The sequence below is a fragment of the Anastrepha obliqua genome, chromosome 2 (assembly GCF_027943255.1).
Source record: "Anastrepha obliqua isolate idAnaObli1 chromosome 2, idAnaObli1_1.0, whole genome shotgun sequence".
Lineage (NCBI taxonomy): Eukaryota > Metazoa > Arthropoda > Insecta > Diptera > Tephritidae > Anastrepha > Anastrepha obliqua.
Genome location: NC_072893.1, coordinates 40,583,991 through 40,655,676, shown reverse-complemented (window position 1 = coordinate 40,655,676; position 71,686 = coordinate 40,583,991). Strand labels below are relative to the sequence as shown.

The window sequence follows — 71,686 nt, the reverse complement described above, 5'->3', positions numbered from 1 at the left end:
GCTCCTTGAAAGATTGCCGCCAGAGGCCAACCTCTTTAACCTCATTGCACTTTGAGCTGCGATGGAAATAACGTAAAAGTCGATGGGAAGTAAGTGCAAAACGACATTCAGGGCAGCACTGGAGAAAGTTTTACATGGTCCGCTGATACCAATGCATGCAGTTCTTTGCAGCCTCCTCAGTTTAGTGATACATATTATAGCCCTTCCGAAGAGCTTCCCACCAAATCAGGCGTCCATACGTTAAAATTGGCAGATCCACTACGTTGTACATCCACAGCACGACCTGTGGCTTGAGTCCCTATTTTTTACCGAACATAGATTTGCAGGAGTAGAAGGCTATACTGGCCTCCTGGATGGATAATAAAAAAGTGCAAATGCGGTTTTCCATTAAAGGGAGATGATCTACTTAATACTGCACAGAAGATTATAATAGACTAGGCAAACTCGGCTCAAGTTATTTTTCAGAAAAAAATCAATGTTGGTTCGTAGAGAGACAGAAAGCATAAGCAAAGCCAGATCAGCCCTATCAGGCATGTAAAATGCTTAGGGAGCGAGGGAGATATTAATGTTTTTTCCTGATAGTCAAGCCTCGATCAAGGCTCTGACAACGCCATGGTGCAGATCCAAACTAGTCAATTCCGGTAAGGAAAAGAGCAAATATCTTGGGTATCAGGTTCTCTGATCTGAGTTCCAGGACATAAGAACATAGACGGAAATGAAATAGCTGATGAGCTTGCCAGGAAGGTAGCTGAATTGCTCTCAGAGACCTCCTACCCGTCATTGGCATCCCCCTAACTGTTAATAAAAGGGAATTATACAACTTATTTCTTAGGAAAGCGCAGAAAAAATGGAGCTCCATTTCTTCATGTGCTATTTCGAAAACCCTTTGGTCTCCCTACAATAGACGGAGAACTCAGAAAGTCTCGGGGACTCCACGCCATACAATTTCTTAACACGTACCTGTGTTTATCGGTCATTGGACGATCCGCTCACACGCGGAAAAGCTAGATTTACCATTTAATTCCCATTGCAGAAGCTGTGAGAACCTTTCAGAGAAGGAAACTGTTGAGCACTATCTCTGTAAATGTCAGGGTTTGACAGCTGGACGATTAAGGTTACTGGGTACTCCTTTCATCGACAGTCTGGGGCAGTGTGCTAACCTAAATCCCATCAAAATTCTCCATTACATCAACAGCTCTGGCTGGCTGTAGATATCTGCCTATCTCATAATGGTATCTAAACGGCGCTTTAGTGTTACTTGGGTAGTGCCAGAGTGGCAGACTAAGGTAAATTTACAGGTATTGGTAAATTTACCTTAGTCTAAAGTAAGAAAATTACAAAAAAAGATAAAAATGTAACCACGTGAATAAGTCCCGTTATATAGCTTACATATAAACCTGTTCAAATTTATTCACCGTGACTTTTCTATTTATATAGTAAATAAAATAATTAACTTTTAAGTCTTGTGCTTCTAGTATACCCCACAAATGAGAAAATCTTATTTTTTATATAATAGCTTATATTGAAATCATTTTTGCTTACACAATTCGTTAGAAACATTAGTTGTTTATTAATATGAGTGTTATAGGTTGAGGGAAGCCCCGCGTTTAAATTATTTACATGAGAAATTTAAAATTTATTGCCGTAGTAATAAGTGCATATACCTGGGACTTTATGCCCTGCCTACTTACTGTTAGTAAACAAATTAGCTTATTTATGAAAAGCCGCTGAAGTGGAGAAATCTTTTGTATTTGTTCTTAATAACTACTTTTTTTCTTGCGCGAGCTCAACGGAATTTCTGTTTGCCTAATTAGTTTTCGTTTTGTTTTTATGGTGCAAAGTAATCAATTACAAGCAATAAAGAATAAAATGTGGCAAATAATGGCAAAGAGGTAAAAAATAGCGTAGAGGTAAATAAAGTACATAAACATAAACAAATGCAAAGCAAAGAAAACAGGTTAAAAATGCAGAAACGTGATCGAAACGCTTACTGAATTAATTTCATGAAAATTAAAAGTATAGAATAATATACACCAAAATAAATAATAATAAAAGTGACTAATGCAAAATGAATTTCACCAATTAAAAACACAGTTGGCAATAACAAAGTGATGCACTTCATTTTTTCTTCGTGTTTTAATTATTGTTATTGCATTGTAGACGTGTACAAGGCGATAAGCAGTTTTGAATGAAAACACAGGAAATTGCTTCAAAATTTTGTTGCTCTAGCGCTGCTCATTATATTGCACTGACAGCAATATATTATATATAATAAATATTATTTGTTATTGCTGAGTTCCATAAAGCTGTTGTTGTACGTATTACTGATTTCGTGCAAATTTCTTTTTTATTAAGCAACTGGTGGGGTTCTAGTGAAAATGAAAATGCGGCTTTGCATGGAAATTGTTGCGACGAATTGCAACAAATTTGAGGACAGAAGAAGCAAGTTTGATCTACAACCGAAGAATAGCTTACAAACATTTGTCATATCATATTTAGGTACATATGTACATATGTATTTGTAATAGTATACATCAAACTAAACTGCGCACTTTGTTTGTTAGGCTGCATTCCAAAGTTTATTTCAATTTATGACGTCTGGTATGACGTTTTCCGTTGAGTTATTCAATTTTAAATTTCGCCCATCTCACCGATGAGCGATGCTAGTGGTAGGTCGGTAGGTCGGAAATGGCTGAAGTACCACTCTGGCCCCTCAGGGAGGTGTTTTATCCCCTCTGCTGTGGTTACTAGTCGCTAACAACATCCTTACCAAATTCAACCGAAGGGGAATTAAAGTGGTGGCGTACGCGGGCGACACACACTGGGGATTTTTGTACAGAGATGCGGAAAAAAGTATACATCCCAAAAAATATTTACATTTTTACTACTAACGAAGTTGTATATATTTGTGTATGAAAAGAACATGTTTAAAAACTATTTAAAAAAAAATGTTTTTTAAAATTCATAAATTTTAATTTTTTTTTTTTTTTATTAATATAAGCCAGCAAATATTTACGCACAGGATACATGTAAGTTCATAATTCTGAATTACCCTCAAAATGTCAAAACTAAATTAAAAGTGTTTCGTTATCATTATGCACACACTAGAAAGCGTTTAGTTATTATCATTGCCAAAAAATAATCAGTGGCGCCTGGTGGCACCTGGTGGCACCTGCAATTGATTAAAACTGAAAGAGACGCTATTAAGCAACACGTTGATACTAGTTTCTGACCGTAGGTAAATGTAGCTCAACTTGCAGATCCAAGAATATGAAGGAATATGATTTTTTTGTTTTTTTTTTTTTCGTAAAATTAATTATAAATAGATAATCAAATGCTTCACAGCCTTTGTTCTTCCGGCTAAAATATATAAAAATATCGTACCCTAAATGAAAAATAAAAAATTGGAAGTCGGCTCAAGCAAAAGGAAAAAAAACCACCTTGGGCTTTGAAGTTTTTTCTTAGTCAGTTCAATACTATAAAAAAATTATACTTTTGACATATCTATAAAAAAAAAGAGGTTGTCTGTAAAGTCGGTTTACTGACGATAGTTTAACGTGATAACGTCATAAGAAAATACTGATTGAATGGTTGCATTTTTCAAAAGAAAATTATAATTTTATTTGTTTGATAGATATTTTGTATGGATACAGAGAATGAGTTAACATTAACATAACATAACATAACATAACATAACATAACATAACATAACATAACATAACATAACATAACATAACATAACATAACATAACATAACATAACATAACATAACATAACATAACATAACATAACATAACATAACATAACATAACATAATATAACATAACATAACATAACATAACATAACATGCTGTTCAAGCAAGGTAACGACGCATGAGCAAGATAACGACGCATTTTTTGGTGCGTGCAGCCGGCTACATAGAATTATAAGACGTTGTCACGTCAAAGAATAATAATAACATTAAAACAACAGGTATTATTAACAAACTTGGTTTTATTTTAAGTTCTTCAAGTAAATCAAATTAATAATAATCAATAAGAAGGCATATGCAAATACAAATACGTGAATTTATATATGTACATATGCGCATATACATACACATATACGCTCACTTAAGTAGGAGAGAGCAAGATGTCGAACGTTGCTTTGTTTGCTTTGTCGTTCGTTCCGCGCTTTCGCTTGCAGTTCATTCAAGGTAACGGCAATGAGCAAGGTAACGACACATGAGCAAGGTAACGGCAATGAGCAAGGTAACGACACATTTTTTCGTGCGTGCAGCCTGTTAAATCGAATTATAAGACGTTATCACGTCAAAAACTGTAAGTCGGAGTTTAGTAATTCTTTTTGATTTTATTGTTGGTTCTATTCTGGAATTTAGAAATACCATTAAACATTGCGTAGGTGGTATGTTGAAAATTTGACTTTCTTCCGCTAAATCCCCAGTGTGCGACATAGTGGTTATGGTTTCAGGAATGTTTCCAACCACAATCAGTGAGTGACCTTCATCGTGCTGGTATTATTCAGCAATTGAGCCACGAACTGTGGTTTAAGTGTAAACCCGAGAAAAACTGAACTGATGCTATTCACCAAGAAAACCAAGGTACCAAACTTTAATTTCCTAAAACTTAACGGCGTCAGTCTCACGCTAACCCAACAGGCAAAATACCTAGGTGTTATCCTAGACCCCACACTCAGCTGGAAGTCCAACGTAGAGTATAGGGTAAAGAAAGCGAATATAGCACTTTACCGCGTGTAAGAGAATGTTGGGTAAGAAATGGGGTATCCAACCAAAACTATCCAATTGGTCCTATACAGCCATTGTAAGGCCAATACTAACATATGCGGCACTAGTTTGGTGGCCTGCAACAGAAAAGAAATACAACAAAGCTAAGCTGAACAAGATACAAAGAACAGCGTGTATCTTAACTACAGGAGCGCTTAGCACCAGTCCTACTGAAGCGCTCAATGTACTAACTCATCTGCTACAATTAGATTTACACATTAAAACAATAGCTACTTGCAGCGCAGTGAGACTCAGAGACATAGGAAGCTGGACAACAAGGTCGTACGGTCACAGTAAGATCCTCCTACAGGGACCCTCGCTGCTCAAAAACAGATCAGACTACACTACCGACCTTAACTTCAAGAAAGGCTTTACGGTACGTTTTCCACCGAGAGCCGAATGGAGCAAAGGGAAGGTGATTGGAAGATATCGAAATCTATACCGATGGTTCTATGATGAACTGTGGTGTGGGAGCTGGCTTCCATTCGGAGGCGCTCAACCTATCTCTTCCTGACTATGCCAGCGTGTTCCAGGCAGAACTGTTAGCGATCAGAGAAGCATGCAAATCACCAAAGCTCTACAAGGAACTTGAAGAGTAGCTATCTTCTCAGACAGTGAAGCAACTATAAAGGCCTTTGAGTGTAGAGAGAAGCTGGAAATGCTTAGTCATTGGCTTGAAATCACTCTGATATGGGTTCCCGGTCACAGGAACATACGGGGTAATGAGATAGCGGATGAGCTAGCAAGAAAAGGTTCGACACTAGAAATAGCAGAGGCGGTGGCAGTTTCCACCCCACTCAACACATTAAAAGCATCCCATTAAAAGCATCCATTTCTTCACACTATCATGCTTTAGCCGAAAGAAGATGGAAGCAAATACCTACATGTATTACAACAAAAAACACATGGCCGTCATACAAAATCCAAAGGACGAATGATCTGTTAGGATGTTCTCGGCCAAACATCTCACGCATCACTGCAACCCTTACAGGCCATTGGAAAGTAGGGGATCATGCAGCTAGACTCAATCTACCCTTCAATTAATGAGATCTCAGACATCGAGATAAAGAATTTGCTGCTATACTTGGACCTCACTAAATGGATTTGACTTAGAACAAAAAAAAAACATCATTATACGAGGACGGCGGTAGTAAAACGGTGCTTGTCACTATTTAGGATTATTTCAGTTGAAATACTCAACAACAACAATAACAACCTCTATGACACTCACCAAGTAGCACTAAAACGACGTTTTGATACCATTATGAGACCTGCGATAGGCAGATATCTACAGCCTGCCAGAGCTGTAGATGTAATGGGAAGATTGATGAGATTCAGGTTGGCACACTGCCCCAGGCTGCCGATGAAAGGAGTACAGGACATTTACAGAGAAAGTGCTCAACAGTCTCTTTCTCTGAAAGGTGCGCACAGCTTCTGCCATGGGAGTTAAATGGTAACCTTAGCGTTTCCGCGTATGTGCCGCTCGCCGAATGACCTGTAAAAATTGCTACGAGTTTGGAAATTGATTGGCGTGGAGTCCCCTAAGACTTCCTGAGTTCTCCGTATGTTGTAAACTTGAAAGTAAAGTTGCTGATTATAATTTGCGGTAAATATTGACCCATATAAAAGAAGAAATTGTGGGACATTTATAATCTTGACAGATTTAGGCCGAGTTTTTGGTTATACTATGAGATAAGTATTGGTGCACACAGCATTATAAATGGAATTAAAAGTTAATTACGTATATACATACATCTCATCATAAAAACTCACTTTTTCTCCTTTTTTTAATGGAAATTAAGAAATTAATAGTCGAACCCTTCACTTATTTCAGATTTAAAAAAATAATAACTTGCATAATGTTCTGCTTGCTCTTTGAAATTGAAATTTGAAAAGGTCGAGCCCAGGAGCACCAGGAGTTTTGGTGGCTCGTAAAACACTCAGTCTAAAAAGCCTATTGCATTTAAAGCTCTGGAAAGAGGGTAGATAGTCAAGGAGGGAAGAGATAGGAAATCAGAGAAAGAGATAGGAAAGAATAGAGGAAGAGATAGAGATAGTTAGTCCGGTGAGAACTTTCCAGATTCTTTGGCAAATCTGTAAATATCCTCCAAAACTCGTAGCCGTGCTCTAGCAAAGGCAGGACACTCACAGAGTAAGTGCTCGGTGCTATCTGCCTCCTTCAAGCACGATAGGCACTTTGGGTCCTCAATGATTCCAATGGTGGTCATATACTGACCCCATGGGTTGTATCCTGTAGTGATACCCACTATCAAGCGAACGTCTTTCCTTCCAAGTTTTACTAAAAAGTTTGACAGTTTTCTGTTCGGACTTGTCACAAAACACTTTGCAGTTCTGCAGCGTTCTAGACCGGACCATCGCTCTTTATGTGGATTGCCTACATAATCGCTGATCCAATACATGATTCCTGCGGAACTGATTCCGATTATTGGCTCTGGCTCTTGTGGAGAAACCGCTGATCCACGGTTGGCCAATTCATCGGCAATTTCGTTTCCTTGAATACCGGAGTGTCCTGGAACCCATATAAGTAGAAGCCTGTTTTGTCTTGCGACAGAATTAAGCTTCCTCTTACATACTTGAACAATCTTTGAGGTTTGCTTTGTGTTCTCCAGGACCTTCAGTGCAGCCTGACTGGCACTGAAAACTCCAATCTCCTCTCCTCTCAATTATCCATTCGGCTACTTTCATGATGGCAAAAACTTCCGTTTGGAAAACAGTTGCCATTTCCGCCATAGCATAGTGATACTTATTACTATCATTTAAGTACCATCCCGGTCCAGACCCCATTTCATTCTTGGACTCATCGGCAAAGAAAATATCAGTCAAGCCTCCCTGCATGCATTCTGGATTGCTCCATTGCGACTGACATCAAATTGCTTAAACTTATTTGAGATTCTGTAAATATTTTAATATCAGTTGGAAATAAATATTTTTTTTTATGAAATTCATTATTTTAATTTACAGTGAAACCTCGCTTGGTATCGAACGGCTCGGAGAGGACCGTAGCGCTCAACGTCATTTTACACAGCCGTTCGAATTTTGTGGAAATGCCAAAGTAGAGGCCGTTCCTGTTTGTGATATCGAACGCAGCTTTGAAATCGAGGTTAAAGGTGGTGTGTGTCGATTTTTCATTCGTGGATTTGGAAGATCTAGTCAATAGCATACTTACCAGGCCTGAAGCCACACTGATAAGGTCTAATCAGTTCTTTGACGATGGGCTTCAGTCTCTCACATAATGCGCTTGATAAGACCTTATACGCGACATTAATAAGACTAATCTCACGGTAATTTGCGCAGTTATAGGATCACCCTTCTTGAGGATTGGGCAGAGCACGCATTATTATATAAATAATAAATCGTGTAAGAAATGGCGAAGATATCAGTAAATTAGTCCATCGTACATATATGAGTATTTTTTCTGATCATAAAAAGTTGGAACGTTCAGGAACTATTAAAAATATAATTTGAAATTACATTCATTGCGGTAACTGGAGTACACATGAAAAACTTCGCAACTAGCGCTCCGGCCAATTCCAAGTTTTTTATTCGTACTACTACGCCAACTAGAGAGAACACGGAAAACTTTTTTGACTATTACTCCGAGCCGGCGGCCAAAATGAAGAAAGAGTTTTTTCTAATAGCGGTTGCCCCTCAGCAGGTAAGGGCAAACCTCCGAGTGTATTATCTGCTTCTCAAAAAAAAACAACCATTTGCCGTTCTGCGCTACTATAATAGCAGTAACGAAACGTAGCTTGGAGAAGAGCAAAACAGTTGATATCACGTTTTGCTCTACCTGCACCACTACTCACTACTCATCTGGAGATGAATTTAAAATGGGTTAGGGTTATGATATTTGTACGGAATTTGTTTTTATACCATAGTTCATGGGCGTTGGCCCTCAAGTGGCCTTCTGAAACCAGGCTAAGCCTGTTAAGTTTTATGTACATCGCTGAGAGAGAAGGCGATTAAGTGCCGCTGCTGTGTCGCAGCCTGTCCAAACGCCTTCATGTTCCCTTTTATATGTGTATAAAAAAAAATCAAAAATAATCTAAAACTATATGCAAGCTGTGTAGAAAATTTACAGATTTTTGAAAAGCAAGCGGAATGTTTAACACATAAGTTTATTTCTAAACTGATAACTCTGTACTAGGGTCGCATGCGTATGTTGAGCATTGAACTGTTACTTTCTGTAAAATTTTTTGACTACGTAAAAAAACAAAAAAATTATCTTGATTAGACATAAGCGTGTGGGCTTCATACACGTTTTAAATTCACATGTGTTATGAAAATTTAATAAAAAAATTCCTTCAGTGAAGTGATAAGTGTTTATTACAAAAAAAAAACAAGCATTTATACGCTGTCATATTATATATACATACTATACATACGCTGCCGAGTATATGTAAATTGAGCAACTTTATCAACGAATAAAATAATCGCATTGTCACCCATACGTATAGACCGACTAACTGAATATGTGTTTATATAGATTTTTTACATATTAATTTAGTATTTAATTTGAAGTCTTACGAATATATGCCCTCTGCCACTAATCAACTTGACTTTCGCTTTCAAGCCCATTCTGATTATAACATACAAGTAGCTGGTAATCAAAAATGCCGGACATACATAATGACACTTTAATCATTTATTGACTCTTATTGAAACAACGTCAATTGTGGGTATATAATCAGTTTAAGACCCTAAGGTTAATCCAATTTTTTTGGGAACTTTTTAAGAAAAATTAGGATTTTGAGCAAAGAAGAAATGTGTATGGTTTAAACTATTTGATGGTCGGTATTTAGCTCCTGGACGATGCTACAACTAGTAACAAGCCGGTCAAGTTCGATTACACGGTGCTACAAAGTAAAAAAAATCGAAAAAACTCTTCAAGTGATATAGTGCACGTTTTAGGTCAAGTCAACCAGTACAACACAAAACTATATTTAGAAAATTCAAAAATTTTTATTTATTGTTAAAAAACCGATTTATGGTGTTTTTAATGAAGTAAAAATACACACCTAATCCATTTTTCAACCGATTTTTTATTTCAATATGGTCTTGGGAAGGGGAGTGTATGTACGTTATGAATGTATATAATTCTAAGATTGAACTATTGACGTTCTAAAGAAATTTTCAATAGCAAGCTCTGATTTGTGCAATTTTTCCACGTTTTTTTCAATGTGATGCAATTTTTTGGCCACTATTCTCCAACGGGCACCACAAACATATACATATTTTTAAACTCCAATAAAATGTGCTCGAAATACGCTATTTTTCATTTTCATACATTGAAAACTGTAAAAGTTTCGATTTTTTCCACATTTTTAAAAATCCAGCTTAACCGAGACTGCGAGAGAATACCGTATGACCGATAGTGCTTTACTGCTCATTGTGGCCAATTTTGAAAGACAGCAATAGCAGGTGGCGCAAAAGTAACCTTACGTTGTTTTTTGGCTGTAATTTAAAAAAAAATGAAAAACTTTGATTCTTCTTGTGGATTATTTTTATTTGGTCTTTTAATTTTTTTTACATCAAGTCGAGAATATGATGTCATGTAAATGGCCGCCGCCACAGTTGATTGCCATTTGAGCCCTTTTTATGGCATTTTCCATCACTTTGGCCAAAACTTCCGGCGATAGGTCCTCACATTCTTGACGGATATTGTCTTTAAGAGCTGCAATAGTCTGAGGCTTGTTGACATAAAGCCGCGACTTCAAAAAGCCCCACAAAAAGAAGTCTGGAGCGGTCAAATCAGGCGATCTTGCTGGCCAGTGCAAATCGCCAAAACGGGAGATTAGGCGCCCGGGAAATGCATCCTTCAGCATATCGGTTGTGGGACGTGCAGTGTGTGCCGTTGCACCGTCCTGTTGGAACCACATGTTTTCCAATCCCAATTCATCAAGTTGCGGCAAAAAGAACTCGTTGATCATTGCTCTGTAGCGCTCACCATTCACAGTAACCGTTTGGCTCGCGTAGTCTTCGAAGAAAAAAGGGCTTCAGTGCCCCAGAAGCGTAAATTTTGCTTATTTACGTACCCGCTAAGATGGAAATGGGCCTCATCACTCATGATTATTTTTGATGAAAAATCATCTTCCTCTTGGTGGTGATTAAGGATGGCTTGAGCGTATGTTAGACGCGATTGGCGGTGATGCACCGTCTGGACTTTGTACGGATACATCTTCAAATCTTGTACCAAAATTCGCTGTAAAGACCATCGACTGATTCCCATTTGCGTGGCACGTCGTCTGGTCGATGTCGACGGCGCTTCCATAACATCCTCGGCTACAGCAGCAATATTCTCTGCAGAACGGCTACTCCGGGGTCTGCCACGCCTGGCAGCATCTCGTGTTGTGCCAGTCTCTTCGAGGCGAGCGGCTAAACGTCGCAGTGTTTCACCAGTAGGCGTTAGACGGCGAGGAAATCTGCGACGAAGTTCACGTTGTGCCAAAGTCTCCGACCGATTACACTGGTTTACAGCCAAAATGCACCAGAGACGCCGTTATGAAATTCCTATGTAAAATCACCGTCTGATTCCGAAAATCAAGGTTATTTTTTATTCTATGGTAACGTTTTTGAGATATTTACGAATTACCGTTATTTCAAAAAAACAAAAAATTGGGCCCACTTAATCATATATATCTCGAAAACGAATTGAGCGATTCCAAAACCGTTTAAAGCTTTTAAAAGGTAATAAAATTTGCTATAAACTGTGTGTAAAACACTTTCTGCTAGGTCCTGCAGATTTAAAGATAACGAACTATCATAACGGATTTTTTAAATTTTTTTTGTAAAAATATAAAAAAATTTGTACTTTGAGAGAAAGGATCTCGAAAACTGTTTACTTTTTCGTGTATTTTTTGTTTTCACTCTAAGCTCTGTTTTATTACAAAAAAAATAAACTTTGATTAAACAAAATCGATGAACTAATACAAAAGTTACAAGCATTCAAGTAAATATATCCATATAGTAAAACTTAAGTACCCTACAAATAATAGCATATGTACATATGACTCTGTCTTAACTCTATGATCTTATTTTATAATTGAAAAAGTTATGTGTCTTGTTTTGACGCTTATTTATATAAGGATCGGTTTCTCTTATGAGAAACCAACAGTAGTCACCCATCATAGCGACATCCCAGAATCCTTGATACCGACTTTCAATCATTTTCATTTGCTGGTGAAACCTTTCGCCATGCTCGTCGCTTTCGTCGCTAAGATTTTTCGGGAAAAAATTTAAATGGGAGTGCAGAAAATGAATTTTGAAAGACATATTTACTCCTGAAAGAAAATTAAAAAGGGAATTAGATATATACATAAGTGACACATTAGCATATAATTTTCTTAAGCTGGGTTAATCTTCCAATTCAGAACAAATTTTGGTCGTTCTTGTTTGTTCGGAGCAGGGCAATAAATTCAGATTAAGGGCTATATATTCTCATGTAAATTTAAAAATTTGCTTTGAAGTTTTTTGTTTGGTTTTAAAGTTAACTGGGAAAACGGTCTTATATGTGTTTTTTATTTACCCATTTCCGCATAGTTTTTGATTAAATCGTTCAGTATCAGCTCGAAGTTAGGACTTTTGTGTTTGCCTAAAAAAGAAGTAACGACCTTTTCAAAAGAGTCCCACGCTGCTGCCTCCACTGGTGACAATAGTTCTTTGAAATGGGTATTGGCCATTATTTTCCTTATTCGCGGCCCCACAAAAATCCCTTCCTATATTTTTGCTTCTGAAATCTGTGGAAAGATTGTTTTCAAATAATGAAAAGCTTCGCCTTCTTTGTCCAAAGCCTTGACAAAGTTTTTGATAAGGCTGAGCTTGATGTGGAGTGGAGGTAGAATTATTTTTTCCTTTTTTATAAGTGGTGAGTATTTTATGTTATCCACCCCAACTTGAAACTCGATTCGTTCTGGCCAATCCTTTATGATGTAGTGGTCTTGACGTGCTCGGCTATCCCATTTGCATAGAAAGCAACAGTATTTTGTGTATCCAGATTGTAGACCACATAGCTTTCCAATCATGTTCTTCGTATTTAATTAATTTAAGCAATTTTTGCATTGTCTCATATGTTTCCTTCGTATTTACTGCATGCGCGATCGGGATAGATGGCTTTTGGTTGCCAATATGCAATAATACAGCCTTAATTGCCGTCTATGAACAATCGCCACTCTTTTGAATCATATGGTTTACCAAACTGTTTAAATAGACCAGCAATGTTTTTGCAATAACAAACACTGTCCTTCTTCGTATAGTGCTGGGAGAATTGTCCGTGACGAGTCCTATAATATGTTACCTTAACATCGGATGAAACAAATTTAAATTGTTGCATACGAGGGGCATGTAGTTCGGCCTTTTCTTTTGACAATTCCAAATCCCTTATCCAATCAGTGAGTTGTGCTTGTGACAAAGGGTTTCTTTCGTTTTCCGTTTGCAATTCAGTACAACATGATGCCGCGTAATCAGATACTGCTGTTGACAATGAAACTGGAGCCGAAACTAAAGTTAAATTTGATTCTGGCAATGTAGCTTCCGTTGAATTTAGTTCTGGTAATGACACTGTAGATATGCTCGCATAGGTTACTTTTCTAGACTTTCCTACCCCAAATACTTTTGTAGTACAAATATAGCAGTCCGTTGAATGGCAAGTTGGTTCCCTCCACTTCATTGGTGTAATAAATTTCATATGTCGCCTAAATAGATAGTTTAAGAATCATATGTACACATGCTATTATTTGTAGGGTACTTAAGTTTTACTATATGGATATATTTACTTGAATGCTTGTAACTTTTGTATTAGTTCATCGATTTTGTTTAATCAAAGTTTATTTTTTTTGTAATAAAACAGAGCTTAGAGTGAAAACAAAAAATACACGAAAAAGTAAACAGTTTTCGAGATCCTTTCTCTCAAAGTACAAATTTTTTTATATTTTTACAAAAAAAATTTAAAAAATCCGTTATGATAGTTCGTTATCTTTGAATCTGCAGGACCTAGCAGAAAGTGTTTTACACACAGTTTATAGCAAATTTTATTACCTTTTAAAAGCTTTAAACGGTTTTGGAATCGCTCAATTCGTTTTCGAGATATATATGATTAAGTGGGCCCAATTTTTTGTTTTTTTGAAATAACGGTAATTCATAAATATCTCAAAAACGTTACCATAGAATAAAAAATAACCTTGATTTTCGGAATCAGACGGTGATTTTACATAGGAATTTCATAACGGCGTCTCTGGTGCAGAAAAAAAGTTGAAATTTGTGATCCAGTGTTATTGGTCAAATAAATAGTCAGCAATATTCCGCGTTCTGGAGCAGTGTAGCATTGTTTATTAACGTGTATTTCGCATGTGTTTACTACACAAATGTCAAAACAGAACTGACATTAGGGGCCAAGCGGAAATCGGATAAGATACAAACGAGCTACGAATTTTTAAGTGTCGGAAAACACCCGAAATCGGTTTTTGAACGATAAATAAAAAATTTGAGGGTGTTAAAAATTTTTTGAATACGGTTCCACATCGGTCTCGGCTAGATCTACAGTGCTCATCATGTCATATCAAAAGTTCTGATTCACTGTAGCACCGTGTTATTTCTGTGATTTTATATGCACTTTTGACATTATCGTTATTTTCTTTAACATCAAAAATGTCTGAACGGAATCGATGAAACCAAAATAGCACATAATTAACTGTTACAGTATCGGCACCATAAACACCATTCACTATTTCAGCGGCCTGGCTTGCATTTTCGCCTTTATCAAAGAAAAATTGTAAAATGTACCGAATTTTCTATTTCTTAACTACCATTGTTAACACCCTGTAACTCACAACTGAATGGAACATAAGTATGAAATGTCACCGTGACAACGAAGATTGTTTGTATTATACCCAAAAAATTAACAGCCCCAGTCACTATAGACCGAAAATCGAAGGCAAACCGATAATGGGCATGCCAAGTGGGTTCGTTATCATACCTGAACCGCTGATTAGATTAGATTCCCCAGATATTATAGGTCTCTTTCATTTAGAGGCACAATATAGCGAAGTGGCTGAGAATTGTACTCTGGAGGGTTATTGCTCGTGTCTTCTCCGTTGCGGGATGGCGTGATATCGGGCGATATGATTCCCCTTGGTAGACGTTTTCGCCTCATATAAGCAATTCAGGAATAATTAGAGTGATGACCGACAAATATGTAGTTGACCTCGCTAAGATAGTTTACTTCCATTTTGTCCAGATATTTTACTCGGTGCATCTGCTTACAAATTTCGATGCTAAAATCTATGTACAACTAGTCTGAGTTACCTCGGATACAAATAAACGGTATGAATACGTAATTCATTTTATCAATCTTAATTAATAAATATGTAAATAAATCAAACCTCCCAAAGGTAGAGAGCACTTCAGTATCCATGAACGTGACTAATCCGAACGTCGTTATGCTCTAAGGTAGTATTTTGGGCCCGTTGATATTTCTCTTCTTTATCACGGGTATAAAAAAAATGTTTTTCATATGCAAAAGTTTTACTTTATGCGGTCGACCTTAAAATCTATGCTATTGTAAGAAATTCATTCGATTCACAAATCCTCCAAAAAGAGCTTGATAAAGTTCCTTGTTGTTGTTGTGCACGTTTTTAAATATTTCGCCCAGTGTTTTTCTCCTTTGAAAGCATTTTCTCTTATCTCTAATTGTTGTCTGTGTCAGTGAAATCTTTGACTTAGAAGTTATTTTTTACCCAAAGTAGGATGTTTAGCATAGTTTTATTTTATACAGCCAAAGGCTTGCTAGCAACTCATCAGATTTTAGGGTAGTGGTCTAGACTTTAGAATAAAGTTTAAGGTAAAGTTTCCTACGCGAAAGGAATGGAATTTCAATTCATTAGTCAAAGAGAATACAACTGCACTTTACACTCACGGATCCAAGATCGACTGCCGCGTCGGCGCTAGTGTATATTCGAAAGGCCTCGAAACTTTCAAGTCGTATCGCCTGAGGAATTGGAAAAAATTTTTCAAGCAAAAGTTCTCGGAATAAGGGAGCTTGTTGGAAGTATATATTTTTTCAGATAGTCAAGCAGCCATCTTAGCTTTAAAGTCACTTACAACCAATTCAAAAATCGTCAGATAATGCAAAGAAGAACTAATGCTAACTAATTAGAAAGCTAATGAGCTAGCAAGACAAGGATATTCCTTTAACGAATCCGAAGCCGTAGAAATAGGCCTTCCCCAAGGCGTTAGGTTAGGTTAGTATGGTTGCCTAGGGAGTGGGCACACTTGGACGAAGAGAGATTCGTCCTTTGTGATACCATTGTCAAGGAAGTGAGGAGAGGGGAAGGACCGATGAGGTGCAGGGAGAGGGCGGGGAGAGGTGGTGATGGGAAGGTTAGGAGCGTGCGGATTATGAACGATGACTATGTTTGCGTCAACCGCTTAATGCTGCTGATGAAACTCATCAGATTTTTAATGTCTGCGCCAGCTATCTCAGCAGGCGTGGCAAAGAAGTAAGAGCCAAGATGCCTGAATCTTAGCCCCGCCAGGGCAGGGCAGCTAAGGAGAAGGTGCTGAGATGATTCCACCTCATCCTCCATACATCCAGCACAGAAAGGACTCGAGATGATTCCAAGTCTCACAGCATGCATTCCTCGCGCATTGTGTCCTGTGAGAGAACCCACTAGATTGGAGAGCTGATATTTTGTCAGCCTCAGAAGCTCACCCGAGCGCCTTCGGTCCACACGTGGCCAGAAGGATTTCGCAACTTTGTACGTTTGTGCATTTTCCCAGCGCTCGCTGAGTTTGCGCGATGCCCATCTTTCCAGGAGCAGACCGCAGGTAGTCAGGGGGATTCCAATTTTCTCCCTCCGCGGGGAAATCACCTCACATGTCCCTTGTCTAGCCAGCTCATCCGCCTCACAGTTTCCCGCAATGTCGCTGTGACCGGGAACCCAGATGAGGCTGATGTCAAAGAATTCGGACACAGTCGAAAGTGAGGTCAAGCATTCCTTGACCAATTCCGAATGCACCGTCATAGACCCGAGGGCCCTTATTGCCGCTTGGCTATCGGAGTAAATATTTACCTTCTTGACTGTTAGTACACATTTGAGCAGCCAATCAGCTGCCTCCTTGATTGCGGCTACCTCTGCCTGGAACACACTGCAGTGGTCCGGTAGCCTGAATTTAAGTCTGATGGGGAGCCCTTCGCAAAAGACTCCTCCGCCAACCTTTCCTTCCAACTGCGATCCATCCGTGAACAAGTTCACCAGGCCCTGCCCCCAAGTGTAGCCCCCCGTCCACTCTTCCCTTGACGGGATGTGAGTGGTGAATGTTCCGGTCGGACTAAATGAGGGTATACACTGGTCTGTTGACAGAGGGGTGAACTCAAAGTTTCTAAGGATGCTTGAGTGCCCATAAGGGAGATTGAGCTTATAGCTCCAGCCCCTCAGTCTGATTGCGGTACGTGTTGCGGCAGTTCTGCCTGCGATATCTACGGGTACCACATTTAACATTGCGTTGAGCGCCAGAGTAGGAGTCGTTCGAAGCGCCCCACTGATTCCAATGAGTGCCGACCTCTGAACTCTTTCCAGCTTCTTCACCAATGTCGTCTTCTCTAGTGAGTTCCACCAGACTATGACTCCATATAACAAGATAGGCTTTACAATGGTATCATACAGCCAGAAAACAACTCGAGGCGAGAGGCCCCATCTTTTGCCAATTGCGCCCTTGCACCCATACAAGGCGATTGTTGCCTTTCTCACCCTTCCCTCAATATTGGGCTTCCATGTAAGCTTGCTGTCAAGGATAATACCAAGGTACTTCACCTTGTCAGAAAGCATCAGAGGAGCGCCCCCTATTGAGGGAAGTTGAGCTCTGGGTATTTTATATTTCCTCGTAAATAGGACGAGCTCCGTCTTAAGAGGATTCACCGACAGGCCACAATCCGTTGCCCATCTAACAACTGCATTCAGATATCCCTGCATCAAGTTGTACAGAGTATCCAAAAATTTTCCTCTAACAATTAGTGCCACGTCATCCGCGTAGGCAATTACCCTGCAGCCTCCCTTCACCAGCTCTTCCAACAGATCATTTAGAACGACCACCCAGAGGAATGGTGAGAGAACCCCACCTTGCGGAGTGCCTCTACTCACCTGCCGGTGGATGGAGATACCGCCCCACTCTGCCGTGACAGTTCTGTCGTTTAGCATTTAGTGGATAAGTCTTATAAGGTCGGTTTCGACCCCTAGTTTACCTAGAGACCTGGTAATTGCCTCCGGAAGGACGTTGTTAAAAGCCCCCTCGATGTCGAGGAAGGCGCCTACCGCAGACCGCAGGCTAGACACTAGACAGACAGATGGTCTAATACGGATACCTACAAAATAACAAACAAATCTAGAACTGACGAGTTGTTAAGAAAGCCACGAGCAGACTTATTCAGAAATATATATATATATATATATATATATATATATATAATATATAATTGGCGCGTACACCCTTTTTAGGTGTTTGGCCGAGCTCCTCCTCCTATTTGTGGTGTGCGTCTTGATGTTGTTCTATAAATGGAGGGACCTACAGTTTCAAGCCGACTCCGAACGTCAGATATTTTTATGAGGAGCTTTTTCATGGCAAAAATAGGTTTACAGGTACTTGAAGTATTCATCTTGTTAAAAAAATGGTATGTAATTAAATCGTGAATTTGAATATCTACATACATAAATTGAACCAACAACAGTTTGCCGAATTTCGATGTAAGGAACTTTTCTATAGTACGAATTTCATGAAGGACATCCAAAATTGTTTGTTGTGCCAAAAAAGTATATACTGTGCGTGTATTGGAAAAGCGTCATGGATGATACCGTAAGATTGAGACATACTGGGGCACAATCGGTTCCAGCAAATGAAAAAGTGTGTTGATATTCAGATAAAATATTTTTAAAAACAATAAAGCTTTTCATATAACACTAGTAAATATTTTTTGTTATATGTCTATCTAGCAAATTTCGCATAGAAGTATTTTAGAAATTTTTGCTTTTTGGTATTATAATATATTTAGTTCTATTACAGATCGTATCACTGATAATCTGTTGCATAACCTTTACATGAGCTTTACTTTCCGCGTTTTCAAGCGACTAAACTCGAATGCAAGTGTCTGTTTGCCTTGAATAAATTACAATAATTTGTGGTACACATTCTGTCGAAAAAGTACCGGGAATTGTTCAATAAAACGCAAAATAATTGTTTAATTATCAACATTTATTTTGTCGCCTTCAAAATAGGCTCCATTCGAAGCAATGCTCATATGCCAACGATTAGTCCAGCCATCAAAGCATGCGTTTAAAGAGATCTTCTTCAGCTGCGTCAGCGAATTCTCCTAAATGGCCTCTATCGACGAGTGGTAATTTAAGTTTTCGGAAAAGAAAAATGTCGCAGGGGCTACATCCGGTGAATACGGTGGTTGTTCGATGATATTTGTCGAGTTTGTGTTCACAATATGAGCCTTGTGAGACGGTGAGTTATCATGGTGCAATATCCATAAGTTTTCTTTCCACAAATTGGGGCACGATTTCTCGGCCCTCTGCGAAGGCCTTATACCACTCGTAGTCCCGTGTTTTTGATAAAGCACACTCCCCATAGACTTTCTGCAACATTTTCAACGATTCGGCACAGGAAATTTCGTTCAAAACACAAAATTTAAGACAAATTCTTTGTTCTATATTTTTATCCATAGTGAAAATCGCAAAGCATTCCTGCGGTTGACTGATATAATTAAATGCCAAAAACAAGCTAATTGTCAGATTACACTGAACCTCGGTGGCACTATAGAGGACAGTTGTACCAACATTCCAGCAACAAAAAATTTAGACATATGTGTGATGCGCGCTTTTTAAATGAACAATTCCCGATATTTTTTTGACAGAATGTAAGTATAATTAGCAAATGTTCGTTTAAAACTATTGTACATTTTAATTGCGACACGAGGAGTTAATTATAAAAAATCAAACATGTATATACATACATACATACATATACATCTCTTCATATATGTATAGTTACATATTATAAAAGGTGGCGCAAAATTAATCACCCTATCGGAAGATTTACAACTTTGCGAAAAGCGACGTACGTACATCAATCATATTTTACACTTTTAAATTTGATTGCTGCGGTATGCAAACAGACAAACAATGGAGCGCGTCAAGGTCAAAAAATTTCCATCACTCAAAATATTTTTTTTATTTAGTCAAAAAGTTAGTATTAAACTGTGCAATTATTGGAGTTATAAAAATAAAATAATTATTGGCGCTTGCACTTCTGTTAGGTGTTTGGCCGAGCTCCACCTCCTCTTTGCGGTGTGCGTCTTAATGTTGTTCCACAAATGGAGGAACCTACAGTTTTAAGTCCACTTCGAACGGCAGATATTTTTATGAGGAGCTTTTTCATGGCAGAAATACACTCGGAGGTTTGCATTGCCTGCCGATGGGCGACCGCGAACCTACGCACACCCGAATAATAGTCACGCACCAACCCATTCGGCTACGGCGGCCGCCGATTGGAGTTATAGCGTTGGGAAAGTTAGACAAGTTTCTTTCAATCTCTTGTCTAATGCTGAAGAACTGAAAAATACTACGTTATTTTGTGGGAACTGAATGCAATGAATTGAGTTCAATTGGACTCGTGTGACAGAGTTTTATATGGAACAAAACACTAAACTCCGCCAGCAAAAAAAAAATGTCAAAAATCAACATGATTTTCGAGCCACTTGAAACTAAAACTTGAATTTTTTTTATTGTTCACAAAGTTTAAACTTGGATTTATTAAATTTTTGAAGGATAATGAACTATATTTTTATTAAAAAAATTATTACTATGTTGCGGTTTGACAATTATAATATATTATTATTATTATTTATTAGAATCTAATCAAAATTATAGATTAATCTAAAATAAAAGCTCTAGCTATCAGGGCTATCGGCTTAGTCAAGTGATAGTAAATGTAAGTAAATATGAATTATAAGACTAAATAAGTTGAAATATATTTATAGCTTTAAGAAAATTTGACATTTTTATTATATTTGCTTCAGAAGGGATGGAGAGAATGTTGATTGGATCTGCGTTATCCAGTGTTGTGGTGCGTAAGGCGGAGATAGATGGTATCGGTGTGTTAAAAGGCTATGACCTAGCCTTAAAAGTACAAAACATCGGTTCATCCAAGTAGTAGTCGAAGTTGATAGTATGGTAGCGGAACCGTGCGGATTTACTTCTTTGTATTGATTCTGGTAGATATACCAATCGGCTCCCAGCTGAGACTTCAAAGCTCCATATATTTGAATTGATGTTGTGCTAAGAGGATTTTAAAAGTGCAAACACGATTTTAAGGCAAGATTTGCGGCATAGTCAGCATGATGGCTGCCGAGTATGCCTGAATGTCCAGGTACATCCATTCGAATGTTTCTTGCAGCATTGAACACTGATTGGCTATCGGTGCATATTAACACCTTTTGTTTAATCTTTACAAGATTTAATGCTGAAATTATGCCCTGTAATTCAGCTTCAAAGATATTGGCGTCCTGCGGTAGTAGTCCGTGAGAAATGGTTTGTAACAGCAAATGCGATGCCATTGACTTGCTTGGTGCCATCAGTGAAAAATAGATTCCAACCACTTCGTGGGTAGGGTAATTATAATATAATTATCGTTAATGAACCTTGATTGGCAGCCACCATTTTCGAATAGTTTTGTGATTTGCGTGACTACTATTCGGCAGTTTAAAAGCCACTGGACATGAAACATTAAACGAAAGAAATTTCTTTTACTAAAAGCGGTCGCCTCGCTTTGGCATTTCTGCAATGATACTTTTATAAAACTCTTCAGAGGCAGATTAAGAGCAAGAGGCATGCCACACATTGGAGTAGGAGTTTGGCCAAAACAGAAGATATATGATCCAATTACAATGGAACCTCTACAAACGGATAAAAGTCCAATAACTAAGTTTTAGATTAGATTTTTAGAGCAAATCCCGCTTCGATAACCGAAAACTCAAATGACCGAACGCGGACGCTTGCTTTCTTATTTTTACGTTTCCATCATCTGGGTAGCAGGCAAGCAAAATATTAGTTTGGGGAAAATAAATCCATTATTTTATTGGTAGATGGCTATAGTGATCGATATCTCAAAAAGTAACGATCAAATAATTTAAAGTTTACGCTCGTTGTCAACGTGACATTTCATACTAATAAAAGTGCGTGTAGCATAGTACACATAACAGAAGTGAAACTTTCAAGGCGGAGAAAGAAAGAGGGGGAGACCCGAGAGAGAGTGAGAGAGAGAGAGAGAAAGAATATATATCTAAATAAATTCATAACATTTGCAGAGAATACAAATAGACAAAATTTACAAAAACCGGAGAAGGGTCGATCGGTGTAGGTAAACGCCGGACACAAACCGTTGCAACAACGCGCACTACTCCGAGCGTTTATCACCCGTACAAACGCAGCGATTCCAGGAGCGCAGCAACGGCCCAAATTACCGCAAGGCAATACCAATAAATCCGACGCCGGAATGGATAGCACTTTATAGTACGCATAAGCACTAGCCAGGAAACGGAAATAAGCGCCAAAAAGTAGGCACCAAAAAAAAAAACGCCAAAAACATTGGGACCAAAAAACACCCCAAACAGTAGGCACCAAAAACAATATAACGCCAAAAAGTAGGCACCAAGAATATATTTCCTACAAGTTTTCACCAACAAACAAGCGCCATAAAGTAGGCAGTGTTATTTCTCACTAGAAATTAGCAACCACAAGGAAAAGCTCAGGAAAAATAGCCTAAAGTGTATCTAAGATATATATAAGGTATAGCTCTCTCTCTCCTTTTCCTCTACGTTACATCTTTTTTCTCTCTCGCGGAACGAAAATGCCCAAAACGTTGCATGACCTTGAAATTTTACTCTCCATTCTCGCTCGTCCAAAAACTATTTTGCATTTATTTGTTTGTTCCATTCATTTGTGAGTTACAGGGTGTTAACAATTGAAGTTGATGCAAGTCACCAGAGAGAAAATTTGGTACATTTTACAATTTTCACAGTTTACTGCAACCTAATTGTATGCAATTTTGCTTTCGTCGATTCCGTTCAGACATTTTTGATGTTAAAAAAATGTGGATAAATCACAGGAATAATCGAAGTTGACCGGCAGGTCAGAGCTAAATATTGACCATAAAACTATTTTAAACCATTTACCGGAAAAATTTTACGCAAAGATAATGGACTTATTTTTCGTCAAAAATATGTATATTGCTGACCAAAAACGTCAACAAAAAAACAATAAAAACCTCTGATAAGCGGACACGAGACTCTTATTCGTAGACAACGAAGAATTAACTATTCTTCCATAAAAAGAATGATAAACAAATAAATTGTGAAAACTTGTCAATAAGTCCTAGTCGAGCAAAACTTCCTTTGATGTGACATCTGGTCAAATGTGTACGTATAAATGTACTCGATTTGTACGGGAAACTGCGAGTTATGCACTACTTGCATGGTAGCATTTCAACGCCCCACTAAGTTTATAAACTGATAAGGAATTAATTATTCTAGGAATTTTCTGTAGCAATAATAAGAAATCGTACCGATTAAAGAGGCAGAGAAATTTCAGTGCACTAAAACGGAAAACAAGCCACCACATAAGTTCATAGAGGTTAGACTTGGTTTTCACATCCAAGCATACATACCATATGGGTACTCGTATAAACTTACATGAACGCATTGTGCGATTTGAGCCGTTAATAAATTGAATACCAGGTGCTTAATTAAGAAATCAATTTGAATCACAATTTCTGCACGAATGGAAATGTTTATGTAAGATAGGTTAAGTTTTAGGAACGAAGCTTTTTGAGACGATTTCTGTTTATAATAAGTGTACCTACATATGTATGGACCTGTCGTTTTTGAATCTATAAATCCCATTCTTCAAAATAATTTCATATATTTTATCGTTTTCGCATTGCTGGTGCGATAGGTCTACGAATGCTTGCTTATCAAGTCATATAACGGAAATTTAAAAATTCCAGCAAAATAGATTACCGAAATGTGTTTCGCCTGAGACGCATTTCCTATCTTGTTAATAACAGTGACTAAAATTAACTTAACGGTGGTATTACGACTTAATGCGCACTTATGATTTACCAAACTACTACATACAAACATACGTTCAATCCCGTTTGTGTTGTGCCTAACGAGGAGAAGTGGGCGTTGGCATTGCGATCGTTGCAGGTGTTGGTCGTTTGTCTCAGACAAATATACCTTAGTATACGAGGTGCGGCTATTAACTAACGAGACAGACTTTGTAAAATATTTCATTTTGATGTTATAGTTTTTTTATTTATTAATACGACGGTTGCCCAATAAAGAAAATACAGTAAAATAATAACGAAAATAGTTTTATTGTATTTCAAAATATTCTCTTGGAAGTCAATACATTTCTGCATTCGCTTTAACCAATTTTCAACGCCCTTTTGCCACTTAGAAGTGGATATCTCCAACACGAGCTGTTCAAAGGCTTCAACAGCTTCTTCAGGCGTTGAAAAACGTTGACCGCGCATTTTATTTTTGATGTTTTTTCCGCGTATTTATTCCTCTCGGGAGCATAGGGCCTCGACAAGACTCAGTCTTGCCCTGATTTCGTTAATATGTGTTTTAATTTCTGAAAGAGTAGGTGATTAGACTGCCGCTTCCAGTCCTAAGTAGTGGGAATGCCCACTTGTCGTTGCTTAAGAACAATACTGCTTGGAGCGTCATCTGTGTCTCACATTTTTCTGGCAGAAGGATCGCACAGATGGTTGAGGACTTCGCTAAATTTCGCGATATTACCGCGGTCGGCTGCTTCCTCTTGCTGGCACCACTGATGCAATGTGTAACTATGTATGTGCTTTTCTTTGTTTTTTTTTCTTGTTTTAGCAGGTACAATGCAAATAATGCGCAGACTATTTTGCGGGAGTAAGGATGGAAAGGATAAGTTTTTGGGGTAGAAACAGGGAACAGGTAAATTTGGAAAATTGCGAGGACCGTGCTTTACGTGGGATTCGAACCCACAACTTCTGGCATGGCAGGCTAGTGCAATTTCGCTAAACTACCGAGATGATGTACGTGAACAAAAATAGATTATTAAGTGCCAAATCAGGGCTTTGAGACGGATAGCCTATTAATTGCATCTTTTGAGTGCTGAAAAACTCTCTAGTGTCAACCGATACTTTAGAGCTCACATTGTCTTTGTGAAGGATGACTCGTCTTCGGCGGTTGAGTTTCCTTAATTCTCCGAAAATGTCTGTCAAACAAATGGTTGCGTGCTACTCATTCACAGAATTGACTGATTCAAGTTTCTCCAGTGCACCAATTGTGACAAACAAAATTTTCTGAAAAAAGAGACGATCATTTACATTTAGGTGCTTCTTCCGCACACACCTTTTGTTGGGTTAAGCTCGTCTTGGAACACGAATACTGTCAATTTCTGTTTTGTTCTCCGTTCACATGTATAGATCAAAGATTCGTCAACTGTAACTATGTCATAGACGTGTTTGAACCACCGTGTTCAACGTGAGTTTCTTTAATATTTCTTTATAGTTCCACTAATCTCAAAGGATGCCTCTATTTCGCGATATGTCACATGACGATCTTGCGTTATCGATTGACGAACAGCATCGATTATTTCAGGCAGAACAGCCGTTTTTGGATGGCCTTCACGAAACTCATCTTGCAAGGATCGATGGAGCTTGTCGTACCACCGTTTCAAAGTGGCCAAATGTGGTACTTCAGCACCAAGAGTCAAAGTACTCTTAAGTTGAGCCACGCACTCCTGTCTCGATAATTCAGGTGGAAAATCGTAATTCATCATCGCGCGAAAATGCTCACAAGTTCATTCCTCCTTTTGGGCGAGATGAATTTTCAACTAACTGAAAAAAAGAGCATATAAAGCTCGTAAATGAAAATTCAAAGTAATCTCCATGAGATATTATGCACTTGTGCCAACGTTTTTTCCAATCTTCGAAGCACTTCAAAAAATATTTTTTTTATCTTTTTCAAATCCTCCTTCGAAGCCATCTTTATCTCGTCAATCGTAGCGTCGTCCTTTCATGGGCCTCTTCAGTTTTGAGAACACGAAAAAGTCACAGGGGGCCAGACGGGGGGAATACGGTGGCTGTGGCATCATTAGTGTGTTGTTTTTGGCCAAAAAGTCACGCACAAGCAACGATGTGTGAGCAGGGGCGTTATGGTGATGCAAGGGCCAATTTTTGTTCTTCCACAAATCCGAGCGTTTCTGGCGGATTGCTTCGCGCAAATTGCGCATAACTTGCAGGTAATATTCCTTATTGACCGTTTTACCCTGTGGCAAGAACTCATGATACACAACGCCCCTAATCATTGAAAAAAATCGAATGGCACGAGCCAATCGATATGTCTAGGTCCTCAACAACATTTCTAACGGTGATTCGACGATTGGCCAATACCATTTTTTTACTTCATCAATTTTTTCGTCTGTTGTTAAAGTGCTTGGGCTTCCGGCACGCTTTTCCGCTTTTCGTCGTTCACATCTTCTCGCCCTTCTGAGAACATTTTGTACCACCGATAAACGTTGCTTTGGTCCAAAGTAGCGAATATAGGTAACCATGTAAAATTTGCTTTTTGAATCGGCTATAAAAAAAAACTAATCAATATTTTTTCAAACTTTTTTTTTTATTTTGGAGATTGAACATTTATGAATAAAAAATAATATTGTTCAAATGACTGCCACGACTGGCTTTACAGTAGGCCATTCGATCAACCCAATTTTTAAGCACATTTTCGATTGTTTGGGCTCCGATTTCATGAATGGCAACTTTGATGTCGTGTTTTAAAGCATCAATCGTCTTCGGATGGTTCATATAGCATTTGTCCTTAACGGCTCCCCACAAAAAATAGTCCAACGGGCTTAAATGAGATTTCGGTAAAAATGCTCATCTTCGGTCAAACGATTTTCTGCCCATTGAGCGAACCGAAAACGCATTGGATGGTCATTAGGCTTCAGTTCTTGCGCCAATTGAACTTTGTAAGCCTTCATACCGAGGTCTTTATGCAAAATTCTCCTCAAAGAAGTGCGTGAAATGTTCAATTCTTGAGAACGATAACGAGTTGAGGTTGTTGGATGTTCACGCACATTTTCGGCTACAGCAGCAATGTTTTCGGGTGTACGCACTGTAGGAGCACGGTCACGTGTTGTTTTATCCATCAACGATCCACTTTCACGAACACGATTAACAAATTGATCCACAAACTGTCTTGTTGGCCAATCATCAAATTTCTCACAGTTTAAGTAGAAGACTCACCACTTTGGAAATAAGTTTTCAATATTTCCCAATTTTGTTCAAGCGTATAGCGTCCCATTTCGTAAATGTCAAACCTTTAAGTAAATTATGAACATACTACTGTGTCCAAAAAATAAGGTGACATTGTATTTATTTTGAAAATTCTTTATTTATTCTTCCAAATCAATTTCATCCCCTTCAAAGTAATCCCCTCCCGACACAATGCACTTATGCCAACGTTTTTTCCAATTTTCGAAACACTGGTTGTAGTCACTTTCCGGGATGGCCTTCAGTTCGGTCTTCGTTGCGGCTTGAATCTCCTCTATCGTGTCAAAACGGTGTCCCCGGAGCGGTCTTTTGAGCCTGCTGAACAGCCAGAAGTCGCACGGTGCCAGATCAGGTGAATACGGTGGTTGCGGAACGATATGGGTTGAGTTTTTGATGAAATGATCACGAATTACGAGTCCAAAAAATTCAATGTTTTCGGTACCAGTCGAGATTTGACGCGCTTGAGGCCCAAAACATCCTTCAAAATGGTATTGACTGAGCCTTTCGATATGCCAACATCATCAGCAAGGTCTCTAATCGTTAATCGACGGTTTTTCAACACCAAATCTTTGATTTGTTGGACGTGAGCTTCGTCAGTTGAGGTTGATGGTCGCCCAGGACGCTCTTCGTCTTCGACACGTTCACGACCGGCTTGGAACTCACTATACCACTTGTAAACATTTTTTTTAGACATAGCCTCATCACCAAAGGCTTTCTGCACCATCCTCAACGTATCCGAAAATTGATTCCGCAAACAAAATTTAATGCAAATTCTTTGCTCAACAAATTTCGACATTGCAAAAAACGAGAAACTCACTTTTAGCAGCTCACAAAACGACGCGTATCTCAAACAGTAAATGAATATTTCACATGAAATTTGACATAGATGTCACTCACAGTACTACCAACCTAAAAAAAAAAAGAATTCTCCTAATCCTTCAAAGCGCGCAGTTTAAAATCAAATGTCACCTTATTTTTTGGACACAGTAGTATTTGACATGTCATTTGTGTTACCATTCTCAAAAAAATAGGTGGTTCAAAAAGCAAACGCTATATGGCCCACCCTGTATTATATATTTAAACTTGCACTTTTACTGCAAACTGATTTGCATACAAGCTGCATGTGGTTGAGTACCGTCACTAAGTCAAACATAAAATCAGACGCGTGGGCGTACACTACCTATTGAGTGCCTAACACTTAATAGGTACTCAAAATACTTAGTTTCATTATGCACATAACCACAGTTTTCAGGTCATATGACTTTCGGACACGCGGTGAGTATATTTGAGAATGGAGAGGTCAGTTAATTTCAGGGTGGAGAGAATTCAGAAGGTGGCGACATCCGCAAAGGGTTATCCCGCTAACAGTGAATTTGACAGAATCAGCTATTGGGCTGACGTAATAATAGGTAATTTATTTTTATTTTATGGTTGTAGTGTTTTTCATTTTTATTGCTACATGAATTTATCGATTTACGGCGTACTCTTTCTTGTGTATCCAACTGTTACGTCAAAGCCTGAAATACTCTCACGGATGTCTCAATCTTGTAATCTGTCATTTTTAAGTTAATTTAAATTTTAGGCTAACCTATTGTAATTTTTTATTTATATGAACTCAATGAGTGTGGGTGGGAGCAACCTCTTGGTGTCAAAGTTCAACTAGCCTATTGCCAGAGACTCTGCCAGTTATAGACGTGGTAGTTTATCCGACTAGTTCAAGTTTTAAAGCTGCACCGGACCAGTAGAGTACGCAGTTTTAACACTTGACGGTCTAACAGGTTGGGGAAATGACTAAAGAGCATCACTGGATATGCAATTACAGTTGGACTACTACACTCTGTCCAGACAAAGAGAGCCATAGCAGTAGTAGAAATAATATATGTATGTATCACATGCAAGGATGATAGATTTCAAGGTTTGCTTGATAACTGTTGTGACAAAAGGAGTACTTCGGCTGCCACGTCTCTTGGGATATGTTTAACAAAATTTTTCTTGTGTTCTAGTCTAGGTCTGCTACATAGACCACCTCTAAAAATATGTACCATACTTTCACCAGCATTAGTTTACAGTGGAGAGATAACTCTAGGGGAGGGGGCCCAGTTGTGACGCAGGCCCAGTTGTGACGCAGCTAAATATTTTTGACATGCGGTATGAAAATGACAGTTTGAGCCCTGCCAATCATGTTCGTTTGACGTTCAGCAGTTTTTGTGCAGACACCAACGTTAGTAGTCGCATTGTGTATACACGCACCAAACATCGTGTTGAAAATCGTGCGAAAAAGTTATTTTGATTTTTTTCAAAGTACCAAAATTTTGTGAAATTAACAGTGAAAAGGCGAGTGTAATGCATCAAAATATTGTATTTGCCGTATATTTTGTGATTCTATATGGATTTATGTGATTATGTGGTGTCTATAAAAAACTTGCTTGTCATACACAAAATAGCATCGTGACCCGGTTGTGACTCAGCGGGTGGCCCAGTTATGACGCACCTTTTTTTTGCACTACGATCATATCATCATTTGCTTAAAGCTGTTGCCGCTGAAATTGACCGCTGCCAACTCGATCAATTGCAACGTATGCAAGCGTCCAGTTCATTTGAAGTGCGCCAACATGCAGGCAAGTTATTTCACTTGCAAACACTGCGAAAGTGACGTGGACGACGACTAGGAATATTTAGATGACGATGATGAATAAAAATCGTTGTCATTTATGGCCATTGAAGGACATTTTCTTTTGTATTTTTCATTATTTTTGCCATTGAAAGCCTTCAAAATAAATAAATCATTAAATCACAACAATTGGTGTGACATTCCTTTCATATTTTCTCATTTCCAGTAAATTTCTTGAGGTGCGTCACAACTGGGCCACTTTTTTTTTGTCCTAAAAAAAGTTATCCTGAAAAAATTTGTTCCAAAATTTTTTGAGTAACTCAAATAAACATACTTTCTTTGGAGAAAAGTTGCGTTTGGTTAATAGTTAAATGTTAAACTTCTTCATTTTTCAATTTGCGGAACTGAGGAAAAAATTTTAATTTTTTTCAAAACCCGCGTCTTAACTGGGCCCCCTCCCCTACATCTGTCGTTCGGGGGCGATTTACAGGGTCCAAATGAATGCCATGATGGCGTTTCACATCATCGACCACAATGTCATTCAGAATATCGATGCAGGGCTTTTTCTGTAAGGCGGATAGAAATATGCATAAGAATTGAAACACCAAAGTTCTATTGACTCCTCATGGGTGGCTTATCACCAGCCTCTCCGTGGAGACTTTGCTGATTATAATAAATATACAATCATCATCATAAACTTGGTTTAGCAATTTCGCTACAAGATATACTAAAAGGTTATGTGCAAATTACTGAAATAAGTCAAAGCAAAGCAATGTGATTAAAATATCAAATATACGAGAGTTATATAGAAAATATACATACATAGATGTATACGAATCGATTGAAACTAAGCAAGTTATAATAACACTAATATGAAATAGTAAAAACTCATATATTTTTGGCTTGACCATCAGTTGATTGAACCAGCAAGCCTTCCAGCACTTCTTGACAAGTCACCTCTTTCAAGGTTAGCTTGTCAGGAGAACAAACAAGCGTTCAAAAACTATAGAGGGATTAACAAGTTAGTGGCAGGGATAACAAGTAAACTACACTCCCCATCTGTCGCGACCTGTAGTTGCGTGTCATATGCCGGTCCTGTCCACACAATGTCTGTCGTCTGCTACACCCGCTTACAGCACCGTTTCTGCCAAGACCTTGGCTTATTTAACGCGCGTGGCTGTTTATATATGTATGTATGTCATTTAATATTCCAGCTAATAGGGCTGGGTGTATACATATGTATGTACATACTTACATTACTCGTGGCGCGTAAGCAATGTGATTGGCGCAAAACGTAGGTGTGGCACAACACTACACGTAAAACAGACGAATTCCTAGGTATAGTCAACAGACAGAATACAACGCGCGAACGGCTTGGTCGAGCAGGAAGGGTTTGCCAAACGGTCGAAGAGATATGAAAGAGACCATGAGGTTGTTGATTCGTCGCGTAAAGGTAAATGGAGACGAGTTTTCGTGGGATGAGTATAAGTACATACTCGTGAATATGTACGCATATGTACATATGAATATATCTATATGTATATAGAAAGCAATGCCCGTCTCCCTTTCTGTTATCAATTGAAATGTGAACAACAAATTTCATCAGCCACTTTTGAAGACAAACAAGTTCATTTTTGGATAAGCTGACATTTTGCATAACATTTTAGTATTTAGCAACTAAGTTTAAAACGCAATTGGTGCATTCTACCGACTCATCATTATTCTTTGTCACTTTTTCATTCTACTTACTCATGTATGTACATATGTATGTATGTATCTATACGATTTCACTCATTCACATTCTTCCACTCGTCCCCTTGGGAAGCGCATTGCAAAATGCCCTTGAGTTTGTCCTTTTCGCCCACATGCCAAAACCACTCAACATACATACAGTTTCCTCTTATATTGAGGTGATATTCTTTTTCAGTTTTGACTGGTTTTTATTCTTTCTTGGTTTGGGTCATCGAAAGCACAAGACGACTACGTGAATGGTGGAGAAATTTCTAAAATATAACGAAATTCGTAAACTGGCACAAAACTGGAATGTGGCTAGTTCTTTTTCAAATGACGAAGAGGTCATGTGAGAGATAAACATAAACATTTTGTTCTCTGCAAAGAAGAGAAATAAACCGTGCAACCGAAAAATCAAAGGCAGAAGGAGAGCAGATAGAAGCAAGACGACTGCAAAAAGCATACGAAAGCTTTGTCATTGGACCAAACAAAAAATAACTATGACGAAGGTCGGAAACAGCTGGTATAACAGTAAAGAAGGCTTGTCCGTACAATGGAACAAAAATCAATGCTGCAAACAGTAGCAACAAAAATACTATGTACAAAAACAACGAAGGACGCCGCAATAAGAGATGCGAGAGCAGTCGCGCACATTGAGTGGGCGCCCCTATTGGATATATGTACAAACATATGTATATTGGAAACAACACTAGAGCATTGCAAACTGCCGGGCCTGGAATGAATGTGAACATGTCAATGAATGACTACTGCACCAGCGCGTGACTCTTTCCTGACCCAGTGACGACTGAAACGAAGGCGGGGTCCTAACACCCAGAAGCGTTGATATACTCAACTAAGGTGGCTAACGGATAGTATGACGCGATGGTTGCCTTGGCGCGTGTTGATTTTATAGTTTTGAAAAACATATGTACACACATAAAGAAAACAAAGAGGCTATAAATACATTAATTTAACATGCATACATACACACATATACATACATATGCATTTATCAAAATATTTACGTGCATTCGATTATGAATATGTGTGGGTGAATTTGGATACAGGGAAGAACTAATAAAAAATTTAGGAAATATATGTACATATTAAGCATGAAAAGTCATAAGTTGAAGCTTCAACGATAGCGGAAAATAATGAAAGTTGGACGAGTAATACAGAATGTACAGTTGCACATCTTAAGTATGTACATGCACATACACACGCAGCCAAATTTATATGTAGATGCTGATTCATAAAATAATATTTGTTTATACGAAAAGAAAAAAAGTTGTATTCCTTTTCTTACGATAACTCACTCTAAACGCCCACTTATCAAAATTGTGTCCGCCCACCTGTGCGTCCTGGGTTGGAAATAAATACACACTACATAGATATCTAAAGCAATTTCTCCTACACAATGAGAGTAGGGCATACATATGTATTTGAAAAGCCCATTTAGCTGAGAACTTGAGCCTTTCTTGCGTACACGACAAAAGCTGCGCTGCTTTCTTTCATACATATAATACTTTAACGTACGCTATGAAGCCTCCGGCGCTTCGTAGTCTTGTTATTTGCCAATACAGGGTCCGGCACTCGAAGTGTAACCAATTAAAAAGGACATAAATTTAGTTTGGAAAATTACTTTTATTCAATTCAATGTAAAAAATATGTGAAAATAATACGAAATTAAGAATCAATTTACTTTTGCTCGATAGGACCACCTTTTGCCTTGACTATGGCCTTGAGACGGTCCAGAAACGAATCGCAAGCTGCCCGAATGTGACTTGCAGGCATTTTGGCCCACTCGTGGACAATGGCGTTTTTCAGCACCTCAAGACTGGTGAATCTTTTAATTCGGACTTTGCTCTCCAAAATGGTCCAAAAAAAATAATACATCGGGTTCGCGTCTGGTGAATTTCAGAGCCGTTGTGTGGACATTCTGAAGTTCGGAACGTTGTTTTTTAGCCATTCTCGGTTCACTCGAGCTTTGTGAGACGGTGCCGAGTCCTGTTGAAACGTCCATGGTCTGCCACCGAAATGTTTGTTTGCCCACGTCTTCAAACCAACCTCCAGAATACTTTCCTGATAATATTTTGCATTTACGTTGACGCAAGGCTCGATGAAAACGATTTGATTGCGCCCATCTGCAGTCACAGCGGCCCAAACCATTACCTGTGGCGGGTGCTGCCTCCTGGTAGCCAGTCCATGACTCAAATTCTCGTATGAACGGTCGCTCAAATAAACCCTATCGTTTTGGGAGTTTACAAATTGCTCAACTTGAAAAATTTCCTCGTCAGAAAACACAATGTTCGGAAATTTACCGCTTTCGGCCAAGCGAAGCAACTCCTACGCTTGCTCAAGTCTGACTTGTTGCTGCTTTGGTATGAGATCATGCGTCTTTTGGATCTTGTAAGCCTTGACTTTGAGATCACTTTTCAGTATACGGCGGATGCTGGGGTTAGATTTTTCAGTTCTTTCGCCATTTGATTGGCACTTCGTCGGGGATTTCGCTCAAGTCGCTTCATCACTTTTTGAACCATTTCACGTGACGTTGCAGTCTTATGATGACCACCTCCATGCTACCAGTATCATTGTAACGAGTAATGGTGCGATAAACAATCGCTGGTTGTGATTTCCTAGCTAAATATAATGCAACCATTACGTTTGAAATCCATTACTGATTTTATTTTCGGGTTTACTATCGGCAAAATGCTTCCGCGCGCTTGTAAACAATACTCTGGATTGTCATTTAGCCAATTAACAGACAGCTGAAGCCTGTGCATCAGCTACTCGAGAGGTCTGAAGTTGTTTACACCTCGAGTGCCGGACCCTGTAGATAGTCCACTTTCAAGTTTGACCCTTGGAAGCACACAATCTTCAGAATATCGTTCTCCGGCACTTCTGCGAACAAAATTTGCTTTTTTTGCGGCCGCTTCCAATCGGCATCCATCGCTGAAGATGATCTCTAAGAAGAAAAACAAAGCCACAAAAAAGTGTGAATACAGACGCCTTAGATATTGCAACGGTTCTAGCTTTGTCTGAATAGCTCAGGTTTTTGGCTTTCAAAAGAACTGCAACTTGTTGCTTTTGTCCCGATGCCAAATCCGACTTTTGGCCCTAAAAAACTGGTTAAATTGAAAAAAAGGATAATCCACGTGACAAATTCAAAAGATATCTATATTTTGTTGTTATATATTAGGTATATTCACTATTCAATTCTTTCACTTTTCAGACTATTTCAATTAGTTTTTTTTAATTTGCTCTGGCACTTGCACACTTAACTTTTCACTTATAAGCAAATAAACTGATCCTTTTCCAATCGTAGCTGGCCAATTGACCGGAAATTCTTAAAAACATCTAAGAACAGGTTAAAAACCCCTTAATAGCCTTTTTTATTTGGAAAAGACCAAATTAGATTGAAAATTGTACCTGATATTTGAAGTTTGAAAGAAAAAACATAAAATAAATCTGTTCGCGAAGTTAATAGAGCACTACTGCCCGATATGAAATACATTCTGACGCCGCTTAAATCAGGATATCATAGACCATATTTTTGGGCAACGAGCGTGAAAGATGGACACTTTGACAATCTGAGCCCGATACGTTTTAAATATAGGCGACGGCGGGAATACTTACTAGGTTGCTTTGAAAATACATAAAAACAAGAGTTTATTTAGCAATATGCAATTAATCACAACCTCCGAATTGTAGATTTTTATGAGGAGCTTTTTCCAGGCAGAAATATTAGAATAAACTTTTGTGATGAATCCGCCTCTTCTATAAACTAATCCATTGGGGCCATAATATTGAGGTAACATAAGGGGTTATATACAATAAGAAGGCCGAAAAAAGGGAATTTTCCAGAATTTTTTCTGAGAAAACTTTTAAATTTATTGATCTAAAAATTTGTACACATATTATGTTATTTTTTACCTGTATTTTAAGACTTCGTATTAGTAAAAATACTTATTTGGAAGGAGCTACAGCAGGTCTCGAGGAGCTTCTCTCAAAAAAGACGTTTTGTGGTGACCACTATATCTCTGAACTGGATGCTCTGAAATCAAAAAATCAAACAGATTTCGTTAAAAAAATGTTAAATCTAGTAATTAATCGAAGGAATAAGCAAAATAAATTTTTTTGACAAAATGGCCGTTTCTCAAAAAAAAAATCGATGTTTGACGAAAATTTCGGCCTTAAATCTATATATATAAATGTGAAAATCTGTCCCTATATTCGCTTAAAACTCGCGAACGGCTGAACGGATTTATCTTATCTTGGTCTTGAATTATTCGTGGAGGTCTAGGGAAGGTTTAAAAGGTAAGAAAAATTCGAATAATTGCCGGGAAAATGGTCAAAACGTGGACCCGGGTAACCTTTGGTTGTGTATGTACAATATGGGTATCAAATGGAAGCTGTTGGTGAATGCTTTAGTTCAGAGTATTTCCATCCGCTCCGTGACTAGGGTCTCGAGATAGAGACCAAAACGTGGAGCCTAGAATGCGTTTGTACAATAGGGATATCAAATGAAAGCTGTTGGTGAATGCTTTAGTACAGAGTATTTTTCATGCCGCTCCGTGACTGGGGTCTCAAGATATAGGTCAAAACGTGGACCCGGGTAACCTTCGGATGTGTATGTACAATATGGGTATCAAATGAAAGCTGTTGGTGAATGCTTTAGTACAGAGTATTTTTCATGCCGCTCCGTGACTGGGGTGTCGAGATAGAGGTCAAAACGTGGACCCGGGTAACCTTTGGTCGTGTGATGTATAATATGGGTATCAAATGATAGCTGTTGATAAGTGCTTTAATACGGGGTAACTTGACTGATTTTCAATTTATATTTTATATTTACTCAAAAACAAATAGAAAAACAAAAACTATTGTTTATGCCAAAGCGCTTGAATAAAGAATAAAGAAATAAATAATATGAAACCCATATATTTTCTGTTCTAAACCATATCTATTCTATTTTAGTGTGCCCAGCGAAGCGGGCCGGGTTTGCTAGTTGTTTATAAAAAAAATATTTATCGGTGAAAAAAAATCTTCGATTAATTACTAAAAAATATATGTATTTAAGAAGCTCGTGTTAAAATTTGAGACTAATCGGTTTAGCCGTTTTCGAGAAATGTGGGTCACCGACTTTGAAAACACCAAATATTGAAAAGCACTTTCAAGCACTCTGAAACGTCTTTTCAAATTTGCGTGTAGCTTCAAAAATATTCACCGGAACGATATTAAATTTTTCTTAAATATATGTACATTAAGAAAAAAAAAATTTAAAAAATCGATTTTTTGAAAATTCTAACTGTACCATAACTTAATAATGGCGTCATTTTGGCGAAACTTCGCAAATTTGCGATCAGTTTTGAATTTAAAAATTAATTCACAAAATATATATTATTTAATTTTAGGTGTAAGTAAAGTCTTTTTTTTCTAATATCATACTTGGCAATTTATTATAATTTAATTTGCTACCATTTTAACCAAAACGGTATTTAATTCTTCCACTTACTTCGCCCTTCTTAAATGCGACCTTTTGTAAGGGACTGTCAAAATTCCAATGGCACAAGTGAGCAAACCTTTGATAAATGAATCATGGCGGACAAATGCCGGATTTCATCTTCAAAAAATAGAAATTTCACTCCAACAATATTTTTGTTCTGTACTATGATTTTAAGTTCTCAAGGCTTTAAAAAAACTTCCGATATATGAACCATGCCAGTTCAAACTTCTTTTAGAAATTAGCTACTTTCGATGCACCAACATCTAGCGAGTAGTAAATAAAAATGTGTAAAAACTTTGCACGCAAATGTAAAAACAACAATGAGATCCTGAGAGAGATGTGGTTCTATTTATGATCCGTTTTGTTTTTCTTCATTGAAACTGTTCCGTGATACTAAGCTAGATAGTCTAAGGAAACACGATAATTGTTGTAGCTTTTGCATGCAAATGTTTCTCTAGGCGAGCAGAGAAGAGGTCAACCGAAAGCAGTATATGTAAAAGAACAGGTATTTTTCAAATATCATTGATTCAACTGGAGTTTAAACTGGGTACTTCAGCATGCATTTCCATCAAAATAATCTGAGCTTCAGAGAAACTTTTCTAAAAAAAAAACTCAACGCTGAATCAATCAAGATTTATTCCTAGAAAGCACAATTTCTAATCTGTTAAGTGGTTGTAATTAAACGAGCTATACTGTATACACATTTTACATTGCATATTTTTAGGCTCAACTACGTTGGAGCTCATTGATAGCAAAATGAATGCAGTACTGTTGCTCGGCAACTTTCAGTCATCGGTGGATAGTCCTTCGCTGCCAAGTTAAATAAACTACAAATTTCTTGGTATTTGGATGATTCAGTCGGTACCTAGTGCAGACCCGCGCCCTGCACATGCTGCAGTTGTTGTGACCTGATGTTGGAAAGCAGCCGCGCCAAATGGAGTGATTGCGGGTGCAGAGCTGTGCAGCGGAGGGCGATGTCGTCACTTGTCCTATATCTAACGTTACGCAGATGGCACCAGTCACTTGACCCATGTCAAGTTGCGAGAACCAAATGCTGGAATTGAAACAGGATGGAGGTAGGAGTTCGGGCAAAGTAAGAAGGGATGAGTGATGTTACTCTGGTGATGGGGATACGGTACACTAGACAGGGCTAGCTTACTGAGGCGGCAGCCCTTGGTCGGGAAAAACTCGAGTCATTGCGGTAACGTAGAACCGGCCGCCATGGGAACGGTTACTACTGGTGCTCTACTCTACCTACTTCCACAGGTGCTCTTACTTGTTGTTGTTGTTGTAGCAGCATAAACATTCCCCCTACCTACATACGGGGAATGCTGCTGGAGTGACAGTCCTTGGCCGGATATAAATCCGGGTCGTTTCGTTAACGTAGAACCGACTGTCGTGGAAACGTGCTCTTACTTCGTCCTGTCTGCCGTTTACGTCTAACAAAGGACCCCTAAAGAGACGCCCCCGAAGGTTTGTGGCCATTTCCTAAGTGGTGCTGGGTATCCCCTCCAGCCCTACCACATCCTATTACCGTCAAAAGTTTTTAGTTTGTCTTCTTATTTTTATGGCAATCCAAAAAATAAAGCAGGGGTTTAGGTTTAAAAGGAGTTCGTTACGTCGTTGATCATTTGGCATTACCCAGGATACACTGCACGAAGGCTATGTGCTCTACACATAACCAAGCAGCTTAGCTTTATCAATCCCAAAGGCTGCAACGCTTTTGCGAGCCACATCTCTGTTGTTACTTGAGAAAAAGTCAATCGGGCTTTAATCCACAATCCATCAAGCCCTTCTAATAAGAGTAGTCAACAATTGTCACTGTTAATCTTATCTAACGAGGCACCTGACGCTCTCCGTCTGAGATAATAGGTTGTTGTTGTTATAGCAGCATAAACATTCTCCATACATATATGGGGAATGCTGCTGAAGTGAGAGTCCTTGGCCGGATATAAATCCGGGAGAGTGGTTAGTAGTGGTTGGAATCGGATGAAAGCAATCAGTGGGCGCGAGTTTAGCAAAGTGGTAAAAGACTTCAATAACCTGTCTGATCAAGTAGTTGTAGTTATGGCCATGTGTGTGCTCCAGGTGGTGTTGTTGATTTTGAATACTGTAGTTCTACCTGTCATGTTTTATTTATTTGAATAGTATTATATGTACAAATTAAAAAACAAAAAGTTTTATCAACTCTTACTCATTAGATTGAGTTTAGAAAATATATAAATATAAATAAATTTTAATATCTACATGTTCTCTTTGTTGCTGTCACTTTGCTCATCCTTTTCACCTTTTACAGATTTACATTTCTCCAGAAGCGCATCCACTTCATCGCATTGGGTTGTTATTTCCTCAATTGTATTTTGTAATTCGGTTAATGCGTTCAGAAATCCATTAAGATGCATAGCGCTAACACGAAGTTGTTTCTGCTTTTGGCGCAAAATATCATCTTCATTATTTTTATGATAATAATCATAGTTATTAACACAAAAATGAGTTTGCTGTTGCAAATCAGAAACCTTGTCCATTGCTTGTACAATGTATGAATTCATAGCGGAATTTTCTGAAAAATTTTGCACAAACGAAGATTTAAAGATTTTAGTATGTGTTTTAACTTACTTTTTATAAATCGTTCAACTGCCAACAAAATAAATCTAATTAAATGCTCTTTTGAAAAAAATTTACAAGTAAAGACATTACGCGGCGCAAGCTGTCAAAATTGTCTGTTCTAAGGTAGGCTACAGACGATCAACATGCCACAGTCGGGGTTTGCCACAGACGGCGAGCAGCTCATATGTGGTTTTACGCTGATAGCGTAAAATACGTTCACATATAAGTAGATGATCTACTTTTTCGCGCTTAACTCAAAATCCGTAATCAAAAAGCGCGATTTCCCATACAAAATTTCTCTCCCAAAATCTGAGATTATAAAGTAATCCTAGATAATAACGATACTTTTCGACATACAACCCTGTGTTTTCTGTGTTATCGATAATTATTATTACGAATGTTAGGAGAAACATCAAAATAAATACTTAATGAAATGGATGCCGGCAAAGAAAACAAGTCTGTAAACATAATTCTAATACATTTTTTTTAAATATTATTAATTATGGATTCATTTTACAGAAAAAAGCGAGTGTCCATAAATGTTTTTCCTCTTATTACCTATTATAAAATGTAATATAGAATATCCCATGCGCATTGCTGTCATAGATTTTTGCAACCTCAGTAAACATCGCCTACGGATTTCCTCCAACTGTTTATTATTAGCAGCCAATTAACACCGAAATACTCCACCAAAATAGTTTCTTTGAAGAAAAACCTCTCAAAGCAGTATTGATATGCCATATGTGAACGGGAAGATTAATTTGGTGGATTTATAGGTGAGTAATGCATATGTGAACGTATTATAAATAAAGATAGCAAAAGCGCGGATGATACGATTACAATATTTGTTTTTCCCCCTGTTTGAAAAGAAAAAGGGCAAGAGAGCAAAAAAAGAAAACACAGAAAAGTAAGGTCACATAAAAAAGAAAGGTACTGTGTAAAGGTCAAAAAATGTCTTGAATTATCGGATTATAAAAATACACTAATGCGAGACGCCAAACGAGGTGTTATCCGCTATATTAAGATTCCTTTTCTCAAGACAAATCCTCGAGGACTTCAAAGTCTTGACAAGTACTTCACCCTGTTCCCTCATCTTAATGGTAATAGGAACGTGTTCAACTATTATTTCTGCATTCAAGCCATTTCTGGTTCCAGGTTTTGTCGATTTTTTCCGTAATCGACGTTTACTGAGATGTCAAAAAATGATGGCAGCAAAACGCATTCGAAATTCGATATTGCATTTTATAATAATCAATAAGAGGATAAAGCGTTTCTGGCCACGCGTTGTGTAAGTATTGTAATAACCTAGGACTATTTTATAATCTCAGATTTCGTAAGAGAAATTTTTTATGGGTAATCTCGCTTTTTAATTATGGATTGGGAGTCAAGCACAAAAAATTAGATAATCTACTTATATTTGAACTCCTTATAAGACCCGTTTAGTGGATGGTGTAGATGTGGAGTAAGCTACAAAAGTTGATAATATCCTATTTGCCCTACTTAGTTCGAAATAATAATAATGCCGTAACTACGAATATTGGACTTTATCATATCTTATGATTTAAACATATAAGGGACTCGATTTCATAAAAGTGAAATCTCATATTTTGTATTACGTGTTGTACGGTTATGAGAATATTAAAAGCATTAAAAATGGTGGATTTACGGTGGTAGATGTGGAAGAAATGTCTTTTAGCAAAAAAAAAAAAAACAAACGAAGAAGATAGGCGCACCACAAAAGTGCAAGAATGATAGAATAGTAATAGAAGTGATTTAGTTTCCTTTTGTCTACTTCTTTTTTATCGTTCAGCACGACAACCAGTTGTCAAAATAGCGAAATATAACGTAGTGGTTTTCATAAGACACCACCTTTAGTTTCTGTACGTCGGAACAAAAGTGGTGGATTCCGCACACTGGTTTCATAATTAGTGTAATTATTCTCATTTTGAATTAGAGTATGTTTAATAAATGAACACCGCGCTAATTTCTTTAATATAATAACAAAGTAATAAAAATTAGGTTAATTTTTATATAAATATTTATTTTAAGTCGTAATAGTAGCCTCATATGCTGTTATAGAGGCCATAGATAACATAGAGGCACACTGTTTACTGAATACACTCTGGTTGGATAAAGCTGTCAATAAGTTTGGTATGTTTTGACATTTGTTCTATCACTCCAAAGTTTATTTTATTGTTGTCATAAGCAGAGCACGTGGTGACATCGCAAAAGTTTGCCAAATATTAATATCTCAACAATTTAAGTGGAAAAAAATGGTAATAATGAAAGCGAAAAAGTTAAAGAAGCCCTTCAATTCTCGAAAGTTCTCACGTAATTCGAAATTTGCTGAAAAAGATGCGTCGAAGGAAGAGTCTGAAAGCGAGGTGGTACCTGAACACATACGCATAATTGAGCAGGAGGTGCAAATTGTACGTGCGCTTGCATGTAACGATCTCAATAAACGTAATCGTCAAATTCGTAAACTACGAAAATGGCTAGAACTACGCGCGTGCAGTTCTTTTCCTTTAACGGAGGATGACTTTCTACGCATTTGGAAAGGACTATACTATAATATGTGGATGTCGGATAAACCTTTGGTTCAAGAAAATCTAGCCGAACAGCTGGGAAAATTAACTGAATGCTTCGATGGGGACGTGAACACTAGTGTGAATTTTTTCGGAGCGTTCATGCAGACAATGTGCAATGAGTGGTTTGGAATCGATCAATGGCGTATTGACAAATTCATGATGCTAGTGCGCCGAATGTTGCGCTATATGTTTCGTGTTCTAAAACGCAGTGGCTGGACAAAAGAGTCCATCAAGCTCTTTAATGACCATATGAAGTTGACAGTTTTAGCTGACGAAAGTCCTGCAATTGGATTAACGATGCACTTTCTAGATATATTTTTTGAAGAATTAGCCAAAGTGTCGGAAGGAGATATTAGTGCAGAACAAGTGGGAGACTTTGTGCGCCCTTTCGTTACGTATTTGGCCAAAGGTCGCGATGCTAAGCTTGTATCACATTGTCGCTTACAAGTGCTAAAACATTTGCTATATCAAAGTGCTTTGGGACGTGAATACACCGAGAAATTCAATGCATGGGAACGTATGGGCTTCCCAACTACTTCTATTAATGATTTGGAAAAGGTTGATGAAGATAATGAGGAAAACGGAGAAGAAGATGATGGAACAGAGACCACACAAAAAGAGCAGCACTTGGATCCACGCGCCGGAGATGTTGACGTATTTATGCCAGAGCTGCCATTAGATGCCAAATACGTGATTGAAGAATTGGAAAGACTTATCTATAAAGACGACGAAATTAGTACTAAGATCAGAAAAAGTTTGCGCAAGCAATTGGATATTTTCAAAACATATCAGCAAGGCGAATTTCCGTTAGGTGTAAAAAGGATTCCACGTTTTAAAGCAAAAGGAGAGAAACCATTGATGAAAGATAAAATTGAGCAGCTAGAAAATGTTGAAAATGAATTATTTAGTGTAGGGCGTAAGTTAAAGCAGCTGAATAAAAGAAAACGTCGCAAGTTGCTAAAATCTCTGAACTTCGAAGAAATAGATGAATCAAATTTTGATCAAACAATTCTGAAAGCAATACCGAAGCAATACCTGAAGGAACGTAAAAGAAAATCAACCTCTGGAATAAGTGGTTGGGTGGAAGAAGAAATCAGCGAAGAAGATTTATTGCCTAACAAAAAATTAAAAAAGAAGAAAAACATTGAATTAGCGCCTGCACAAGATAGTACGAATACAAAAGAGCACGAAAAACAAGACGTTGACGAAATAGGAGTGACCACTCAGAACAATAAAGAAGCAGAGGGAACACAGTCTGATAAAATTAAAACAAGTAAAACTAATGTTCCGAAGTCACCTTTAGTAGAGCAAGACAAAGCAAAAGATAAGTCCATCAAAGTCCAAGGCGTGACGACTCAGATCAACAAAGAAACAGAGGAAACCCAGCCTGATAAAATTAAAACAAGTAAAACTAATGTTCCGAAGGCACCCCTAGTGGAGCAAGACAAAGCAAAAGATAAGCCCATCAAAGTCCTAGGTTTGACGACTCAGATCAACAAAGAAACAGAGGGAACACAGCTTGATAAAATTAAAACAAGTAAAACTAATGTTCCGAAAGCACCCATAATAGAGAAAGACAGTACAAAAGATAAGCCTATCAAAGTCCAAGAAGCACAAGCAAAGGAAGTAAAATCCAAGTGGGATACGCCATTGGCTGAAGGTGAAGTAGAATATTTTATACCTTCACGAAAAATACAATTGAAACAAGCAAACGCAAATCTCGTACCTAATCCGATGGCAAAGAAATTGGCGAACAAAACATCAACACCTATTAGCGCCAAGAAAGGTAAAGCCGCATTCAGCACACCAACAATGGGCAGCGTGAAACGAGTAAAAATAGCACTCAAGCACAACACTATGCAGAATCCCAGCGAGTACATAAAACAAATTAAAAGTTCGCCCAATTTACCATATGATGCAGACAAGAAGCCTGGGAAGGGATTGCTGAAACCCAATTCAATGCCTAGTCCAATCAACCCATTCTATAAAAAGAAAATTGGTCTACGCTTGGCGAATGATACTATTTGAACTGTATAGTTAATATGGTTAGCTTTTAGATGTATTTAAATTCTGTATAAGTTAAGTAATTTAAATATACTCGTATATTTTCGTAATTGAATTGTCTCAATTAAATAAACTAACAAATATTCCAATAATCAAACAGGTGCAAAATTTTTTAATTGGTTACTTTTAACACAAACTGGAACATTGTCCGGAGTACCATATCTAGTCGAACTCGAAGACAGGTTTTCCCTCATTATCCCATGTATTCTTGCATTTACGGAAAGCGCACACTAGGTAAAGGGCTGTAAAAAAGTAAATGTGTTACGTTAATGTATCGATTTTAGGTACACCTATGTGGTGGCTACAAATATGATATTTGGAAATATATTTTTTTTAATGGGTTTGTTCTTAAGAAATTTATATTTAATTTATAGCGACCACAAAATTTATTTATTTTCAATATACTTGTAGCTTCCCATTCCGACTTAGAAAGCGTTCCTACGGCCTTTGATGGACTGCTTCTTGTGAAGCTTTTTAAATGCTGAAACTCGGGATCTTTTCCACAGCGATTAGGGTACACAGTTTCCAGCCCGTTCATGCGTTGCAGCAACGACCGACCTATAAAATAGTTATTTGTTCTAATATTCTATTTCCTTTAAAATAAAGTGGCTTACCTTTTTCTAACGACTCCTTGTAATAATCTGGGAAAGTGGTTCTGCGCTCAAGTTTTAAACCATGCTTACGGCAAAGTTTAACTAATGTTGGGAAATGTACCAAAAATTCGGGACAATCAACAACACCCTCCAAATGAAATTGATATTTAGCACCAAAAAGCGGTGGTGGATCTGTGTCGCATGCGAACTCGATTTTATAGAGCTCATTGCCAATGCTGCGGGCATTTGGCGATTGCCGCAGACGACGCATTATTTCGTTCGCATCCGGGATTGTCGCTATAAAGTATCCACCGGGTTGCAGACATTCGGCCGCATTACGAACCATGCACTCCGCTTGAGTAAGAGATTCAAATGAATAATGAAAAGCAAATTGGCATGACACCAAATTCAATTTCAACGATTTATCCATATAACGTTCGCGCAAGCGTACTAAAGTGGCATCACACGCAAAGAATTCAGCTGAAAACTTATTGGCAAATTTAGTTTTGTCAGCTCGCGATTGCATTTGTTCATATCGCTTTTTACATTGATCCACCGACACTTCAGCAATATCTGTACATATAAGATGGGTAATATTTGCTTTTTCCCATTTTAGAAGGTCGCCTCCCTTGCCACAGCACAAATCAAGAACACGCATAGGGTCGCCCACACGAGTTTGTTCTTTGATGCGATCCAAATACTCTGCAATAAGTTGGCTCTTGAGCCAATTATTAAAATTTCGCATATATACTATTCGCGATTTGAGTCGCTCTTTGCGTCCGGTCTCTTTCAATTCATTATAATGCGAGGCAACAAGGCGCATGTTACCATCTGGGTTAGGTTCGATGGTATCTTCATCATGATACCCATCACTTTCTTCATTGGCAGTGCTTTCGGCAAGTGCGGCAATAGATTTTGCCGGCGGAGGGTCATCGCTATCATCACTGTCAGCCGAAAGAGAAGCAACCTGTTGTTGTTGCAATCCAATATGTGTTTGTCGAGCGGATGTAAACTTCCTTTTTTGTGCTTGACGTGTTTCATCCTCACTGCTCTCATCATTATAGTCTCTAGTGCTATAATTTTCGGCCATTCTAATAGATACAATAAATAACAAAATTTACCACTACTACCATTAAACGTAAAATAAATGTCCGCAGAAAAAATTACAATTTTATTTGACAGCGAAAAGCTAACTGAAAAAAAAGTTTGCTTCGAGCCAAGGCGAATTTATAATAATAATAAATCCACCTTGCTTTGATCACATCACGATGTGAATACTGAAGGTGGCGTCTTCACAAAACAGTAGCTATATATTGACAAGTCTGAAGTTAAGCTCCTTTCTAATACGAAGAAACGAACAAAAAAAAAAAAACGAACCTCGCTTGTTAAAGTGTTAAAGCAAAAATTAATATAATACCTCCAAATGCTGTTTTTATGCAAATGATACCGTGGCAAGAAAGTGTGTGTGGTTAATTACTTGTGTCTGGTAGTTTTTATTTCTAATGTATGAATAATATTCAAGGGAAAGTGGTATACAGTTTGAAGCAAATGTCCTGTTATAACATAACATGCCCTTTTAAAATGAACCAATTGAAAATAAATGTAGACCTAAAAGTGAAAGGATTTTATAAGAAATTGACGAATTGAAGCGATCACATAAGTCCTGGAAACCGAATACTTCATGGTCAACAATCTAAAAAATATCTATAAATATTCACCAGGGCCTTTTCGAAAATTTGAGACGGAAACTATTGCACAGCGAATTTTACAGTAATTTCGTTCTGCCAGAAGACTAACAGAACGAAATTACTGTATAATTCGAAAAAACACGAAAAAAAAGTTTGAAACTCAGAAAAAGAAAAAAAATGTATATCTTTTTTATAAATGAAGCAAAAGTATTCAAATTTAGTAAAAGTAAATATAAAATATATATATGATGCAAAAATGTAATCAAATAGACTCCAAATTACCCCTTGTCAAAGTCGTTGACGTGATTGCTAAGCTTTTTCTACCCTCGATAAAACAAGTATCTTGACATTCTTTTACTAATCTTTGAATTCTCTACTTGTTCCGATGATTAGTTCCACCAAAAACACGAATTTTGCAATACGTTGTTTTAAACAACGACGATTTTCATAATAAGTTTCAATAATTTTTATACGTTGTTCCATCGTGTATAATTGTACTTCTGTCTGTTTGACAAATGTCAAATATTATTTGTATTGGCAATGCTCAAATCAGGAGATTTATTTAACAGAAGAATTATATAATACAAGATTGCGTTTTCTGAATTCCCTGCGACGTGACGCCCCGAGAATATACAAATAAAATGAAGGCAAAGAGATGGCGAAAACCTTACAAACTATCGAACCGAATAAATTACACGCATGCAAACATTTTCTTGCTACGTCCTTTCACCATAAAAACGCAAAAAAAGTGCATTTGAAGATATTTTTATTAATATTCACAATTTTATTCGTGGCACTTCGTTTTCATTAGTTTGCTTAGTTTAAATGTAATTTCTCTTTCGTGTTTTGGTTTTCATCATTTCTATTCCTCTTGTGTATGACGTCAACCGTGTCAAAATCGCAAGAATTAAGGTAACGGAAGGCGCAGCCTTCTGTGTCCAATTCGTCTTGGTTGATGGTAACCAACAGCTGAGCCTAGGCGAATTCATAAATGTATAGATTCGCCTTGGGATGAACTATCTGATATTCGCCTTGGCAGAGCCCAAAAAAATAAAAATAATACTGGAACAGTTGAATGTGTGCATTTATTTCCATAGATGACCTTAGTTTTAATGTTGCTTAAACTTTTTGAGTAGTTTTTTCATATCCAGGATATACTACTCAAGTTAAAATGTTTCAATTGTTAAAGAAGTACAAAGTTGAAATTGACTAAGCAAAATAATTGTGAAATCCACTGTAAAGTAAATTGCAAAAAATAAAATTACGACCTGACAATATAAAACTGTGAAAGCAATATCTTTTGAACAATGGCTAGATAAGTTACTTGCGAGTGGATGGCAGTCAGTGATAAAAATTATTTAAGCAAAAACATTGAATATTCTTATGAACGTTGCTTATTGAAGTGCCAAATGTAATCATGGCCCAAACCGGTGGGCTAAATGAGGAGAAAAGGGCTGCTACACGCCAATGGATCGAACGGCAAGAACAATTAGGCAGTGCCGAAATAGAAGAGGATGATATATCTTCATTAGCAGAGTCGTCCATCATATCCAGCAGCGATGGCGACTACGAGACGGAAGCCGAAGCTGATTTCGACACTACAAATGATACCTTAACAACTAAAATATTGGGAAATCAGTATTGTAAGAAAAAATATAAAAAAAACCATAACTTTAGATATATGTTTATATATGTATTTGCTTCATCTGCGCAGCTCCCACCGATATGGCTGTGGTTATAGATAATCTGCGTGAACTACTGAATTCGGTAAATAGTGTGCAAACTTTGGAAAATGTACACATCGAAAATTCTTCAAATGTTAGAATTGGCAACGTCACAAATATTAACGGAAACATACAGATTATACAACGTATTAAAAGGCGTTTGCCTGAAATATCTCGCCAAACTTCAGCCGTATCAGCAGACATAGATGACTCAGCAGGGGCCCGAGGAAATGTTAGCGACTCGCTACTATCGCAGGAAAGCGAAGAACAAGAGGAGCGCGTAAAACGAGATGCATTCATCGACAGTATAAGTTAATACCTTGACGACTTCACTAACCAATGTGCCACATAAAATTATAGACAGTCCGACAATTGATCTAGAATTTTTCGAAAATCCTCTTCCGTTAACTGTGGCACATTCGTTAGTGATAGTTCTGATTGTTGTTGGGCTAAATTACCTAGTTACATTTATTATTTACATATTTAAATTTTGAAGAGTATAAAATACCGAAAGATTTCTGTGCTGTCATACCACGCAGTACTTGGCTTGCACAGAAGCCCATGGAAGATTATGATTTCGTACCAGAACCAGTGAATTTAGTGATTATATGTGAGTATTGTATACAAATGATGAAATGGTAATCCCTGTTTTTTAAATAAAATGCATATGAATTACAGCACATACCGCAACAGAGAGCTCCGAGAAGCAAGCAATAAACATACGCATAATTCGTGACATACAGGTAATATATAAAATAATTAACCTGCTTAGAAGTAGACTGTACTTGAATTATTTTCACGATTTCGATAATCAGTTTTTAATTTGTTTTATTTTATTCAAACTGAGTGCTTCACGCAGATTGCACAAAAAAAATATAATAAATTCTGCCTTGCCATATTGCATCATTTGTCTTAAAGTATTTATATGACTTTATCGATATTTTAAAACCCTTCTTAACTTTTGTTATTTAAAAATAGTTAAACATTTATCACTTTACAATCATCATATCGAAATTCCGTTAGTTAGGATAGGCCTCATCATGTAGTGAATTCAAATCACAAACCAGCTAAAACAAGTTGTTATCTTCTTCCTCAGTGCTTTCATATTGAATCACGCGAATGGAACGACATCGCTTATAATTTTCTAGTCGGCTGCGACGGTAGCGTGTACGAAGGCCGCGGTTGGGGTGTGGTTGGTGCTCACACAATTGGTTACAATTCAAAATCCATGGGTATCGCATTTATTGGCTGTTTTATGCGCGAATTACCAACCGAAGCTGCGATGAATGCATGCAAACTTTTTCTTAAGAGGTTCGTATTCTTCAAGACTTTTGTCTGTAACTACTGTATTATTCGATTTTGTCGCAGAGGTGTGGAGGACGGTCACTTGGCACCTGATTACAAACTTATTGCTCACTGTCAGTGCCGTTCGACAGAGAGCCCAGGTCGTAAGCTGTACGAGGAACTACAAACTTGGGATAATTTTTACAATATTGGCGAAGAACACGATGAAGCATAGTAGGAAATTACTATGGTTATACATACATACAGAATCGTAAGAAATTAAGCTGGAACGCCGTACGAAGCCTTCTGAATGTGTTTCTTAGCGCTTTATTCACCTCATATAAATAGTTAACGAAAAATATAGTTGAATAAATTGCTGAAAATGGAACAACTGTGGGATTTGGATGTGTAGTTCTAGCTTTAAATTTTTCGGAAGTTTATTATATTATATGTATAAAGTAATTGCCTTTGAAAATATTTTACACCAGCACATTACTGTAACAATAAATGGTAGATCATTGGTATTATCAATCTAATTATATTCTCTCTATTTACCATAAGCTATAAATTTTGACTGTTTATATTTTTATATGCACTAGCATTACATGCATTCCATGTACCTTGATTTGTATGAAATAAATGTAAGCATTTTTTATGAATATCTCATATTTTTTTATTTATTGTTTTCCCATCGTATGCAGAAACTGAAATTCCTTAAATACAACTCAAGGGGACAGCGTTGATGGTGGGTGTGCGAATAAATGCCGCTTACGCTTCTTCAACAGCGCGCCCTGCAAAATAAACTTATTATACTTATTTGAATATAAAAACTCTTTACATACACATATAAAAATATATATGTTCACATGCATATAGAATGTGAGATAAACTTGGAAACAAAGCTTAATAAGCATAAACACTGGTTTGACTGGGGTTGATTAGTAAACATTCCGATATCTGGTTAAAAAAAAAGAAAACACTGAAGGGAGTGTGAGTGACACATGAAGTTATTCATTTCCACAAATTCGGTTTTTTTTGTAAGCCTAAGGTTGCTTTTTATTCTGAAGCGTTTTGCATCTTGGTTATGCACTTTGCGAGGATGTGGGATTTTTTCAACGCTAAAATTTCATATTATTAATCGAGTGGGGAATCCCTAATTATCTGCAAGTCAGTCGTTGTTATTGTTGTACATGTATGCGGAATAATGCTGCAGTAACGGTAGAACCGATTGTCGTAAGCGATCTCCAAGTCGGTCTTTAAAGATTATCAATCGATTATCTGTTACAATAAATTTCAATATTTTCACAGCGGGGAAGTTTTGTTTTGTTTGCAATTCTTCGCTGAAAAATGAACAAAGCATACAGCAAATTGTTTTGAGGCACAAAAAAGAACATGTTAGTTTTGGTGCGTGCGTCTCAACAAAATAATTGGGAAGAAAACGACCAACTTATGGTGATTTTAACTTACTACATCGCATACTTTTTTATGTTAACGTATGCAAATATTTAGCTCCGTGATATTTTACTTCTCATCTGTAAATTCAATGATATAAAATACGCGCAAAATATATTAAGTGGAAACAAAAACAATGACAAAATAACAATTGTAAAAATGTAATAATACCTAATTTGATTTCAGCAATTATTATTGCTAAAGTGTTTTTAATAAAGAGTTCCGTAAAATTGAACTGGTACATCTTGTGTAATTTATATAATATAATACACGTAACCAAGTACTTTTGACAAAACAACTTAAGTCGACTTAGCACTTTCTATCTATTAATAACTAAATTTTCGTATTCTAGAGAAATATTTAAACTATTCTTCACTCATAACATCTTAATAAAAATGCAAAATTTTCGCATTGCTCAAAAATTAAAACATCAGTTAAGCTGTTTTGCCAAACTTACCAGATATGTAATTTTACACCCAATAAACAATAGTGCTTTAAAAATGTGGATTGAAGTAAAAAAATAGAATATTTGCATATCATATCGGAAATCAGAAAAAATGAACGAGACGGTTTGTCCGCCTCCGTTATGAAAATTTCTATATTATAGTCAATCCTCCGACAAGGCAAGTGAGAGTATTACAATTCCTCTTAAATAATATTAAATACTATACTTACGTGCTGGTTTTCCATCGATCCATGGAGTGAACTTAACATGAGTCTCGTTCCGCTTAGCAGCCTACGAAAAAACATTAAATCAATCATATCAGATTCCTCATTCGATATTCTGCATTTAACTTACATCGGCTCGCAGATTGCTCTTAAGTGCTTGGCGCACAACGCGAGCACAGATGTTGGAGTATTGAATGTAGCTGGAAAAGCAGAAACAAAAAAAAAAACTTCAGCATGTTATATTGAAATTACGTAATGTGGAACTGGTAATCGATGTGACCACAAATGGTTGTGCAAAACTTTATCACCAGTTTTCCATATGTCTCATCATACTTACGTAAGCCCAGCTGCTCTCCATGCGTTAGTCATTTTGCTATTTGGTTTCTTTTAAGTCGTGAAAAAATGGGCAAAATTTTAGATAAACTGCTGCACACACCAACACCGCTGAATTTTCCAAAAAAATCGCTGTTTGACAATTGGAAATGTGACAGTTGTAGCTGGTTGTGTTTACAAGTTGCTGTCAGTTCATGTGATTCTTCTTCTTCTTGATTTGAGTATAATAGGGTCACAATGAAGATGTCAATAGAGTTTGGATTAAATGTTTTTCTGAATTTTAAATAAAAATCAAACTCTGAAATCCAAATAAGTGGATTGGGTTCCCATCAAGGCGAATCTATTAAAAGTGGTGTTGGTGAATCAGCTGATTTGTTTTTTTCTTTCGTCGTGTTCATGTGTTTGTCAGCTCAGAATGAAACAAGGCGAGTTCATTATTTGTTTTCTAGTTTTCCAATACAGTAGGTTCTGTTTTTATGCGGCTTTTTTTTATGCGGTTTTGAAATAGTGCGGTTTTTTTTTTAAATTACAAAATGCATGTCGACCTATCGGGAATTGTACATATAAACAAGATTCTAAGCAAAAACTCCTCACAGATTACATCAGAAATGCTAACCCTACAAGTATGGAACCGCCTGCATAACTATCTAGATCAGACGTGTACATTTCCTCAAGTGACGAAAGTGATTTTACGCCAAATCCTAAACGAACGCGCAACATGTGGGCATTGTCTGATTTTATTTCTGACTTAAATTTATTTTACGATTCTGACGTTTTTTAAATAAAGATATAATTTTCAAAAATACAATATTTTATTTATGCGATTTTATTACATTATTTCAGATTTATGTGGTTTTAGCACTTTTGAAACGTATCTATAGTTTTACTATAGAACTAGTAGCTTTTTTTATGCTTTTTCTTGCGGAACGTATCTACCGCATAAAAACAGAACCTACTGTACTTTGCTTTGACCATCAAACGTACAGTACATTGTTGTTGGTCTAGTGCCACCACCTTTAATGAATGGGCTTTGATTTCCATGCTAGTGACGAAAGTTTTGCTTATAATGTGTAATAAATTTACTTTTATACGCTTATTTTACTTACAAAATATGTTTGTTAAACCGTACAAAATAAATGAGCGGGACGAATTGTCTAAGGAAAGATATTGAGAAAAGAATAAAACTGAACTCAGTTAACCAAAAGGAAAAAAAAATTATAATACTATTTATTATTTTTAGAAAATATAAAAAAATGCGTAAATAAAGCGGGGCATTTTAATTACATATAATAACGGTAAGAGACAATATTGTATGCCATTATACTGTGGTAACAGAAAGGAAAATTCTATTGATTGAGGGTTAGATACCTTGGACTATACACTACCAAAACTATCCAACACCCTTTTTGTTGGGTGTTCGACTAAGTTCGTTCTTCAATTTGTGATATGCGTCTTGACGTTGTTCGCCGCTTGCGAACGTTAGATGGTTTTTATGAGGCAATTTTTCATGGCAGAAATACACTCGGAGTTGTGACATTGCCTAGGGGTAAGAGCTTTTAGATAAATCTTTTCGTTCATTTGGTGTTTCACGTCCACCGTGGCCTTACCGAATGGTAGTCATATACAAATCCATAGGGCAACGGCAATTCCATATTGCTAAATTAAGGGGTTATATACAGTTAGAATTTTCAAAAACTCGATTTTTTTTTTTCTTAATGTACATATATTTAAGAATACACACAGAAAACCGTTCCGGAGATTATTTTCTAAGTTATACGAAAATTAAAAAAGGCGCTTCAGAGCGCTTGAAAGAATTTTTCAAACTTTAAACGCGTTTTCTCAAAATGGTGTTTTCGAAGTCGGTGACCAACATTACTTGAAGACGGCTAATCTGATTAGTCTCAAATTTTAACACGAGCTCCTTAAATATATTTTTTAGTAATTAATCGAAGATATTTTCTCACTGAAAAATATTTTTGTTTTTTATAAACAATTTAAAGCCGAAATTTTAGTCAAAAATCGATTTTTTTTTAGAACCGGCCCTTTTGTCAAAAAAATTTATTTTGCTTATTTCTTCGATTAATTACTAGATTTAACATTTTTTGAACGGAATCTGTTTGGTTTTTAATTTCAGAGGATCCAATTCAGAGATATAGCAAAACGCAAAACGTCTTTTTTGAGCGAAGCTTCTCGATATCTGCTGTAGCTCCTTTCCAAATAAATATTTTTACTAATACTAAGTCTTAAAATACAGTTAAAAGATAACATAATGTGTGAACAAATTTTTCAATCAATAAATTTAAAAGTTTTCTCTGAAAAAATTCTGGAAAATTCGCTTCTTTTCGACTTTCTAATTGTATATAACCCCTTAAATTATTTATAGTTTTGTGTTCGAGACAAATTCTAAACTACCAATATGAGGAATAGTAATTTTAATTAAACAAGGCTATTAAAAGTGCAGGTAATGGCAATCCTCCGAGTGTATTTCTGCCATGAAAAAGCTCCTCATAAAAATATTGCCGTTCGGAGTCGGCTTGAAACTGTAGGTCCCTCTATTTGTGGAACAATATCAAGACGCACACCACAAATAGGAGGAGGAGCTCGGCCAAACACCCAGAAAGGGTGTGCGCGCCAATTATATACATATATATATACAATTATATACATATTAAAAGTGCATATTTTAGAACAGTTTTCGGCAAAAAACTCAAATCTCTCAGTCGTTAATTATGCATATTTATCTGGTTTTCCGTTCCATATAAAAACAGATTTTAGAGTAGAAGAAGATTCACATTGCAGTTGGCATTTTTTTTTAAATAATTCTGCTGTGACTTTATTTCAAAGGAGCTATGAGAGAAATGAAAGAAAAGATTTAAAATAGCCAATTTACAGTCACTCACACCTTATTTGATGCAGATACGATTTTTTTGTAAAGTAATATAGTATTTTGCGAAAATGGAGACACAGAATATGCCGACATCTTATTTAGTTTGCTTTATTTCATTTCTCAATAAAAATACAAAAAAGTGTCTACTCATTTCATTGTAATGCAAAGCAAACTAATAAAAACAATACGTTCTTTGTAAAAAAACTTCTAAAACAACTGATTTAATCACATTCACTGAGAAACGAGTAGCGGTACCACTAAATGCTCAACCTTCTGCATTCTCTCCATCTTATACTATAACGATCGAGATGCGCCTAAAAGCGAACAAAGTGCACATAAATTTCATGACGAATAATTCAGTTGCCATAGTCTGCTCAATTTATCATACCAATTACAAACACTTTTAATTTACAGTTATAAAGCTTAATAGTAATTGTTTTGAACGCTGTTTATTTTCATTGCCCCCAAGTGTATAGGTAACATAATGAAAATGACTAACTTTCGCTTAAATTAAAAAAAAAAATCTTTCTCATTATTTGCCACCCTTACACATCACTTCGCACTCGACTAGTATCTAATTAATATACATACTCAAAGTATTTTGTAGCATACGTTTAGGAAACACTCGCAACCTGCTCTTTGTAGATGCTAAGAGGGTCGCATGGCGTATGCGTGATCTTCACTGATTTGGTACAATCAAGCGCTGAGGGAAATGAAATTTTTTTTATCTTGCTTTTAGTAATTTTTAATCACTCCTTATGCTCGATGTGGCAAAATTAAGGCAAGTTAATTCGTGCAAAAAAAAATATGTTTAGCCACAGACATAATACGTATGCGTACATTCATGCATACATATTTGCATTCTTATAATCAGTTAATTCTACTTACGGCTACCGGAATGCAAATAAGAATTCTGCTTTGTATAAATGCCCGTCACACGTCTCAAAGCTAAAAATCCTACTATATATTTACTGCACTGACAACACGCGCATATTTTTATTACTCTCCAGCCGACGGAATTATTTGCTCCTAAGTGTAGTTGAAATGAAGAAATAATAAAGGTCTTAAACGTAATCTAAAAGGAACCTGCTTGACGTTTTTATTATTAACTGCATGTTAAAAAAATGAAAATTATAGAATTAAATGAGGCGATAATAGATTTCAGCCTACTTGGAACAGTTTTTATTGCTTTATTTTGGCTTCCATTAAAGTTTGTGTTTGCACTTTCCTAAAGGGCCATCAGAATATGAAATTAAAGGCATCTGAGGGAAATTTCTTTTAAAAGTGGTTGCGCTTCATGCATTAGGTTTAGGTGCTTGCGACGGTGTTTCGAAAAGCACAAGGAAAAATATAAGGGCAAAAATAGAACAAAATAAAATAAATAAGAAGAAATGTAGAAGAATGTGAAAAAGTAGAACGACACAGCTAAAGTGGAAACAAAATTATGGACATATAATCTTGCTGAAGTGATTTAGCTGAATAAATGATGCTGAGGCGATTCCAACTCATAATTTTGTGGAGAGATAAATCCTTTAGAGAGTGTTTGGCCAAATTCCTCTTCCTATTTGTGATGCACGTATTGATGTTTTTACCAAAATGAAGGAATCTACCGCCATTTGGTGTTCCATGCCCGGGTTTCAAGTCCAGGCACTTTCTAATAGTAGTCACGCACCAACCCATTCGGTTACGGTGGCCCAAAATAGAGACTAGAAATTATAATATGTTGAGTTTCAACGTAAACATTTTTTGTCCAGAAGTGCACGGTTATATTATCAAAAGTTGTAGATTGTTTAGACTGAAAAGCTCTCTCGATTGCCACTGATGCATCCTTGACACCAGAAGAACATTGCAATATTACACCAGAAGAACATTGCATTATCACATAAAGGGTGATCAGATTGGAGGTACTTTTTCCAATAGAGTTTTTTTGACAGATCGCGCTAGACTACTGCCTAAATTAAAAGCGTAATTTTATTCAATATTCCTTAAAATTTCATCATGGAGAGACTTACGTCTCCACAACGTTTACAAATCGTACAACTGTGTTACGAAAATCGACGCTCTGTGAAAAGTGTTCATCGCGCGCTCAGGCCAACTTATGGTGTTCAGCTTACACCCTTTTTATGTGTTTGGCCGAGCACCTCCTCTTATTTGTGTTGTGCGTCTTGATGTTGTTCGATAAATGGAGGAACCTACAGTTTTAAGCCGACTCCGAACGGCAGATATTTTTTATGAGGAGGTTTTTCATGGCTAAAATACACTCGGAGATTTGCCATTTCCTGCCGAGTGGTGACCACTATTAAAAAAACGTTTTCTTCGTTTTGGTGTTTCACGGAGTTTCGAATCTACGTTCTCTCCGAACTCCGAATAATAGTCACGCACTAACCCATTCGGCTACGGCGACTGACGTTTTGGCTTATTGGCTATGACAATAAGCAAAATTGTCGTATTTTGCGGAAGAGCAACCCGAAGCCATTCAAGAACAGTCATTGAAAACTGGACTGGAGTAATCATCGGTGGCACTTAGAGCACAGCTCCCTCTAGCTCAATCTAAAATCCACAGGACTACTCCTTTAAGAAAAGATTTAAGATTAAATTGGGAAAGCAGAAAACTTGGGATCTCTTTAACTCATTTATTTATATTTACATAAGACAGCTATTTCTGGATGTAAGCTTAGTAAGAATTGACATTGTAGAATTTCAAACAGCCGGAGGCATATGTATCGAGATTTCAGAAGTCAGTACAAAAAAGCCTGTGCCAATAGGCAAGTTTCCAAATGTTTAGGCTAATGGTGTGAGTCTTCGTATGTAGATATTTTACTTACTTGCTTCATTGGCCGTAACAACCCGCTACCGAGTAACAGCCTGCCGAATAATGTCTCGCCTGGGGTCTCTGTTTTCCGCACACCGTTTCCAGTTTCTTAACTCAAGAGAAACCAGGTCATCTTCGATTTGATCCTTCCACCGGATACGAGGACGTCCTCTTCGCCGTCGACCACGAATTACCGTCTCAAACACCTTCTTCGCCGGAGCAGTTATTCCCATACGGCCGACATGACCTAACCACATTAGTCGCTGTAGTGTGACTCGTTCGACTATGTCTATATGTCCGTCAAGCTCATACAGCTAATGGTTCATTCGCATGCGGTAATCGTAATCTATCTAGGCGAGCATGGCCAATAATCTTGTGAAGTATTTTCCTCTCGAAAACTCCAAGAGCGGCTGTATCTGATTGTTTGACTGTCCAGGCTTCAGCGCTATAGAGAAACACTGGGATGATGAGGGTATTTTAAAGTATTATTTTCGTTCGCCGAGAGTGGCCTTGACTACTAAGTTGCGTACTTCGCCCAAAGTAGCACCTGTTGGCAAGAGATATCCTATGCTTGATTTCAAGGTTGACATCGTTGTTGCTGGTAATAGCGGGGCCAAGATATCTGAACTTCTTGATCACATCAAATTGAAAGGTGGTAACTTTGATCTGTGGTTCGAGACGCCGCGGCTCCTTGTAGAACGCCAGCATACGAGGTGTGGTGATATGTTGGTACTTATGTCTCTCACTCATGCCGACGAGTTCGGCCGATTTTTACTTATTCAAAAAGATGGAGCAAAGAACCTGTATCAAATGTTGTGTGAAAAACGAAATTAAGTGCGCGGATGCATTCCGAATGTTGACTGTGTCATACGGAGAAGCTACTTTGGACCAAAGCGAAGTTTATCGGTGGTTCAAAATGTTCTCAGAAGGCCGAGAAGATGTGAACAACGAAAAGCATGCTGGACGTCCAAGCACTTCAACAGCAGTCGAAAAAATTGATGAAGTGAAGAAAGTAGTAAATGGTATTGGCCAATCGTCGAATCACCGTTAGAGAAGTTGGCATTCTTCAATGATTTGGACATGAGACGGGTCACCGCAAAATTCGTTCTAAAACTGCTCAATTTCGACCAAAAGCAACATCGCATGAAGATTGCTCTGTGCGCGACGACCCAAATTTGCTTCAGAGGGTCATAATTGGTGACGAATCGTGAGTTTATGGTTATGAAGTAGAAACTAAATCTCAATCATCTCAATGGAAGCTGCCGCACGAACCACGACCGAAAAAAGCGCGCCAAGTTCGGTCGAATGCAAAAGTTTTGCTTACCGCTTTTTTCGATTGCAGGGGCGCTGTACATAATGAGTTCTTGCCATAGGATAAAACGGTCAATAAGGAATATTACCTGCAAGTTATGCGCTATTTGCGTGAGGCAATCCGTCAGAAACGCCCGGATTTGTGGTAGAACAAAAATTGGCTCTTGCATCACGATAACGCCCCTGCTCACACATCGTTGCTTGTGCGCGACTTTTTGGCCAAAAACAACAAACTCATGATGCCACAGCCACCGTATTCCCCAGATCTGACCCTCTGACTTTTTCTTGTTCTCGCAACTGAAGAGGCCGATGAAAGAACGACGCTACGCCACGATTCACGAGATAAAGATGGCATCGAAGGAGGAGCTGAACAAGATTAAAAAAATGATTTTTTGAAGTGCTTCGAAGATTGGAAAACTCGTTGGCACAAGTGCATAATATCTCATGGGGATTACTTTGAAGGGGACAAAATAGATATTAATGAATAAATAAATAATTTTTGAAAAAACACAAAATTCGTGATACTTTTTGAACACACCTCATACACTTAGTTTTTCTCTCGTTTACCGGTTTATCTATTGCTCCGGATTCCTTTTCAATAGTCGTAAAAGCGATGATGACATCTCACTTTGTATGATCGATGATGCCGAAGGCATCAGCATACGTAAGGAGCTGAACACTTTTTTAGGAAAAAGTTCCGTTTCGCCTGAAAAGTTTCTCTCGCCAAGCGAACCACACTCTCTATAACAAAGTTGAAGAGGTCGCATGACAATGGCTCACCGTTGCTTGCTCAGTGTCATGCTGCACAGCCGTATCAGCTTAGCAGGGATACAGTACTCAGACACTATGCTATGTAAATAGTTGGTCGCGAAACGGACTATCAAAAGCTGCCTTGTAGTCGACGAGCAGGTGGTGTATGTCAACTTGGTCGTCATGTGTAGATGTTTTAGCGCACACATTGTAATGTGAAATCTAAGTGAAATACCGGCAGCCATTAACCCATTAACGCCGGGGTACAGAACCCGTGGACCGATTGTCATGATTTTCCATACACCAGTTACTTTTGACCTATAGATGCAAAAAATGATTTTAATATAAACAAATTTTTTTCATGCCACGCCCATTTCCCAGCCTGTACTTTTTAAAGTACAGCCGGCGTTAGTATATACATTTTTTCATTTCAAAAACTAAAAATGGGATTTGCCAAACAAACGGTTTTATTTTCATTAAAACATAAATTTACAGAATGTGCTTACACTTACGAGTCCATATCTGTTTATTAACATTGAAAATCTCATAAATAAAGGAAAAAAAAAATAGTTTTAGATATTATGTGTGGTATTGAGCGAAACAATCTCTTTTTATGCAAAGGGGTTTTCTGCACATGGCGCATGACCAAATTGTGCGTTGATGGCATACGACGCAACGCAATTGCGAGTCATTTTTTTGTGGAATATGGCCATGGGTATTTCTTTCAATAGATGAAGAAGGTGAACGCCTTTTCCTAGAGACCCGTGATTTGCCTTCTATCAAATATTTCCGAACAATCGCACGCCTGAATTGCAGTTGTGTATTAAATTTATCGTTTTTTGTTATTGAGTGATATATAAAACTTCCAAGCATTTGTCATGGTCAAATCCAGGAGATAAGTGAAAATTATCCACCACCATTTCTTTCCCTTCAGTGCTATACGATAGGCGTTTACATTTTGGTCTATTTTATCGACGCCACCCATATGTTTATTGTAAGTGGCATATAAATTTGGTTGTGGAACGTTGATCTTGCTTTGACTCTCGCGAGACCAGCGCTTAACATAATTCACAGGTGTTATTGTATCAAAGTTGGTGAGCAGCGAGCAAACGCTTTTGTCTACCCACCCAGGGTAGAGGATATCGTTGCGAGGATATCGTTGGAAGTATCGTAACGATAATCGTAAGTTCCACGGTAACGCTTTTTGAATATCTTGTTGACATCAAGCTTGCAATTTGAAATTCTGTTTTCGCGAACGGTACCAGTTGCTTTGAACTTCATGTTTGCTAGCTGTCTCATCAGGGAATGGGTGGTAAAATAGTTGTCGAAAAAAATTGCATGTCTCTCGGGATTGGGAATCCTGTCCACAAAGTACAATACAACGCTTGCGCCTAGCGGAATATTTCGAGCTTCGGACGTATTTTTTCCACAATAAACATCCAAATCATAACAATACCCGGAAGAGCTAGCTAGCATCCATGCCTTGTAACCAAAACGTATGGGTTTACCTCTTATAAATTGTTTTGCTGAGTGCTTGCCGAAGTACTTTATCATTGATTCATCAATTGATAAATTCGAGTGAAAATAACCGAATTGCTGAAAACGTGCAATCAATATATTCACTTAAACATTTTGTCTGTAGAATTATTTATTTCTTTGTTGTCTGCAAGATGCAGATATTTTTTTATTTCGAGAAAGCGATCTCTTGATATGGCTTCTGAAACAATATTGAGTCCAAACCTCGTCAAGTGACCAGTACGAACGCTCAGTTGGTATCTCATGGTAACCGGTTAAAAACAAGATACCTATAAATATTCTCATCTCCTCTACGTCAATTGTAAAGTTTCGATTGTTTTTATCGGAGCATACATATAACATGGTTTGGTCACACATGTATTGAACTGTTTCGTCCGTTAAAAACTCTTTAAAAATCATATTTGGTGTGTACTCATCAAAACTTTCCTTTGTTGTCTCAAATGTTTCAACATAAGCACTGTCATTGTATTCGAAATTATACCTTGAATCTTTTCTGAGCCATTTACCATTTCGGGTATCTGTAAAAGGAAAGTAAAAAACATGGGATTATGTATAATTTGTATGACGAGTAAAAGGCAATTGCCAACTTATTACCCATAGATAGGTATTTCTCTGAAATTGAGTTCTGTCGCGATGCTGCCGCAGAAGCTGATGGTCCATCTAGTGTTGAGTCTATCACTGCAGCTGATGCAGAGGCCGTCGATTTATTGCAATCAATCATATCCTCAACAATGTCTAGTTCAATATGTCCGGGCACATCTGTCGGCATCATATTGTCGTCTAAATTATCTTCATCAAACTCTTCCGTGTCAGTTAGTTGGTCTAGCTCCGGAGGAATGATGACCAAATCCGGAATGATATCATCATTACCTTCATCATCCTCACACAAAAGAGCATTAACTGCTTCCTGAAGACCGCGGAAGATATTTTTGCCACGGAAAGTCATTTCTAAGAAGAGAAAAAACAAAAAATGTATACCATATACGCCGGCTGCACTTTTTAAAGTACACCAAACTTTGGGGGGTAGAAAAATAAATGAAATTGAATTTACCGCAAAAATCTTGTTTGTAGTATTCTTTCTAATACTTTTCTATACACGTTTTTAATAAATAAATATATTTAAATAGTCACAGTTTACTTTTTTCTCACTTCACAGACACACACCTCTTAAAACTTTTTGTAACTGAGTGACTTTGACACATCACAAATGACACAATGTCAGTCCAATAACGGTAGATGCTTTCCATTTAAATTCAACCGGACTATTCGGGTCATGTTCTTCGATTTCGATGTAACTTAAATATGTTGCTCTCTGGTCAAAATAATGAGACACGTATTTTTTTGTTCGCCCGAAAAAATTTTTTTTCAAGAGTTATCGGCAATTTTGTTTTTCGCCTCAAACTCGATTTTTTTTAATTATATAAGAAAATTTTTTTTTTAAATGCCCATAACTTAGTCAAAAATGAACCGATTTTAATAACTTTGGGTTCAAAATGATCGTAATTACATACACAAGCGACTTCATGTAGAAACAATTGCAAAAAAGTAGTTGAAATTTTTTTATTTAGCAAAAAAGAAAAAAAATTGAAATTTTTTCGAAATTCAATATTTCAAAAAGTGTATTTTTATTTTTTTTATAACTTTTTTCAAATCAAACGGACATCTCAAACTTTAATTGAGCTGCATGCCTAGTAGCTAAAATGAGTTGTTTTTGAGTAATGAATTTTTGAGTAAACACCCTGTTTCGCACTTTTTGTTTTTCGCAAAATAAAAAATTTTCAACTACTTTTTTGCAATTGTTTCTACATGAAGTCGCTTGTGTATGTAATTACGATCATTTTGAACCCAAAATTATTAAAATCGGTTCATTTTTGACTAAGTTATGGGCATTTAAAAAAAAAATTTTCTTATATAATTTAAAAAAATCGAGTTTGAGGCGAAAAACAAAATTGCCGATAACTCTTGAAAAAAAATTTTTTCGGGCGAACAAAAAAATACGTGTCTCATTATTTTGACCAGAGAGCAACATATTTAAGTTACATCGAAATCGAAGAACATGACCCGAATAGCCCGGTTGAATTTAAATGGAAAGCATCGGTAAACAAAATTAACGGCTTAGATTGGACTATCAACTAACCACAGGATTGCCAACTTGATCGAAATCGATTAAAGTGTGTCCTAAAAAAATCTCGGAAAAAAGCCAATTAGCTGTACTTTATAAAGTACAGCCGGCGGGAATGGGTTAAAGGATATAGTGAGCGTGAAATTACTTCACACCCAAGTTGCAAAATTTCATATCCACCACTTCTGAGTCCTAAGGCAAAGGGAAAATCGCATATTCTAATTCTTGTGAATCAGCGATTAGACTACCTAATCGCTCAATAATACCATTAAAATGCGATGAGCTCTTATTTGCGCTGAGTTCACATACCACCAAAGAAGACCTCAGGAAAAAATGTTTAAGGGAATTGCGGTAATACCAACCAGAAAATGTTGAAATAGCTAAGTAGCTTCTCTGCGACAAAAAATAAAAATAAAAATAACTTGTAGCCATAAAATTATGCTTCTTCTAGCTATTTTATAAGAGTTATTAAACTGTGAAAAATGTGAAATACAAGGCGAAAACACTCAGGACTTTAACTCCGATCTTAATTTAGAAAATCAAAGTGGAAAAAAATTCAAGGAGTATTAAAAAACAATTCTATTTTGAGACTTACACAATCACAAATGCATTGCCTTAACCTTGGCTTATGTTTACCTTATGTACTTCTCTGTTCTGATTAAAAGTAATATTTATTGCATTGTTTTCCCTTATTACGAAATTGTTTTCTGTACTGAAATGTGTGTGCGTGTGATTGTGTGATGCTTCACACTTGATGCGTTAATCCTTTCATATATGCATTTGTAAATAAAAGCTTTTCACCTTTCGGACAGACGTACATACCTATATAAATATATATGTATATGTATATGTGTCTATTACAACCCAGCAGCAAGAATTTAAAAATGATATCTACTTCTTTACTTCTACTATTTCACCAAATGTGGACCAGTACAGAAAGGACAATATCATAACTAGTTCAAAAGCTGAGCAAATGTTTTTTCAAAGTGCCTTGTTGTTATTTTTTGATTTCTCGTCTACTGTTGCTATATTAAAAGTCCTGTGGATGTCATCATTTTTCGTGTACCTGTCAGAATTGACAGGTTGAATTTTTTTTTTATTTTTGTTATATGAGACTTTATAGCCGTTCCCCACACCTGTAGTCCATATAGCCAAACTGGTTTAACATATTTTTGTACACTAACCGCTCTTTCTGTATAGTAAGTCTGGATTTTGTACTGACTAACCAATGAAGTGGAAAATTCAGCCACAACGAAACATCCGGTAACGGATAGAGGCTGATCGACTTCGCCGGGGCCCGAAGCATGGTAGTCTGCAGTATCAGATTCCAGCATAAAAAGATACACCAAGCTACCTGGCTGTCTCCTGATCGAAAAACGCGAAACCAGATCGATCATGTTGTGATAGATGGAAGGCACGCTTCTAGTGTATTAGATGTATAGTACGTACGATCTGAGGCCTCAACATCGACTCGGATCATTAATTTGTTGCAGCCAAACTGCGCACACGCCTCTGTACAGCAAAAAACGTACATCTATTTACGCAAAGAATGTTCAACATCGAAAAGCTGCAATCGCAACAGACAGCCAAAAGGTTCGCCACTCGACTCTCACTCCTGCTCTGAGAGAGCACTGCCCAACAAACCGGCATCCACGAACAATGGAGCAACATTTCTCGTTCCCTCCTTACCACCGCCGAAGAAGAAATCGGATACCGGCGAGCCCGAAAAAACAGTTGGTACGGAGAGGAATGTCATGCTGCCGCTGAAAGAAAGGATGCCGCCTATAGAGCCACGCTGCGATCGGGCGCAACGGGAGCCATGTGGGATCGCTACAGAGAGCTGAAAAAGGAAGAGAGACGTATTATCCGAAAAAAGAAACGAGACCCCGAAATACGTGAGTGCGAAGAGCTTGAGATGCTGGCCAACAGGAACAACGCCCGAAAATTCTACCAGAAAGTTCGGCGGCTTACAGAAGGTTTTAAGACCGGGGCGATTTCCTGTAAGAACAAAGACGGCGAACTGGTGACTGACGTACAAAGCAATCTTAAATTATGGAGGGAACACTTCTCGAACCTGTTAAACAGTGACAGCTGCGCATGCCACCGAGAAAGTGAAGATCCCGATACCCCAATCGTTGACGACGGAATTGTCGTTCCGCTACCCGATCATGACGAGGTGAGAATAGCGATAACGCGGCTAAAGAACCACAAAGCCGCGGGCGCCGACGGACTACCGGCTGAGCTATTCAAACATGGCGGCAGGGAGCTGGTAAGGTGCATGCATCAGCTTCTATGCAAAATATGGTCGGATGAAAGCATAACTGAAGCCCACCGTCAACCAACTGATTGGACCTTATCAGTGTGGCTTTAGACCTGGAAAGTCTACCATCGACCAAATATTTACAATACGACAACTCTTGGAAAAGTCCCACGAAAGGAGAATCGATACACACCATCTTTTCGTTGATTTCAAAGCTGCATTCGACAGTACGGAAAGGAGTTATATACCGCGATGTCTGAATTTGGTATCCCCACAAAACTAATACGGCTATGCAAGATGACGTTGCTCCACACCAGCAGCGCCGTCAGAATTGGGAAGAACCTCTTCGAGCCGTTTGATACCAAACGAGGTTTCAGACAGGGTGACTCGTTGTTGTGTGACTTCTTTAACCTGATGTTGGCGAGCATCGTACAAGCCGCAGAACTTAATCGCTCAGGCACAATATTTTATAAAAGCGTACAATTATTTGCGTATGCCGATGATATCGATATCATCAGTTCTGCCTTCTCCAAACTGGATAAAGAGGCAAAGCGAATGGGTTTGGTGGTGAACGAGGACAAAACGAAGTAGCTCCTGTCTTCAAACAAACAGTCGGCATATCGCAGGGATGGAACGATGAGCTGTATGAGCTTTACGATGACATAGACATAGGGTCTGGGTCATGTCGTCCGAATGGATACAAACGCTCCGGCTTTGAAAGTATTCGATGCGATACCAGCTGGTGGTAGCAGAGGAAGAGGAAGGCCTCCTCTGCGTTAGAAAGATCAGGTAGAGAAAGACTTGGTTTCACTTGGTGTGTCCAATTGGCGCCGGTTAGCACGAGAAAGAAACGACTTGCGCGCTTTGTTAAACTCGGCCAAAATCGCGTAAGTGGTTATCGCGCCAATTAAGAAGAAGAAGAACCAATGAAGTTGTCGAGCTTTATGTGGTGATTCCAATTTAGTTTCGAATCAAAATGAATTCCCAGGTATTCAGTAGTGGGTTTTATTGTAATTACTTTGTCATTTATTTTAATTGAAACTGCAGTAAATCTTATTTTGGTAGTAAATAAAACCTGTACGGTTTTGTCTTCATTTATTTTTAGGCAATTATCGAACCATTCCTTAATGGCGTCTATGTATCGCTGCAATTTTTCAGTAGCGATAGCTAAGCTTTTGTCCGATGCCAATAGTATTTTATCGTCTGTGAACGTAGCAATTGATGAATTAGTTTCGTCAGGAGGTGGTACGTCTGCGGTGAACAAAACATATAGTAGTGGACCAAGAACGCTTCCTTGCGGAACTCCAGCTGTTATTTGATGAATATCTGAACATTGATTGTCATATTCAATATAGATACATTGGTCGGTTAGGTAGCTTTTTATGATGAGATAGTAGTCAAAAGGTATCATTATTTTTATTTTGTGCAGTAAGCCACACTTTGTCAAACGCTTCAGCTACGTCCGAAAATACTTCAGCACTGTAACGATTATTCTCAAGGTCAGATTGGATTTAATTAGTTATTCTATGGATCAAATGTGGTATGCGCATTTGCCGCTGTTAATTTAATGTGATGGTAGTCCCTATTCGATTTGCATATGCTGTGACCTGTAAGAGTTTAGGTACGCCACAATGACTTTTGCTGACGCTGTTATTATGCCAAAAAATAGTCAGAAAATGGCAAGCCATGTTAGTTGAATTAACAGGCTGCTTTAAAGAGGAGAAGGAACCTTTGATACATATGGCATCACAAAGAGTCCAACTGCAAATCTCTGTGTGATGGCACGAATTGTTAAGATGCAGTGCCTAACCTAACCTGAGTAGTATTTTTTATTATTTTAAGGGCTTCAAATATTTTCGCATTTTTATTATGTAAGCTCGAGGCTGGCTCAATTAGTAGTCATCTTCAGGAATTCTTTGCAGTGTCTGGCCGACTGACAACAATTAAAAAAAGACCACAATTTAATTTGTTGTTTTCCTGCTAATCCAGCTGTGACCGCACAAAAGCGAAAATACAAAAACCATATTTTATGACATTTGATTTAACACATTGGGTGCTCTCTTTAGACCAGCTGCAAGTTGAATAAGTGAGGCTTTTCTACTACTTACCGATCTAGCTGGCGGCGCTTATAACCCGATTGATGGCTAATCTCTCCAGTACTTTTTGAGCAGTAATCCAAATTAAATCAATGCAAAGCACAGCCAGTATAGAGTTGATTATGGAAGGCGCTATGACAAGTTTTTGATATAAAGGAGTGGCCAAATATTTGAAGTTTGATTGATTTGGGAACGTCAATCTGGATCTATCTATTAAAAAAGAAAAGCTAAGTCAATTGGAGCTAATGTGATGAGTTAAGTAATAGTCCCAAACCGAACTAAGGAAAAAGTAATTCAGCAATCAGCAAGCCTTCTACCCTGTAGAATATTACTATCGTAGGTTTCAGCAAAAGAAAAGTGATCTCGTCTAAGAACATGGAATTGCTGAGTCTGCAGCTCCCACTTGCCCAGCTACCCAGTGATGATATCACTAAAATCATTAAGTTCGAGAAGAAGTTCACAATTGAACTGGAGGACATGGTAAACTGGAGTACACCTGCATTTGAAAGAAAATTCCATGAGTGTACCCTGCTCAAAGCGTTCTGTGCCGATTTGGCTGCCAGAAAAAAGCCACATACGCTCAGCCCAACTCATCTCGATCGTAAATTAACAAGACAACTGGGCTTGGGAGGTACTGTAATGAGTAGAGGGCACAAAAGACCATGAGGTCGAAGTGCAAACTTCAAACTAAATTTATCTGTCTAATTAAGCGGGAGATAATGCACACTTCCAAAGAGAACTAAGCGTAAAAATTAGCAGGCATGTAAAAAATAAAAAAGTGTGCTGCTGCCATGATTACAAATTCATTGGAGGCGCAATACTTTGGTACCATTGGATTTGTACGCATGGCTATGCATATTTACACATTTTACACATGTGCATATGTGTGTATGTATTTGCATATGCTATTTAATTTCTTTCTGTTGTAGAATATTTACAAAATACAATAAATTTAAATTACGTTTTGCTTTTAATTACGTATCTCGTCCACTACTGCAAAGCAGATCCCTGGGAAGTCATACACATTAAAGTTTCAACTCTGAATTTTGCATGATTTGCGCATTCTTAGAAAAAATCTTAGATAAGAAAAAAATATAAAAACATATTAAAAGCCACATACGGCTTGGATCTATACAAATACTTACTTACAAAATAAAGTTGTGTTCTACAAATTTATATTTGAATTTTATCTTTTTTTACTTACGAAAACATTACTATTTATTGTGTTTGATAAAAAAAATTTGTGGAGATTTTTTTTTAACTGGAATGCAATATGTTATCCTGCTTAGAGATATATAAGTATAGGCCAGCAGTTGTATAATAATGTATAGAGTGGGCCATCGGCTATTGTTTTTTTAATGCTATAAAACACCGGCTCTATGCGCTCAAAGCCGGCGCGATAGCAACTAATAATAATAAAACCCCGTTCAATATCGCGCAGTGATTTTACTTTATTAGAATGACTAAATCTTTCAATCGATTGTTCCGAACTTCACTCTAGTAGCTTTGCAGCTTGTATAAATAATGTATTTAGATTGTTTCTTACTTTACCCTATACTATAAGAATTCGATTGTTTTTGGATTTTCCGCATAAATCGACCTTTAGCCGGCAACCTAAAAAAAAGACGAATGGAGCAAAATTACAGCTTTAAGGTATCCAATTGATAGCATGACTTCCAAATTACGTGCTTAAAATACTATGTAAAGCGTTTTTCAGTAAGAGCGCTTCAACTTTTTTTTGAATAAAACACAAACGGTTTGACCTTTTTAACTAATTTTTTTTTTATTATCGAGTTTGAACGTATACATTTAAGTATGAAATTCGATTTCTTTTGCATGACCACCGCGTGCACGTTTTACGAGGTCCAATCGTTGAACCCAATTTTCGACCACTCTTTTGCATAAATCGGCCGAAATTCCAGCAATTTCGCGTTCAATATTGGCTCTGAGCTCACAAATCGTCGCCGGCTTGTTACTGTAGACCAATGACTTCACATAACCCCAAAGAAAATAGTCTAGAGGCGTCAAATCACACGAGCGCGGCGGCCATTCGACCGGTCCATTTCTGGAAATAATGCGCTCATCGAACTTACTCTTCAACAAATCAATGTAGCGTGTGCTGTGTGGCTTGTGGCTCCGTCCTGTTGAAACCACATGTCGTCTTAGTCCATACCATTCAATTGCGGCCAAAAATAATCGTTTATCATGTCGCGGTATCGATTTCCATTCACAGTAACGTGGCGATCGTTCTCGTCAACGAAAAAATATGGGCCAATTACGCCGCCGGCATGTAAACCGCACCAAAAAGTAATTTTTTCGGTATGCAACGGTGCCTCATGAATCACGTGTGGATTGCTTTCTGCCCAGTAACGCATATTTTGCTTGCTGACAAAGCCATTGAGCTAAAAGTGAACATCATCACTGAAGATGATTTTTTGGAAAAAATCTGGATTAAAGTAGCAGCAACAGAACGATTATTTTCATATAAAATTTGCACGATTTGCAATCGTTGCTCAAGTGTGTAGCGTTCCATGATGAAATGTATACTAATGAAGTTTACAAATGACAAGCGAAAAATAAAAAATTTTGCGTCGTTCGCCCTCCCTATTGGAAAAAAGTTGAAGCGCACCTATTGAAAAACGCTATATATATGTCAATATAAATATAATACTATACCCAAAAAGTTCCCGGACTATATTCAAAAAAATCAAAATACAAAATTATTCATCAGAAGTGATATTATCGCCTTCAAAGTACTCCCATTAACTGCAACGCAATTATGCCAGCATTTGATCCATACCTTAAAGCATTTCTGGAACTCTATTTTCGGTATAGCCATCAGATCCGTCTTTCGTTTCTTCTTACATCCTCTGAAATCAAACGAGAAAACAAGAATTAGTAGTTTGAATTAAAATTGTGAAATTACATTAACAAAAACTTATTATAAAAAGCGAGCATGTCTTTCGAGTATTTGGCTTATGAGTTATCGCGTGGAGAGGAGGTGGTGAGCCCTTAAACAGTGGGTCCACGTTCGCTCCAAGATGTGGACAATTCTTTACATTTGGCTGCAGGGCAGTTACAAAAACTATTCCAATTAACTCTAGACTTGGCTGAAAACTTAATTTCTCCAGAATAACAGCGATTTCGAGTGAAAAATAGGTAAATTTTGGTAGTCTTCAAGCTTATTATATCCTAAATTCTGACTTTTATTACTAGTTTCTGGCTGCATTGCAATTTTTCGCAACTAGATGTTATCAACGAATCGTAGTGGTAGTGAGCAATGAAGAGTGCTGCTGGAGTGGCAGCCCTTGACCGGATATATTGTAAATCCGGTGCGTTATCATGGTGCAAAACGCACGAATTGTTTTCTTTTTTGTAGGCGAATTTCTTCACGTAAACGTCTCATAAGGCCCAAATAATAATCCTGATTAATTGTCTAACCTTCTGGCAAAATTCGTGGTGTACAATACCGTTGTAATCCATAAAAATCGTCTGCCTCGCTTTCGTTTTTGACTGTAAACGACGTGATTTTTTATATATATGTATATAATTGGCGTGCGTCTTAATGTTGTTCCATAAATGGAGGGACCTACAGTTTCAAGTCGACTCCGAACGGCAAATATTTTTTATGAGGAGCTTTTTCATGGCAAAAATACACTCAGAAGTTTGCCATTGCCTGCCGAGGGGTGACCGCTATTAGAAAAAACTTTTTCTTCAGCGAGATTCGAGCAATCTACAATCTACTTTCGCAGAGCCACCTCTTCCCGCGCGAGCCATCTCTCATAACTAAAAAAACTGTGTTCAGCATCATCGCTCGGCGTTTCGCAGTGTATGCCCTTTGGATCGCTTACCTTGCTCATGAGGTATAGGTATCTCAAGAAGTATCCGTGGCTCG

General features: G+C 37.6%; 6 protein-coding genes across 8 annotated transcripts; 2 read left to right on the top strand and 4 right to left on the bottom strand.

Annotated features, from left to right (window-relative positions):
• Positions 1 to 11,322: 11,322 nt before the first annotated feature.
• On the bottom strand, positions 11,323 to 13,043 carry LOC129238477 (uncharacterized). The gene is made up of 2 exons (XM_054873506.1): positions 12,331 to 13,043; positions 11,323 to 12,085 (listed from the first exon to the last, which is right to left on the bottom strand). Exons 1-2 carry the CDS (start codon positions 12,482 to 12,484, stop codon positions 11,829 to 11,831), a joined length of 411 nt encoding a protein of 136 aa, XP_054729481.1. The 5' UTR covers positions 12,485 to 13,043; the 3' UTR covers positions 11,323 to 11,828.
• A 26,088-nt stretch (positions 13,044 to 39,131) lies between these two features.
• Positions 39,132 to 39,736, bottom strand: LOC129238629 (uncharacterized). The gene is made up of 2 exons (XM_054873714.1): positions 39,632 to 39,736; positions 39,132 to 39,575 (listed from the first exon to the last, which is right to left on the bottom strand). The coding sequence occupies exon 2, from the start codon at positions 39,562 to 39,564 to the stop codon at positions 39,259 to 39,261; it is 306 nt and encodes a 101-aa protein (XP_054729689.1). The 5' UTR covers positions 39,565 to 39,575; positions 39,632 to 39,736; the 3' UTR covers positions 39,132 to 39,258.
• A 1,977-nt stretch (positions 39,737 to 41,713) lies between these two features.
• Positions 41,714 to 44,371, top strand: LOC129237567 (ribosomal RNA processing protein 1 homolog). The gene is made up of 2 exons (XM_054872390.1): positions 41,714 to 41,773; positions 41,832 to 44,371. The coding sequence occupies exon 2, from the start codon at positions 41,896 to 41,898 to the stop codon at positions 44,236 to 44,238; it is 2,343 nt and encodes a 780-aa protein (XP_054728365.1). The 5' UTR covers positions 41,714 to 41,773; positions 41,832 to 41,895; the 3' UTR covers positions 44,239 to 44,371.
• LOC129237568 (mRNA cap guanine-N7 methyltransferase) lies at positions 44,229 to 46,078 on the bottom strand. Its single transcript, XM_054872391.1, has 3 exons — positions 44,889 to 46,078; positions 44,680 to 44,832; positions 44,229 to 44,516 (listed from the first exon to the last, which is right to left on the bottom strand). The coding sequence occupies exons 1-3, from the start codon at positions 45,955 to 45,957 to the stop codon at positions 44,437 to 44,439; spliced, it is 1,302 nt and encodes a 433-aa protein (XP_054728366.1). The 5' UTR covers positions 45,958 to 46,078; the 3' UTR covers positions 44,229 to 44,436.
• Positions 46,079 to 47,615: 1,537 nt separating this feature from the next.
• On the top strand, positions 47,616 to 50,222 carry LOC129237879 (peptidoglycan-recognition protein LE). The gene is made up of 6 exons (XM_054872847.1): positions 47,616 to 48,198; positions 48,270 to 48,590; positions 48,776 to 48,889; positions 48,958 to 49,022; positions 49,376 to 49,590; positions 49,648 to 50,222. Exons 1-6 carry the CDS (start codon positions 47,973 to 47,975, stop codon positions 49,796 to 49,798), a joined length of 1,092 nt encoding a protein of 363 aa, XP_054728822.1. The 5' UTR covers positions 47,616 to 47,972; the 3' UTR covers positions 49,799 to 50,222.
• Positions 50,212 to 52,192, bottom strand: LOC129237880 (protein stunted). Of its 3 annotated transcripts, none has more exons than XR_008581779.1 (5): positions 52,022 to 52,191; positions 51,815 to 51,884; positions 51,691 to 51,751; positions 51,031 to 51,095; positions 50,212 to 50,354 (listed from the first exon to the last, which is right to left on the bottom strand). XR_008581779.1 is itself a non-coding variant. In XM_054872849.1 (5 exons), exons 1-4 carry the CDS (start codon positions 52,051 to 52,053, stop codon positions 51,085 to 51,087), a joined length of 174 nt encoding a protein of 57 aa, XP_054728824.1. In that variant the 5' UTR covers positions 52,054 to 52,192; the 3' UTR covers positions 50,212 to 50,354; positions 51,043 to 51,084. The 3 variants fall into 3 exon arrangements, 2 of the variants coding, with proteins under 2 accessions (XP_054728824.1, XP_054728823.1); XM_054872849.1 differs by having other exon boundaries at positions 51,043 to 51,095; positions 52,022 to 52,192; XM_054872848.1 differs by lacking the exon at positions 51,031 to 51,095 and having other exon boundaries at positions 52,022 to 52,185.
• Positions 52,193 to 71,686: the final 19,494 nt, after the last annotated feature.

Bases quoted from the DNA above. Each gene is read 5' to 3' on its own strand.
- LOC129238477 (XM_054873506.1), bottom strand. From the start codon at position 12,484: ATGGCCAATACCCATTTCAAAGAACTATTGTCACCAGTGGAGGCAGCA. The intron at 12,086-12,330 runs GTAAATAAAAAA...ATTTTCTTTCAG, and splicing joins CAAAAACTATGCGGAAATGG to GAGTAAATATGTCTTTCAAA.
- LOC129238629 (XM_054873714.1), bottom strand. From the start codon at position 39,564: ATGAATTCATACATTGTACAAGCAATGGACAAGGTTTCTGATTTGCAA.
- LOC129237567 (XM_054872390.1), top strand. From the start codon at position 41,896: ATGGTAATAATGAAAGCGAAAAAGTTAAAGAAGCCCTTCAATTCTCGA.
- LOC129237568 (XM_054872391.1), bottom strand. From the start codon at position 45,957: ATGGCCGAAAATTATAGCACTAGAGACTATAATGATGAGAGCAGTGAG. The intron at 44,833-44,888 runs GTAAGCCACTTT...ACTATTTTATAG, and splicing joins CAAGGAGTCGTTAGAAAAAG to GTCGGTCGTTGCTGCAACGC. The intron at 44,517-44,679 runs GTATATTGAAAA...ACTTTTTTACAG, and splicing joins GTCGGAATGGGAAGCTACAA to CCCTTTACCTAGTGTGCGCT.
- LOC129237879 (XM_054872847.1), top strand. From the start codon at position 47,973: ATGGCCCAAACCGGTGGGCTAAATGAGGAGAAAAGGGCTGCTACACGC. The intron at 48,591-48,775 runs GTTAATACCTTG...TAAATTTTGAAG, and splicing joins TGCATTCATCGACAGTATAA to AGTATAAAATACCGAAAGAT. The intron at 48,890-48,957 runs GTGAGTATTGTA...TATGAATTACAG, and splicing joins AGTGAATTTAGTGATTATAT to CACATACCGCAACAGAGAGC.
- LOC129237880 (XM_054872848.1), bottom strand. From the start codon at position 52,053: ATGACTAACGCATGGAGAGCAGCTGGGCTTAC. The intron at 51,885-52,021 runs GTAAGTATGATG...CTGCTTTTCCAG, and splicing joins TGGAGAGCAGCTGGGCTTAC to CTACATTCAATACTCCAACA. The intron at 50,355-51,690 runs GTAAGTATAGTA...TTTATTTTGCAG, and splicing joins GATCGATGGAAAACCAGCAC to GGCGCGCTGTTGAAGAAGCG.